Source organism: Notolepis coatsorum (genome assembly GCF_963971535.1).
Source record: "Notolepis coatsorum genome assembly, chromosome: 11".
NCBI lineage: Eukaryota > Metazoa > Chordata > Actinopteri > Aulopiformes > Paralepididae > Notolepis > Notolepis coatsorum.
Window position 1 is genome coordinate 109,044,778 of NC_140175.1, and position 72,089 is coordinate 109,116,866.

Here is a 72,089-nt window from a genome sequence, read left to right on the forward strand (position 1 = left end):
GACTTTTTTTATTACATTGGATGCCATTTTGTCACAGGAGAGATTAGCCTCTAGGATGGAACCCAGGTAGGTAATTTCATCTTTCCTTGTGACAATATTGTCACCCACTGTAACTGAGAAGCCGTCGGTCTTGCTGAGTTTGTTATTTGAACCGAAGAGAATGGACTCTGTTTTGCCCATGTGTAATGATAGTTTGTTATCAGCGAGCCATATGCAGATTCTGCCCAGTTCCATATTTGAGTTGCCTCCACTTGAGAACCTTAAGTCACAGTAACTGAACATATTTGAACTGCCTTAACTGAGAACTGTAAGTCACAGTAACTGAACATATTTGAGTTGACACCACTTGAGAACCTTAAGTCACAGTAACTGAATATATTTGCATTGCCTTAACTGAGAACTGTAAGTCACAGTAACTGAACATATTTGAGTTGACACCACTTTAGAACCTTAAGTCACAGTAACTGAACATATTTGAACTGCCTTAACTGAGAACTGTAAGTCACAGTAACTGAACATATTTGAGTTGACACCACTTGAGAACCTTAAGTCACAGTAACTGAACATATTTGAACTGCCTTAACTGAGAACTGTAAGTCACAGTAACTGAACATATTTGAGTTGACACCACTTGAGAACCTTAAGTCACAGTAACTGAATATATTTGCATTGCCTTAACTGAGAACTGTAAGTCACAGTAACTGAACATATTTGAGTTGACACCACTTGAGAACCTTAAGTCACAGTAACTGAACATATTTGAACTGCCTTAACTGAGAACTGTAAGTCACAGTAACTGAACATATTTGAGTTGACACCACTTGAGAACCTTAAGTCACAGTAACTGAATATATTTGAATTGCCTTAACTGAGAACTGTAAGTCACAGTAACTGAACATATTTGAGTTGACACCACTTGAGAACCTTAAGTCACAGTAACTGAATATATTTGAATTGCCTTAAAGGATAACTCCACTATTTTGGGAAATTAGCTTATTTAACATCTTCCCTGGAGTTAGACAAGAAGATGCATACCTTTTTTGTCTCTGTGCGTGCATTTTAGCTTTGGGAATAGATGCTCCGTTAGCATAGCTTAGCTTCATCACTGGAAGTGAGGCAGGACAGTAGCCTTACAGTGCCTTACAGTGTATTGCAAGGTCTGACATTGACCAAACTTGATATGCATGACCTTGGTGGGCTCTAGGTCAACTCCTGAAAAGGGGGTCAATGTCAGACCTTGCAATCAAAAGTTAGGGGCGCACTGAAATTATGGCAAGGGTTATTAGCCCCCTAACTTTTGATTGCAAAGTCTGACATTGACCCCCTTTTCAGGAGTTGACCTAGAGCCCACCAAGGTCATGCATATCAAGTTTGGTCAATGTCAGACCTTGCAATACACTGTAAGGCACTGTAAGGCTACTGTCCTGCCTCACTTCCAGTGATGAAGCTAAGCTATGCTAACGGAGCATCTATTCCCAAAGCTAAAATGCACGCACAGAGACAAAAAAGGTATGCATCTTCTTGTCTAACTCCAGGGAAGATGTTAAATAAGCTAATTTCCCAAAATAGTGGAGTTATCCTTTAACTGAGAACTGTAAGTCACAGTAACTGAACATATTTGAGTTGACTCCACTTGAGAACTGTAAGTCAGAGTAACTGACCATATTTGATTTGACTTAACTGAGAACCTTAAGTGACAGTAACAGACCATATTTGAGTTGCCTTAACTGAGAATTGTAAGTCTTAGCCAACTGAAAACATTTGAGTTTATCAATTTAAAAAAATTGAGGCCATGTATGGCCTAAATTTTTTTAAGTTCTGGAAACGTATTCGGGTTTACAGTGTACAAATAGTAGCTCCAGTTCTGCAGACCCCTCTCTGATTGGTTGAGCTCCATTACTGCAGCCCCCTCTCTGATTGGTTGAGCGAAGCCCCTCTCTGATTGGTTGAGCGTGCGCATGCGCATGAGCCGCGACAAGCTCCTCCAGAAACTCCGGAGGAAACTCTGTTAAGCTCCAGAGAGAGAGGCTGAAAACCCACAGTTCTTGCCCGACGGATGGGAGCGAATCCCGGATCAGAGGTTTCTGATGACTACCCCCAAAACATGGAGGTCACGAACGCAATTTATACGCATGGAAGTATTGATTACGCCATAACGAATCATTAAAAAAATATACCGTTAACTGGAATATGTTGTGTGTGCCTTTCTGAATATGATTTGGGAGGGTTATAATAGAAGAAAGACAGTGTAAACAATATAACATTATGTGAATAAACCGCGAAATAATAACTAATTCCTTGGTCAATAGAAGTCTCTGTGATACTTTCTGAATATGATTTGGGAGGGTTATAATAGAAGAAAGACAGTGTAAACAATATAACGTTATGTGAATAAACCGCGAAATAATAACTAATTCCTTGGTCAATAGAAGTCTCTGTGATACTTTCTGAATATGATTTGGGAGGGTTATAATAGAAGAAGTGTAAAGTTGTAAACAATATAACGTTACGTGAATAAACCGCGAAATAACCGCGAAATAACATAACATGTTATAAAACATTACAATGTACAGTTTCTGACAGCTGGCTGTGTTGTGAAATGTGCATAACGTTATGAATAAACCGTGAAGTCATGCGAAATAACGTTATAAACGCGAATCTGGTAGTACATTTATTTTTATCTTCTTGAGATGATCATTACATCCGCCTTTTACCGCATGACGAGCTAAACCAATCAGAGAGGGGCTTCGCTCAACCAATCAAAGAGGGGGCTGCAGAAATGGAGCTCAACCAATCAGAGAGGGGTCTGCAGAACTGGAGCTACTATTTGTATAGACGCGACCGGCGTAGAGCATCAGGAAGGAATAGAGTTTTAATTTCACATTTAGAAATGTCTCAAATAGAACAGATGGAGGCTCTTGTTAAAGAGCGACTAAAACAGCTGTTGAGGATATCATTCTAATATGATTAACGTTTATTAGGAGAAGGATTCCCGGTCAAAATGGCAGAGCGAGCGTCAACACAAGCTGCTGGATATCCTTCTGAAAGCCAAGATATAAAGTTACAAAGAGCAGGTTTGTGTTTTCATAATGTTTTGCAGATGATTTGACAGGTTATGTCTGAACGAAGCAGGTAACGCACAGCACCGTTCAATATCACAAACTAGCAGCGGGTGTTTTACTCACTATGTATCCTTTCTCCAAATATCAATAAAATAGGTTTGATTGATTGATTTGATATTAACAGATTGCAGAATGGGTACAATACAGTACGGCTCAATACACACAATTGTTAAGGGGATGCAGACCAGAGAAAGACTTTCGTCTTGTTTACATCAGGGTCCCCCATTTTCAACTCATCATAACATACATGACATACAGATAAACAGTATACTGTTACATCCAGACATTTATGACATACCAGATCTACAATTATACAGTACTGTTTATGATACAAAAATAGTCTAAAAAGAGAGTACATACATACATTTGAGGGGGAAGAAACTACATTGGAGGAGGTTGGGTATGGGGGTGGGGAACTGTACATTGGAGGTGGTTGGGGGGTGGGGGGGGGGCTGTACATTGGAGGTGGTTGGGGGGGGGGACTGTACATTGGAGGAGGTTGGGTATCTGGGGTGGGGGGTAGAAACTGTACATTGGAGGTGGGGGGGGGGGGACTGTACATTGGAGGTGGGGGGGGGACACTGTACATTGGAGGGGGCGGGGGGGAAACTGTACATTGGAGGAGGTTGGGTGTGGGGGGGGAACTGTACATTGGAGGGTTTACTGGATACATTAGAACTGTAGTGAAACACTAATCAAAACCCCATGTTTCTACCATGTACGCTTATAAAGTTATAAAGGGAATCTATGTGGAGCATTTGTGATAGCTTTACCATCAATAATGGTCGTGATAGTCACTGATGTAGGCTAGTTGGTGCATAGTATGAGTTGAGAGAAATACTGCACTTCAGCGTGTGGCGTCGGACTAGCAAAGATAATTCTTTTACAGTTTTCCTGTTCTTCAATTCTCTGTCCTTCCCTCCAGACCCCCCACAGCTCTCTGTCTGTAAAGAGGAGGTTCCCCCTGAGCAGCAGGAGAGGAGCCTCAGTCTGGACCAGGAGGACCCACAGCCCTCACAGATTAAAGAGGAACAGGAGGAAACCTGGAGCAGTCAGGAGGCAGAGCAGCTTCAAGGCCTGGAGGAGGCTGATACCAAAGACTCCATATTCACTATAAGCTGTGTGAGAAGCCTCCATGATCAACAGCAGGGTCAGTCCCCACATCTTAACCAGACTGTAGACCAGTGGAGGCTGCTGACCAAATTTTTTGGTGAAGCACAAATTATTATATTATATTATATATTAAATTATATTTTTAAAACATCCCCCACTGTGTGTCAGTGGTCAGTGGACACAGATGAAAACATATTAACATTAGGTGACAGCGCACCTGACCAGATGAAATCATATTAGGTGACAGCGCACCTGACCAGATGAAATCATATTAGGTGACAGCGCACCTGATCAGATCAAAACATTTTAGGTGACAGCACACCTGATCAGATCAAAACATTTTAGGTGACAGCGCACCTGACCAGATCAAAACATATTAGGTGAAGGTGACAAGGAAGCCACAGACTCATACCCCCCCGACACTCAATTAACCGCCTCGGACAGTCCTTCATACCAGTGGCCATCAGGCTCCACAACAGTGGGCAGCAACTGCTGCCAGACATCGACCTGGGACTTATAGGAACCCAAGGAGGACAACTTACACTACCTTAGGCATACTGCACCTTATGTGGATACTGTGATACTGTGAATAATGAATAATGTATATTTCAGTTAGTTAGATAGTAAATTATAACACTACCTTATGCATACTGCACCTTATGTGACACTGTGAAAATATATTTCAGTTAGTTAGATAGTAAATTATATTGACCTATTTGTTTACACTGCTTGTGTTGTTTTCACTACCTGTACCCCCCCCCTTCCCCCATGCTGCTATGATGCCTGAATTTCCCCAAGGGGATCAATAAAGGAATATCTTATCTTATCTTAAAAGGAAAGATGAAATTCCCTACCTGGGTTCCATCCTATAGAGGCAAATCATTCCTGTGACAAAATGGGATCCAATGTAATAAAACTAAGTCAACCAACGAACTAGATTCCTGTACCGGATCTCCTCTCTGGTAAACAAGAATACCTTGAAGACTCTAACAGGAGCACTCATTCAAGGGTACTACGACTATGCTTGCACCTCATGGTACCAAAGCACCTCAAAGGCACTAAAAACAAGATTACAAACATCACAAAACAAACTGGTCAGACTACTGCTTGACCTTACTCCTAAAACCCACCCCACCCCTGCCCACTTTGACAACCTAGGATGGCTTAGAGTAGACGACAGAGTACAGCAACTTGCAATGGGCCTGGTCTACAAGATACACTACACCACCAAGATACCCATGTGCATGTCGAAATACTTCCCAAAGGTCAGTGAATACCACGACCACAACACCAGAGGGAGTTCCACAAATCATGTTCAACCCAGATAAAATAATTTAAAAAGTAAAAAAATAAAATTTAATAAAAAAAAATAGTCATAACTTAGAAATGAGATTGCATAGGTCTATGAATCGATATCGCAATTCTGTTTTGATTAATTGCCCAGCCCTACAGTGTGTACAGTAAGTTAGCTTGGTGATTATCATTGTGATGTAGGCTAAGCTGGCTAGCTACTGTTAGCATACAAGCTTTTACAAACACTAGCCTACTTACTTTTTCATCCACAACGTTTTTTCTGATCCAGATGCATAAGTCCACTTCTTCATGTTGCTCAGTTGCTGGTTTATACTTCGGTCCTAATGTTGGCGCAAAGTTTAATTTAGCCTGACTTTACTTGTTATAGCTGTACAGCTTACTTCTACTAAACAACAACTAAACTACTTCCTTGCTCTTTCAAACAGTCAAAATGGGTCCATCTGCAGGGTCGGAGGTTAGGTTTAGCTCTGGCCAATCTCAAGTTTCTCAAGTTTCTTTATTAGTTGTCATACAGAAGTACAGAATACTTTTATACAAAATGCTTATTTCTGTTACATTTTGTATAAAAGTATTCTGTACTTCTGTATGACAACTAATAAAGAAACTTGAGAAACTTGAGATTGGCCAGAGCTAAACCTAACCTGCAGATGGACCCGTTTTGACTTTGCAATGCAGCAATCTCTGATTGGATTTGCAAGGCTGCCAATCATATTCAACCTCCATGTACTGTATTGGATGGCAAGGGCTGTCAATCATTCAATCCTCAATTCAATGGCAAGAGTTTAACTGCACAGACCGTGCTTAGACGAAGTTAATAGCCTATTTCGATTGGCTGTTATTTATTATTTATATAACATTGGGTCACACCTGTGAAGTTTTCTTCACGAATAATTACTGCAGTCATTACTGCAGTGCAGGCCTGCTCAGAGCTGTCAATTTTGGCCATTTTTTAAAAAGAAAAAATTCACTGGCATTTTTTTTACAGAGGAAAACTTTTATAATAAAAAAATATAAAATAATAATAATTAAAAAAATAATTTCTTTATATATATATAAATAAAATAAATGTATATATATATGTAAATTAATAATAATTATGAATTATGAGTGAATTTGTGTTTCACGTGTTGTCATAGAGAAACCTCCACTGCTGTAGACAACCACAAATATGAATGTTTATTAAAGGCTAGGCACATTTTATTCTGATTCAAAATTATGTGTGGGTAGTAGTTGTTTATTGCTGGGTTTGAGTAGGAGCTAGTAATTAGGTCTGAATTTGAAGTAAAACACAAGATACTTGTGCCCTAAAGATAAGGATAAGCACTCAATGAAGAAACCCAATCCCGGTGCCAAACATCTATGCTACATATATATATATGTGTGTGTGAGGGGGGGTATGATTAGGGTTGGTTACCGAACAAGGTGCTTACAGTATAAGGGTACCGATTCACGTTAGATCAATCAATGCCACATTTCATGCGGCATGCTCCAGGGTCCATTTCATGTATGCACGAGGAGACATAATAATGATAATCTAGCGTTGATTTCAGCAAGATTCGATAATCAGGTGAGAAATGACAATGTGATAACTGGATTCCACTAAAACGCTATTTTCACGTCTTTTTCCTGGAATTACTCAGAAGCACCCAAACTATATTCATATTCAAAACGGTATAAAACGGAAATGTATGGATGAAAAAATTATCTGTTTTTTGCACGTTGACTGGAAGCAACTCACTGACAATCAACAGTGTTATTAGCAGTGTTGCAATGCTCATATCAACACTGGTTGCACGCACGCTAATGACGCCACGTGCACGCGCACTCCCAAGCGTGTGCTCCCGCGCATGCGCATAAATGTTCCCTCGCATAAGGACAGACTAAAAACAGTGCCTAATTGCCTCTACGAATGGAATGTAACACCTGACGACCGGCGCTATTGATATGCAAAGTAGCCAGGTGGGTACTGCGAGTTGGCGCATCAGTCGAGTGCAGCGCATTCCTGTGTGCACATCCGTGCGTGTGCGTGCACACGCTTCTGCTCACAAAACTTTGGTTGCACGGAGTGCAACCTCGTCCCATGAGCAACGCATCACTGGTTATTAGACCCATAGCTATAATATAAAATATAGGTTTAGCTCTACAAACAAGGTGAGCGTTTACATGGGGTTATTACATGGCGTTTTAACATTCGCCAAAATGCTTGATTGTGATTGGTCATTGTGATTACTAGCAATTGTTGTAAAGTATGAATTCAAATAATTTGCCACTGCAACCTTGTCAGAAATAACTTTGCCATTGATGTTTAAACACTGTAGTTGGGTGGTCAGCCCAATATAATAAAATATTAAAAGAATTATAATTGTGCTTTGGGCACCAGACAGGCTAAGCCTGTCAACAAGTGAAATAAGCTAAATAAAGCTTACTGTCCAATACACGTTAACTCTAGCAACCTCCACCTCAAAAGATGTGCTTGTGATAAGGGTTTGAATAAGAGGCGGGCAAACAGTAGTTAGTGAAATTATATATTGTATTCGATAATACACAAAAACAAGTGCAAACCAGATACATAGAACATAAGTGCAAAATGGCAATAAGTAAAACAATACCAACAGTCCAAATTGTGTGTGCTCAGTGAGTGTCTGTGTGGGGGGGTAGCAGGCTGGGGTAGGCTGAAGTGGTGGCGGAGGAGAGCGTGGAGATTTGTAGGGGCAAGCTGGGAGAACAGGGACACTGGAGATCTTGAGTAATTTAAAACAAGGTGCTCAAGTCTGGGATAGTTGGGGGTTTGAAGAGACAGTTCAGTGAATAAGTGAACTTGCCAGCACTGGTGTCCTCTCTTTACAGGTGATACAAAGATCTCTGATCGGCCATGTTGTGTGCCACACATGAGTCCGTCACCATTTCCTCCAAATCGACTTGCTCTTTGCCTTCTTAACTTGCGTTTTCGTCTCCGTATTTCCCTTGCTCTCACTTCACTCCTCTCTCTTGCTCTGCTTCCTTGCTCTGCTCCACCTTCCTGAGTTTTTTTTGTTGTCTCTATTTGCCATGATCTTGGCACTAAAGAAAGATTTCTTGGGTGACATAACCATCCTTTTTATTTAATTTCTAACCTTCTTGTAATGCTCAAAACTGGTCTCATCCATTGTTTTCCTGAACTCCATAAATAATGAATTATTCACCTTGATAGATTTAAGAATTTCATCATTTATCCATGGCTCTGTTCTATGTTTTATGTTCTATGTATGTCAGAAACCAGAATTAGGTCAATAACAGTTTGCGTAGTGGAACAGACCCTAGTGGGCTCCTGAATAAGCTGTCAAACATTCGACAAAAATTCATGAATGATTCTAACCGGAATTGTCCTTCCTTAACATGTCCGTATTAAAATCTCCCATGACAATAACTTCTGATTCCATAAAGTCATGACATTTGGTACATACCTCCTCAATCAATTCATACAATTTTGCTTCATTGTCAGTCATACCTGCCTGACTGTCTGAAAGTGTGGCTTACCACAGAGTGAAGTGGAATGTTGAGTTTTTACAGGTACTATCACTATCACTATTACTATCTCTCACTCGCCATCATTATCACTATCACTCACTCACTCACTATCATTATAACTCACTATCACTATCATTAACCTCTATCACTATCACTCACTATCAGTATCATTCATTATCATTATCACTATTAATATCATTATCACTCACTATCACTCACTATCACTATCACTCACTATCAGTATCACTCTATCACTCAATCACTATCATTATCACTCTATCACTCACTCACTCACTATCATTATCACTCTATCACTCACTCACTATCACTATCACTCACTCACTATCATTATCACTCTATCACTCACTCACTATCATTATCACTCTATCACTCACTCACTCACTATCATTATCACTCAATCACTCACTATCACTCACTCACTATCATTATCACTCTATCACTCACTATCACTATCAATCACTCACTATCATTATCACTCAATCACTCACTATCACTCTCACTCACTCACTATCATTATCACTCTATCACTCACTCACTATCACTATCACTCACTATCATTATAACTCTATCACTCACTCACTATCATTATCACTCTATCACTCACTCACTATCACTATCAATCACTCACTATCACTCTCACTCACTCACTATCATTATCACTCTATCACTCACTCACTCACTATCATTATCACTCAATCACTCACTATCAATCACTCTCACTCACTCACTATCATTATCACTCTATCAATCACTCACTATCACTCACTCAAATAAAAAGGAATTGGGTAATGCAGTGACACTCCTCTCCACTCCCATGTTATATGTGATGCTGCATAAAGGAGACACAGAGCTTGAAGCTGGGTAAAGAAGACACAGAGCTTGAAGCTGGGTAAAGAAGACACAGAGCTTGAAGCTGGGTAAAGAAGACACACAGAGCTTGAAGCTGGGTAAAGAAGACACAGAGAGCTTGAAGCTGGGTAAAGAAGACACAGAGCTTGAAGCTGGGTAAAGAAGACACAGAGCTTGAAGCTGGGTAAAGAAGACACAGAGCTTGAAGCTGGGTAAAGAAGACACAGAGCTTGAAGCTGGGTAAAGAAGACACAGAGCATGAAGCTGGGTAAAGAAGACACAGAGCTTGAAGCTGGGTAAAGAAGACACAGAGCTTGAAGCTGGGTAAAGAAGACACAGAGCTTGAAGCTGGGTAAAGAAGACACAGAGCTTGAAGCTGGGTAAAGAAGACAGAGCTTGAAGCTGGGTAAAGAAGACACAGAGCTTGAAGCTGGGTAAAGAAGACACAGAGCGTGAAGCTGGGTAAAGAAGACACAGAGCTTGAAGCTGGGTAAAGAAGACACAGAGCTTGAAGCTGGGTAAAGAAGACACAGAGCTTGAAGCTGGGTAAAGAAGACACACAGAGCTTGAAGCTGGGTAAAGAAGACACAGAGCTTGAAGCTGGGTAAAGAAGACAGAGCTTGAAGCTGGGTAAAGAAGACACAGAGCTTGAAGCTGGGTAAAGAAGACACAGAGCTTGAAGCTGGGTAAAGAAGACACACAGAGCTTGAAGCTGGGTAAAGAAGACACAGAGCTTGAAGCTGGGTAAAGAAGACACACAGAGCTTGAAGCTGGGTAAAGAAGACACAGAGAGCGTGAAGCTGGGTAAAGAAGACACAGAGAGCTTGAAGCTGGGTAAAGAAGACAGAGCTTGAAGCTGGGTAAAGAAGACACAGAGCTTGAAGCTGGGTAAAGAAGAAGATACAGAGGCGTGATCTAATTTCTATAACACACTCTGTCGTGTGATGTAATGCTTTTATACAATGGCCGAATTCATCCAACATTATTGCTATACAATAAACACACATTAATTGAAGATTTATTGACAAAACCATCCGCAGAAAAAGTAGTAAAAAAAAAAGAGAAGAGAAGTTGCCTCTGTGTGGAAGCAGCTTGGAGGTGCGCTGTTTCAAGGCAAGAATGCAGTGAGCGTGGGTTATTGGTTTGATTGATTGCAAATTGTATTAATGTCCGCCTTGTTTCGAACTGGTTAAGAACTTCATTCTTAGATGCTTCTATAGAAAGTAGGTTAAAAAAAAAACTACTTTCTATAGAAGCAGCTGGGAGGTGCGCTGTATTAAGTGAGCGTGGGTTATTGAATTGATTGATTGAAATTTTTATTAATGTCTGCCTTGTTTCAAACTGGTTAGGCTTAGGCCCTCTTTCGAAGTCGGTTATGCTTAGAGTTTATCTTTAGAGCAGGGCGATAGACCACCAGCCCTGATTCCAAACTCTAAGCATAACCGACTTCGAAAGAGGGCGACTTCGAAAGAGGACCTAAGCCTAACCAGTTTGAAACAAGGCGGACATTAATAAAATGTTCAATCAATCAATTCAATAACCCACGCTCACTTAAAACAGCGCACCTCCCAGCTGCTTCTATAGAAAGTAGGTTCAAAAAATATATATTGCCTCCTATAGGGAGGCAACTTCTCTTTCTTTCTTTTTTGAACCTACTTTCTATAGAAGCATCTAAGAATGAAGTTCTTAACAGTTCTTAACCAGTTCGAAACAATAATAAAATAATAAAATGTTCAATCAATCAATCAATCAATCAATCCAATAACCCACGCTCACTTACAACAGCGCACCTCGCGTGAGCGTGTTTTATTGGTTTGATTGATTGATTGCTTGAAAATCTTATTCACAGTGAAATGAGTGTCCTTTTGACGAATGGCATCTAACGACAGACTTCCCGCGATTTATATTTTGTTCCACAATATATAAAATAACCACGTCTAACTTGACTGTTTCAGCCAATCAGAATCAAGAAATTTGCATGCCATTGTATAAACTGGCTCGATTGGCAGAGTCAGCAGGAGGGAAGCCGGTGGGTGGGTCTGGGTCGTTGTGGACAGCGACTCCTACAGTTCGGTCGGGGCGCCTGCACAGCGAGGGAAGGATCTGGGAGAGGTAGTGTGACCTTCCACATGTTACACTCTCTCAGTGAGAGTCCGCTGCCAGGTGAAAAGTTCAAGTTCAAGTTTCTTTATTAGTTGTCATACAGAAGTACAGAATACTTTTATACAAAATGCTTCTTTCTGTTACGCTCCAGAGACTGTGCTAGACAAAATAGATAAGTATAAAATAAGTATAGCAAGTATAAAATAGAAGTCAAGTACGTGGACAAAAGTGTTCAGTATATACATATGTACAATGCAGAGTAGAAGTAACTGAGTTACAATACAATATGCTATACAGTGCAAAGCAGAAATGGGATGAGGTACAATTTAGGTACAATTTACAGTAAGGTGTAATGAGGTATGGGTTGTAGTGCAAATTATTTACCAATAAATATAAAGTGTGTTTAGGTGTTCTAAAGTGGGTGCTGCAGTGAATTGTTTGTTTAAAGTGAGTGTGTGCGTGTGGATGCGTGTGCTGTGCGTGCATTTGATGGTTGTTACATAGTGTTATTGTCATTTAGCATTCTGATGGCCTGAGGATAGAAGCTCCTTCTGAGTCTCTCTGTGCTTGCCATGAGACTCCGGTATCGCTTGCCTGACCACAGCAGTTCAAAGAGGCAGTTGTTTGGGTGGCTGGAGTCTTTGATTATTCTCTTCGCCTTGCCCATGCACCGCTTGTTGTAAATGCCTTGGAGAGTGGGAAGGCCCCCTCCAATTGTGCGCTCGGCTGAACGGGCCACTCTCTGTAGTCTGCTACAGTCTTGTGCGGTGCTATTCCCAAACCAGGAGGTGATATTGCCAGTCAGGATGCTCTCTATTGTGCATGAGTAGAAGTTCTTGAGGATCTTCTGACTCACGTTGAACTCCCACTTTGAATGCCACACCCGAGATTTCTCAGGTTTACCCCCTGCGGGTTGAATGCCCACGCCCGAGAATATTCGTTTTATTCGTTTTTTTTATTTTTATTAGCGATCTGAAATCATATTGCATCAAGCGACTCTACCGTTGGAGATCCAGCCACCCCAGGCGCTCAGATGTGGAAAAAAGCACCCCCTATCGTCTCCCAGATGGTAATTCACCCTTTTGGATTGAACTCAATGAAAATGGATGGGGGAAAAAAACCTGCACTCCACATTTTACTTCTCACTCATGCAGCCGGGGTCTACCAGCTTCAGGCTGGACTCTCGGAGCCCGCAGAGAATATGTGTTTTACTGTATACACGGTGGTACACTAAAAGGAGCGATTTCCATCTGATCTCAGGTAAGGAATCTATGTTATCAGTCTAAGGATGATCAGACCCGTTTTCACGGATATAAGCGTTTATGTGATTATGTGATTTCACTGTTTGACTGTGCACACCGTCAGGAAATAGGAGAAGCGATTTTCAACGCGCGCCACGAGCATGCATAAGTACACATATACTATTGATAATCTACCGTTTATTTTAAAACTATTCATAAATAGGCCGAAAATGACAACGTTCTAGAATATACCAGGAAAAGGCGATTATCAGGGAATCTCTTATTTTTTCAGTGAAACAGAGTGCTTTTCAGAATGGTAGGAAACGGAAATGAACCGATAAAAAAACAATCTGCCATGACAATGTTGACTGGAAAATGAGTCTTTGATAAGCGACGGGCAGATTAGACACATAGCCATAATTTAAAACATAGATTAGGCGATATTAATGCTAACATTGAAGTGGATCTGGGCATTCAAGGGACTAATAATGAATTAAGCTGTGGCAGTGAAAGTGTTAAGCGCCTAAGGAAGTAGAGGCGTTGTCGTGCCTTCTTGATAACACTGTCAATGTGTGTGGTCCATGTCAAATCCTCGGATATGTGGACTCCGAGGTACTTAAAACTGTTCACTCTCTCAACCGGTGCCCCGTCGATGCTGAGGGGGCTGTAGTCCCTGACCCCCGACCTCCTAAAGTCCACAATCATCTCCTTTGTTTTGCTGACGTTCAGGGAGAGGCGTTCAAAAGAAGTGGTGGGCTGGCTACACATGTGTCAGAAGAAGCATGTGATAGTCTCCGCCCTCCCAGACCGACGGTAGGGGGTAGAGTGCGCAATGACCAGGAAGGGGATTGGGAATTGGCATAACGACTAACATTGGGAGGGGAGAAAAGGGGGGGAAATATAATTTAAAAAAATAATAATTTTGCTTTCTCAGTTATAGTAGACAGCAGCAGCAGATAGCGTGGCCGAGCGGTCTAAGGCGCTGGATTAAGGCTCCAGTCTCTTCGGGGGCGTGCTTTCGAATCCCACCGCTGTCAAGGGAGTTTTTCCTGACACAGACCAAGAAGTGAGACGGCCCTGGAGAAATATGCAAACCTGAGAGCTCCACAATGAACACAGTGATGTGAAATAGGACTCTCAGTTGATTGACATACAACTTTGCAATCATTTAGGTCTACTGAGGAGTACAATCTGGAGGAAAATGACATAGCATAGGAGGAGAGATTTAGGATTCAACTTCGCTTTCTCAGTTATAGCAGACAGCAGCAGATAGCGCTTGGCATTGCACTTTGTTTAAATTATTTATTTTGATCTGATGTGTGGGTTGAAGTTAAGTGGGGGCAGGGGAGAAGTTGCTATTGCTGGCCACACGTTAGACCCAATTCTACCTTTAAGGTGAGAATGAGAGGAACACTATGTTTAGTGGTGAGAATGAGAGGAACACTATGATCAGTGATGAGAATGAGAGGAACACTATGATCACTGGTGAGAATGAGATAAATAATATGATCAGTGATGAGAATGAGAGGAATAATAAGGCCAGTGATGAGAAAGAGATACATAATATGATCAGTGGTCAGAATGAGAGGAATAGTGCATCCCATCTCACATTTTGTCTGGTGATTTCCTGCACACACTTTCATTTCAGATGTACAACCAGCCAGATGCGCTCGTTTTTTTTTATAGAATATAATCATATTGTGCTGCTTTGCGCCCGCAGCTGGGGTGAAGGGATGGACAGGATGCCACTCAGTTGTCAAAAGCTTAAAAAAATTCTCCAACAGGTTACAAACCTTGAAACAAAACACACATTCAGTCAATAACCACCACAACACTACTATCATTCTGAAAACAAATGGCTTACTCTCACATCCACTCACCAGTTCCCCCTCGTATCCCTTCTCTGGCTGCTGTCAAATTCCCCGCAACTTCCTGTTTACAACTTTCACTGACACCACGTGACGTATCTCGGCCAATTACAGCCCACTCCCCGCTAAGTCCCCGGATCACACGTGAATTATAAATACATCTCCATTCACAAAAACGCACAGCATAAAGCGCCTCCATACATCCGAAATGAAAACATAATTATAATCATAGCTCAACTACCACTAATTCACATTCACAAACGCACAGCATAAAAAACAACACTTAACATTAACTTATTTACAACACACAGAACTAAAGTGCACCTAAACTCCACCACCCCATAGAAAGCTAAACAAGTACAATGGTTATGCGATTTAAATGCGATTAATTAATTACAAATCCTGTAATTAGGGCGGTTAGGTGGCCGAGCGGAGATTGCGTTCGTCACCAACCTGGGAGCTGTGAGCTGGATTCGCCTGTTCGAATCCAGCTCACAGCTCCGGGGTTGTCACCAGCTTGGCTGGCCGTTCACACTAATACAATTGGCTGTATTAGAGGGTGGGAGAAGCTGGCGGGGTGGGTCCGGGTCGTTGTAAACAGCGACTCCTACAGTTCGGTCGGGGCGCCGCCTGCTAAGCGTGGATAGGACCTGAGTGGGATAGTGTGATCCTCCCACACGCTACGCCCTCTCAGTGAGAATCCGCGCTGCCAGGTGAAAAGAAGCGGTGATTGGCTGGACGTGTGTCAGAGGAAGCACGTGGTAGCCTCCACTCTCCCAGATGATCTGACTGTGGGGGGTAAGTGCGCAGCGACCAGGAAGGGATTGGGAATTGGCATACGACTAACATTGGGATGGGAGAAAATCGGAGGAAAAAAATCCTGTAATTAATTAGACACTTTTTATCGCCTGACAGCACTAATTATACTTATTATATAATACGTAATATTACACCATGCTCCAAAGTACCAGTACAACTTTAAGGTCAAACGTGAAGGTACAACTTACAAATTTGCCAAAAGATTAAAAAAAACAAGGATATTCAATTATTCATCTTGTGTTTTAGGCAACAAGGATGCTGCCAGCTTGACAATTTAGTTTTTCAACTTCCTATGAGCTTGTGACACTCTGTAAACCTTTTATGAAAAATACCTAGCCTCATTATTTCTTTACAAATATATTTTTTTAAAGGATAATGAGCTGACTAAACAAGTTTGTGCTTATGGGTGGTTATTCATTTGTTTTGGAAATATCCAAATTAGCTAGCATCTTATTTTTTTATCCTCTTTTTCTCCGCCTGATTTTCTATTTTTTCTCCCCATCGCAATTTAGTCATATGCCAATTCCCCCCCTCCCCTACCTGGTTGTTGTGCGCATGATCCTCCTACTGGTCGGTACAAGGGAACCCTGAAGTCCACCACATGCTTCCTCCGACACATGTGGAGACAGCTAGTGGCTCTTTTTTTCACCTGGCAGCGAGGACTCTCATTGGTGAAGCGTAACACGTGGGAGGTCACGCTGCCTTCATCAAGTCCTGCCTTTCGCTGAGCAGGCGCCCAGACCTGTCCACAACGCCAGATTACCACCCACGACTTCCCTCCCCCTAACTCAGCCAAACGAGTTAGTATGACGACCGGCCCAAGCCGCAGGGCAATGCTGACTCCGGGAGTCAAGAGCGCAGCCTCTTGCATTGGTGACGAGCGCAATCTCCGCTATTAGCTAGCATCTTTGTCACTAAGTTCAGCTACAGGAAATAAAGACAACTGAAGAAGTGGGCGGGGCTTATACGGTACAGTGCTTCATATCAAAGAGAAATTAGTACTTGGCAGTAAAGAATTAATGAATCCGATTTGAAACTGGACTTATTTATTGCTGATAACACTGTGGTTTTGTAGTAAAATCATTTAATGCAAGTACATCTTCTCTAACTAAATATGTAACATAACAATACACCAATAACATCAAAGATTATACAATGAAGAATACACATGAATCTTGAATAACATTCAAACAACAACGATTCAAACCACAACAACACAAATATAATCATACAAGGCTCATGTTCTGACTCAGTTTAGGGAACTGGACTCCTTTCAAAAACCTCTGGAACCTGGGTTAGGGTTAGGGTTAACCCTCTGGAACCTGGGTTAGAGTTAGGGTTAACCCTCTGGAACCTAGGAAAGGCGCTGGTCATTCTTGTAGTTCTGGGTCGGCCATTTCAAGAGATGCCAACTGTTGACATTGAACATTCACATCATCAGCTTGTAAAACAACAACTCTGTGGCTACAATTGGTGTCTAGCTACTGTTTCTTCTACGGTCTCTCAACTACATGTTGATGTTGGGATTTACCAGGAGTAAATATAAATATAATAAAACCTCTGTAATGTGTAACTTCTGATCTACCCCATTAGAGCAATTCTTTAAATAGACATTACACACTCTATGGTCTCTCTCCAGTATGAGTCTTCATGTGCGCCTTTAAGTTTGAGGAGTGAGTAAACCCTTTCCCACAAACACTGCAGCTGTATGGTCTCTCTCCAGTATGAGTCCTCATGTGCTTCTTTAAGTCTGAGACTTGAATAAACCCTTTCCCACAAACACTGCAGCTGTGTGGTCTCTCTCCAGTATGAGTCCTCATGTGCTTCTTTAAGTCTGAGACTTGAATAAACCCTTTCCCACAAACACTGCAGCTGTATGGTCTCTCTCCAGTATGAGTCATCATGTGCACCTTTAAGGTTGAGGAGCGAGTAAACCATTTCCCACAAACACTGCAGCTGTATGGTCTCTCTCCAGTATGAGTCTTCATGTGCTTCTTTAAGTCTGAGACTTGAATAAACCCTTTCCCACAAACACTGCAGCTGTATGGTCTCTCTCCAGTATGAGTCATCATGTGCTCCTTTAAGGTTGAGGAGCGAGTAAACCCTTTCCCACAAACACTGCAGCTGTATGGTCTCTCTCCAGTATGAGTCTTCATGTGCTTCTTTAAGTCTGAGACTTGAATAAACCCTTTCCCACAAACACTGCAGCTGTGTGGTCTCTCTCCAGTATGAGTCCTCATGTGCTCCTTTAAGGTTGAGGAGCGAGTAAACCCTTTCCCACAAACACTACAGCTGTGTGGTCTCTCTCCAGTATGAGTCCTCATGTGCTCCTTTAAGTTTGAGGCTTGAACAAACCCTTTCCCACAAACACTGCAGCTGTGTGGTCTCTCTCCAGTATGAGTCTGCATGTGCTTCTTTAAGGTTGTGGTTTGAGTAAACCCTTTCCCACAAACACTGCAGATGTATGGTCTCTCTCCAGTATGAGTCCTCATGTGCTTAGAAAGATTATAATTGTATGTGAATCTTTTACCACAGTCAATACAGCCATGTGGTTTCTCTCCTGTGTGGAGTCTCATGTGCCTAGAAAGATGGCAATTGGATGTGAATCCTTTGTGGCAAATACTGCAAATGTTTTCTTTGGTTTTGTGGGAATTCAAGTGATCCACCAAACTCTCTGTGGACTCAACATGTTTTCCACACACACCACAGACACATGGTGCATCTTCAGCATGTGTTTCCACATGTTTCATAAAGCTGGAATAATAGGTGAAAGTCTTTCCACACACTTTACAGCAAGCAGCATCCCTACTGGCTGATTTCAGATGGGATGACTCCATGGATCTATTGCCTTTAGAACTGATACCAGAACTCTGTCTTTTCACTCTCCGTGGTTTTGTTGTTTTTAAACCTGACTGCGGTCCTCCACTCTCCATCCTATCCTCATCCCCGTCAGTGTCTCCACACTCAGCTACAGAGCGGTCTGAAGAGAGGGACTGACGGTCACTGCTTGGTTCTGATGCTCCACAGTCCTCTCCATCAGCTCCTGTTTCCATCTGTTCAGTGGAGGTGCTGGGTAGAGACTCCCCCTCTCTGCTTCCTACAGTCTGGTTAAGATGTGGGGACTGACCCTCCTGTTGATCATGGAGGCTTCTCACAGGAACAGCACAACATATCTTGCCCGTTTTGCTCCATGTTTTTTGTTTCTTGTTTGATATTAGCATCTTTAAACCTGACTGAGGTTCTCCACTCCAATCATCACTGTCATCAGTCTCAGAACAGTCTGAAGAGAGAAGCTGGCCATCTCTAGTTGGTTCTAAATCACCAGCTGGATCTAAGTTACTGGCTGGTTCTGATACTCCACAGTCCTCTCCACCAGGTTCTGTTTTCATCTGTCCAGTTGAGGTGCTGGGTAAAGAGGAAGCTTCTCTGTTTTTCTCCCTCTGGGTTTGAAGAGGCTGGAAGGACAGAGCGTTCTCTTGACCATCTTCACATTTCACTGGGTCTACTGTGATCTTGGAGAGATCAGCTTCTTCCAGCCCTTGATGTAGTTCATCTTTAATCTGTAGGAGCTCTGGGTCCTGGGTTTGGCTGAGCTGTGAGGACAGAGTATTCTCTCCATCATGTTCATATTTCACAGGGTGTAAGGTCATCTTGGAGCCATCAGACTCCTCTAGATCTTGAAATAGTTCCTCCTGTTCCTCTTTAATCTGTAGGAGCTCTGGCTCCTGGGTTTGGTTGAACCATGAGGACTGAGGTTTCTCTTCATCATCTTCACTCTTCACAGAGACAGGATTGTATGTCAACATGATGATATCAGCCTCCTGCAGACCTTGGAGCTGCTCTCCCTCCTGACTGCTCCAGAGTTCCTCCTGTTCCTCTTTAATCTGTAGGAGCTCTGGCTCCTGGGTTTGGTTGAACCATGAGGACTGTGGTTTCTCTTCATCATCTTCACTCTTCACAGAGACAGGATTGTATGTCAACTTGATGATATCAGCCTCCTGCAGACCTTGGAGCTGCTCTCCCTCCTGACTGCTCCAGAGTTCCTCCTGTTCCTCTTTAAGCTGTGAGGGCTCTGGGTCCTCCTGGTCCAGACTGAGGCTCCTCTCCTGCTGCTCAGGGGGAACCTCCTTACAGACTGACAGCTGTGAGGGCTCTGGGTCCTCCTGGTCCAGACTGAGGCTCCTCTCCTGCTGCTCCTTACAGACTGACAGCTGTGGGGGGTCTGGAGGGAAGAACAGAGAACACAGACTTCTTAACAACACAAGCTTAGAATTAGCAGACAAATCAACCTGAACTTGCATCATAGAAAGATGTTAGCAGTGTTGGTCAAACATAATCCAGTCAGGAAAACGGATTTGCTCAAAAATGTAATCTAAATGGCCCTGAGTGGTTATCCTTGGTTTCTCTTCAAAATATAGAAGATGTTTGGTCAACATGAAGATCAACTTAATATTGTAAGCAGCGCTGAGCACCGACAACCAGAGCTGGGGACTCGAGACTTACCAATCTTTAAAAAACATTCTCACGCCTCTCCTACTCATTTAAACTGGCCCATGTTTCAGCCCATTTTGTTTCTAAAGTCTATCATCTAATGAATTACTAACAAGAAGGATAAATAGCCTAAATATGAAATGTGTGGCTGTTTTGCAAAAGGATGAATCATCAAACCTTTATTTATTCTCGAAAAGACAATTGAGGTCATCCTCATTTTCAACATCGTCGAGTAGGGAGGTAACGATGCATCGATCCTATTGTGACGATTCAACTGCATCGATTTGAAAATGTTAGAATCGATAATTAATTATATATTTTTTAAATACAAATCTTTTTTTTTTGTGTGTGTATTGTTTTTATTGACCTATAGTCCATTCATGCTGAGTGAATCAGTTCCCCCAGCCACATTTGTGTATTCAAATTTTTTTGGGGAATTAACTGATAGAAAATTTATCTAATCGAATCGTGGTCAAATGAAAAGATTTCATGATGCATTGAAACTAGGGGTGGGACAATACATCGATCCAGATCGATATATCGATCTATTATCAATAATCAAATAGGATCGACGCAACGTAAAAAGATCGATTCATATTGCGATACTCTTATTTTGAAAATCCCCGCGAGTCATATCCGCCGGCGCCCAGTATTGTGAAACTCCGTGTAGAAATTACAGCAGTGTTTGCGTCTGCTGTAAAGCACTACAGAGCGTCTATTTTGCGAGCCGATATAAGTCTGTGCAGTTTTTTCCCCGCAACGGGTCAAATGCATATAACAGGCGTTGCATCGTCGCCATTCCTTTATGCCAACGTCGCGTTAAATATCTAAATGAACGTCGCGTTGGCTGCTAAAAGCTAAGCAGCTAACCGTGAGAGAGAACAGGAGAGTGGAAAGGGGACTTGGAAGGAGGAGGGGTGGGGGCTGTGGGGGACTGTGTGTGTGTGTGTGTGTGTGTCTGTGTGTGTGTTAAAGCTCAATATATAAAAACAAAAGTGAACAGGAGGTCTATTTGTATTAAAAACAATAGATTGTTTTTCATTTAAATGTCTGGAAGAGCTCAAAAATAAATACATCAATTGATATTTCCGTAGCCTTTTTTTAGTTGATCTAAATGTGACTGATTGTGTTAAATGGGCACATAATATCGCCTCATATCGATCGCAGACACCTGAATTGAATCGTATCGTATCGTATCGTGGCAGACTTTGTGATATCGGCAAATATCGTATCGTTGTCCAAAGAATCGATATCGTATCGTATCGTGATGAAACTGATGATTCCCACCCCTAATTGAAACGTTGCCTGAAGAATCGTAATCGAATTTAATCGTAACCCTATTGTCGAGACTTTACAGACATTTCAATGCAGATTTCTACAATATAACAATAAATTTGAATAACCATCTATATAGTTATAGAATGAGGAGCGGATACCACCCTGGTTCCCGTAACGTAGTTCTCCATGTCCGATAGTTAAACTGACATGACCATCGTGTCCACCTTCAAAATACACTTACGGCGGTATCCACAAAGAATGGATTGCACGCTGCTAATTGCACCCTTACTTACAATTCATTATGAATTGAAAATGGGGGACCCTGATGTAAACAAGACGAAAGTCTTTCTCTGGTCTGCATCCCCTTAACAATTGTGTGTATTGAGCTGTACTGTATTGTACCCATTCTGCAATCTGTTAATAAAATGTTCAATCAATCAATCACCTGCATGGGGCCACATTGGCCTTACAGTTAGTACAATTACTCAGTACAATTAAAGTAAAGTACAATTAAGTACTGAGTAAATATTATAGTAGTAGTAATTTCAAACAGCAGAAAGCCACAGTTATGTGCTTTTCTGTGCAAGTACAAGCAATTTGCAGTAGATGTGTACTGAGATGCAGTGGCATGAATGTATATTTTACAGAGCTTTAAAAGGCTCCATAGTAGACAGTACATATCGGCATCAATCAGAAATATTTTACCTATAATTATGTCATTTTACAAACGTTCTTTACCACAAGGTCCAAGTCAAGCTATAGGAAATGTGTTGAAAAGGGTCAAGAGTGCACGGCATCTCAATTAGAACATCTGTTCTAGGAAGCTGCACCATAGTATGCCAGAGAACCTGACGTGATGTTAGGCCATTATGTTTGGTACCGCAAAGCCTTATTTGGAGTGCCTTTGATTTCTTTAGAGTGCCAGGGGTGATTGTAAACTTGGTGAAAGCATATTTCCAAGATATTCTAATGAGTTCTAGTACTACAGATGTTACAGAGGCAGAGACTAGAGATAAGCATTATGGCAGGGTGTACTATTTCCCCACTAGCATTCACAATGGAAGTAATAATTAGAGCCTCAAGATGGGTGGTAGGTGGGGAGAGATGGCATGGCGGGCTGCGCCTCCCACCAATTAGGGCTAAATTAATTAACTTAAATTTTTCATTTGTGTGGAGGCCCCTCGTCACTAGAGGCCTTTTGGAGGCCCCTCGTCACAAGAGGCCCCAAATTATTATTATTATTTTTTTTTACTTTTATTTAAAAAGAATTTGGAGGCCCCTCGTCACTCGAGGCCTTTTGGAGGCCCCTCGTCACTAGAGGCACCAACATTTTTTATTTTTTTTTACTTTATTTAATTTTTTTGGCCCCTCGTCACTAAAATATTTGTTTATTTTTTCGGCCCCTCGTCACTAGAGGCCCCACATTTTATTTTTAATTTTTTTTCTTATTTTGGAGATCGATGTCATACTGTGACACTGAAATTAAAACATATTTCATCAACTAAAATATTTAGTCAACAAAAATATTTCATCAACTAAAATATACAGTATGTCACACCCTGCCGTCTGTTTTCTCCTCTTCATAAGAGTTTGAGGTTTTCCGTTTGAGGTAAAAACAGCAATAAAAAAAAATCTCCACATCCCAGCCCTGTGAATACTTTTACCAACGGATTTCCAGTTCCACGTTCGCGTTCTGCGCTCTGGCGCCACTGACGTTTCTGGTAGCGCCAATCATGTGACGCCTCTTTCTTTCACCGGTTAAGCTTAGGCACTCTTTCGAAGTTGGTTAAGGTTAGAGTTTGTCTTAGAGCAGGGCGATAGAACACCAGCCCTGATTCCATACTCTAACCTTAACCAACTTCGAAAGAGTCGCCTAAGAAACGTCAGTGGCCAATCAGATCGCAGAACGCGAACTGGAAATCCGTTGGTAAAAGAATAGACGCAGCCCCGACACGAATGAGGCAGATTGGGATCATTATTCATGACAGACAGCAGAGACCCGCCGGTGCTGATAGCGGATATCATCGAGCTCCCCCTAGTGACTAGGGGCCTCCACTACACACTAGTAAAAAAAAATTTAAGAAATACGAAAAAAAATATATATATAATCAGATCCTCATCCAGCGTTTACTTTCACAGCATCTATAGTGACTACTAGTATCATCTCATCTCTTCTCTATCTATTTTTATAAAAAAATGTGTATTGCAAATAAAAATATGATTGATTGTTTGATAATGAGGGGTGAGAGACGTTGAGTCTACGTGACACTGACGTCCAGGTCCAGGGGTCACTGTCAGGTCAGGTGACCACTGACCGTGAGAATTGCACTTGCAAGTTGATCAAGTAGGCTAAGACTCGAGTAGTACTGTATGATCATATGAGACAAAAAAAACATGGATAAAAAAGTTTAACGGTGGGAAAGCGGAGCTGCTAAGTTAAAATCTAAACAGGAAAGGGACAGAAGGAGCGCGTTACTTCGGCAAAGCATACCGACTATCTCTACTTTTTTCACCCCGTCAGGTAAGGAGGAGGATAGCCCCCTGGCTAGCACTAGTAGTAGCAGCAACGTTAAAGAGGCTGAGCCAGGCGCCGCGGGCAGAGAGAACGAGAATGCTAACGTTATTATTATTGATGCTAGCGACAGAGAAGAGGCAGCGGCAGCCTCTAGTTCAGCCGGCCCACCACCACCAGTGGCTGCCACCTGTTCGTATACGCCCGCCGCATCTCCACAGCCCAGCCCCAACACCAACACCAATGACTCTGAGGCAGACCGCGATGATGACAGCCCGCCGCCGGCGGTGCTTGAACATGAAAAGAAGGAGGATTGGTTGGACAATGTTACGGATCCAGCTTTTTTTTTAAGTGACATAAAAACGCCACTGTGCGTGTATGTGTGTGGGGGGGGGGGGGGGGGCTCCACAAGAATCTGGCCCGGGGGCCTCTGAATTCTTAATCTGGCCTTGTAAATATGCGATCGGTGATCGGTGATAATGCTTTATTTTCGCCGATCGTCAAAACCGATCTCACTCGCTGAGTTCTGTCTCAGACACCGGGAGCTGCACACAGTGGTGCGGCGTCTGCTCCTCCTCCAGCCCCTCCCGCATGCATGTAAACACTAGTCTAGTCTAGTCTAGTGGGACGGGACCTCTGTGAGATAACGTTAGCTACCGTTACAAAATGACCCAGTCAACTATTCACTTTTAGTTTAATACATGATGAGGCATTGTCTAACCGAACGGTATCTAGCCGGCTAGCTACTGATAGCTCCTGATATCAACAAATGCTCCAGCAATAGTCTAGTACTAGTGTATGATACATCCATTAGCTCACGTTAGCTTAGCTCACTGTTCAAAACGAAATGTCCCATTCAACTAAATAGTTCACTGAGGCGTTGTCTTAACGTTATATATACAGATAGCTCCTGATATCAATGTCTTATAACACTCATTCGATGCGTATTCGAGCCACGGCTTGCATCGCAGTCACAAACGGGGATAGCTGAATGAGTAGGGTATATCTGCAGAGCCTAGGGTATATCTGCAGAGCCGCAGATATACCCTGCTGAGGGCATACATACTGAATGTGATTTGATCAAAGCAGAGTATACACACAGACCGTGGAGATAGCGAGCATTTTGACTTGTTGCGTGGTGGCGATGTCTCGCAGATAATACAACTACAAGTATAATTATATAATATATATATTTTATAAAAAAATAAATAAAATTATATAAAATACGTTTTCTTTTTTATAAAAAATTATCGATATCAAATCAAATCAAATCAAATTTATTTATAGGGCCCGACAACACACGTTAATGTCCCCATGGGCCGTACAGGTCTTCTTTAAACAGGTCAAGAAGACAACATAACAATAAGTCAAGAACAGAACAAGAACACCATAGGGTCCAAACATTTTTTAGATGAATGCAAATAAATGAAAGAATGCAAGCACTCCCAGACATACCCCACGCGAAGGTAAGGAAAAACTCACTAAAACCTAACAATAGGGAAAAAAGCTCCACAGGCAGTGTGGAGGAGAGAAACCTTAGAAGGGCCGTTCAAGGGGGGATCTCCCTTCTTAGATGTTGGTGATAGTAGTGTTGCAGACGGACAGTTGGTAAGCATGCACTCATGTGTGTGGTGAAACACAGATGAGTGCATGCAATAGCAACTGTACATTTTGAAAAATTAAAGATAGAGCTAATAGCGATAGCAACTGAACATTTTGAAAGATTAAAGATAGAGTTGATAGCGGATCTATTTGAGGCACAGGGGCGGCGCAGAGAGGGTCACGTCCTCCCCGTCTTAGTCACGGGACATTCAACACTCCGGTCGTTGCTCAGGGACAGCCGGAGACAGGGAGATAGGGGGTGGCGCAGAGAGGGTCGCGAATTCCCCGACATCATCGCGGGACATCCGGCACTCCGGTCACCACTACGAGACCTCCGGAGACAGGGGGGCACGCAGAGGGGGTAGCAATCTCCCGGCCTTCGTCACGGGACGTCCAACACTCCGGACAACACTCCAGGACAGCAAGTCATAGGAAGACAGGGAGACGGGACAGCTCATGAGATTGTAGTAGGCGGACATAGCAATAGATACAAGTGGTAGGCATATATGTGAATGGAGTAGATATATGAAGTAAGCGTATTATGTGAATAGAATAGAAGTACTTAACCCAGCAATGAAACCGCGTTGACTGTTAATCTGTTAACAGTCTGTTAATCAGTTGACAGGACCACGGACAGACGGCGGAGAATAACTGATCCAAGGCCTCGGAGGTGCATGTAGAGCAGTCACTACAAGCTTGGCCAAGACCCCGAGGCATCCATCACCTTGGTCAGCGCCAGGAGACGGGTACTCAGAGAGAAGGGGGAGGGAGGGGGGGGGGGGGGGGGAGGGGGGGGAGAGGGGGGGGGGGGGAAGAGTTAGAGAGTTCCCATGTTTGTGGTACTGCAAAGGAGCAGACATGTAGTACCCTGTAGTGCCATGTAGTACCCCGTAGTGCCATGTAATACCCTATAGTACCCCATAGTGCCATGTAGTACCCCGTAGTATCCTGTAGTACCCTGTAGTGCCATGTAGTACCCTGTGGTGCCTTGTGGTACCATGTAGTACCCCGTAGTGCCATGTAGTTCCATGTAGTGCCATGTAGAGCTATGTAAGCCATGTAGTACCCTGTAATGCCATGCAGTACCATGTAGTACTCTGTGGTACCATGTAGTACCCTGTACCATAACTAAACTACACAGATTAATCTAAAGGTCAGTCCCCGACCAGGTGAGATCAAGGTAGGTTGAAGGAGAGAGAGAAAAGATGAGTCTTAAGCAGGGATTTAAAAGCTTCGACAGAGCAGGCGCCCCTGATGACGGCAGGTAATTTGTTCCACAGGTAGGGAGCGCGGTAGACAAAGGATCTGTGGCCGGCGGATTTCTTTTTAACCCTAGGGGTCGAGAGAAGCCCCGCATTTTGTGAGCGCAGAGCACGAGCGGGCGAGTATCGGGAGATGAGATCGGATAGATAGAGCGGTGCAAGCCCATTTAAAATTTTGTAGGTGAGGAGTAGCACTTTAAAGTCAGAGCGGGCTTGGATAGGAAGCCAATGTAGGGCGGACAAAACTGGTGTGATGTGATCAAATTTTCTAGTTCTAGTTAGTATCCGTGCAGCCGCATTTTGCACGAGTTGAAGATTTTTGATGCTTGAATTAGGTAGGCCTGAAAAAAGTGCATTACAGTAGTCCAGACGTGATGAGACAAAAGCATGAATCAGGGTTTCAGCATCAGCCAGAGTTAAAATGGGGCGTATTTTTGCGATATTACGAAGATGGAAGAATGCAATTTTGGTGACATTTTTTATATGTGCATTAAATGAGAGGGAGGAATCAAAAATGACTCCGAGGTTTTTTATGGTGGAGCTCTGGGATACATGACAGGTATCAAAGTTGAGGGAGATGTCCTGAAACAGGCCTCTGTGGTTTGGGGGGCCAACAATTAACATCTCAGTTTTATCTGCATTAAGGAGTAGAAAGTTTTGCGACATCCATTTTTTGACGGCAAGCAAGCAGGCCTCAAGGTTTTGTAGTTGGGAGGAATCATTTGGCTTAATAGGTATATATAATTGGGTGTCATCAGCGTAAAAATGAAAGTTTATGCCAAATTTGCGTATGATATCGCCGAGGGGTAGCATGTAAATCGAAAATAGCAAAGGGCCCAGGACAGAGCCTTGTGGGACACCACATTGCACTGGGAGGGTCTCAGATGTTAAATCATTATAGACCACGCAGTGTGTTCTATCAGTTAAATAGGATTTAAACCAAGCTAGTGCAAGACCCCGAATGCCAACATGGTTCTCAAGCCGACCTAGAAGAATCGAGTGATCGATAGTGTCAAAGGCTGCACTGAGATCAAGCAATAAGAGCACAGAGGTGAGGTTTGAGTCAAGAGAGAGCAGTAAGTCATTTGTGACTTTGGTAACCGCTGTTTCGGTGGAGTGTAAGGCTCTAAAGCCAGATTGAAATGATTCATTAAGATTATTGTTTGATAAATGGTCAGTAAGTTGCGTTGCGACGATCCGTTCTAACACTTTGGATAGGAATGGGAGATTGGAGATAGGTCTGTAATTTTTCAAGATTAGAGGGTCGAGGTTCGGTTTTTTAAGTAGTGGTTTAATGACGGCTGATTTAAAGGCCAGGGGCACCACGCCAGTAGACAAAGAGGTGTTGAAGATATTGAGTAGGGCAGGGCCTAGAGTTGGGAAGAGTTTTTTGATGAGAGTTGCTGGGAGAGGGTCAAACAGACAGGTTGAAGGTTTAGCCGCGCCAACCAGTTTAGAGAGGGCACTAAGTGAGACGTTTTCAAGGCAGCATAGCGTATGACTGGAATCAAAGTCAGGGGGAATGCCCGTCAAAGGTTGGGAGGGACTCTGATTGTTGAGTAAAGCAACAATTTCATCTCTAATGAGGTCAATTTTCTTGGTAAAAAATGTCATGAATTCGTTAGCCGAGAACGCATGGTTTAGGGCACTTGGTTGTTTCTGCGTAAGTTTTGCAACTGTGTCAAACAGAAACTTTGAGTTGTTTTTGTTTTCATTCATGAGCCTGGAAAAATAAGAGGTTTTGGCAAGTGAGAGTGCCTTTTTGTAGTTACGTAAACTATCATTCCAGGCGAGGCGGAATACTTCGAGTTTGGTCGAACGCCATTTATGTTCAAGTTTGCGACAAGCCTTTTTAAAGGAGCGCGTTTCCTCCGTAAACCAGGGAGTTAGTTTTTGCGGAGCACGTTTAATTTTAGGTTTAAGGGGAGCGACAATGTCGAGCGTGCTACGAAGGGCGGCATTAAGTTTGTCTGTAAAGAGATCAAGGGGGTCAGAGTAAGAGAGGAAGGGAGAGAGGGTGTCTGGTAGGCAGTTAACTAGAATTGGGACAGTTGAGGCGTTAATACGACGGCTCATGTAGGATTCTACACTGTCTGGGTGAGAAACCGTCAGATCAATTTGAAATTTGATGAGGTAGTGGTCTGAGAGAGCAGGAACATAGGGGGAGACGGTCAAATTTGACACAGTGAGACCGCGGGCTAGGACTAGGTCAAGGGTGTTCCCACCACTGTGAGTGGGTTGGTCAACGATTTGAATGAGACCGACAGAGTCAATGATGTCGGTAAAAGCCTTATTTAGGGGATCTAGAGTTTTATTGGAATGAATGTTAAAATCACCAACAATTAAAATGTTATCTGAGCGCATAACAAGCTCAGAGATGAAAGTTGAAAATTCATCTAGGAAGAGGGTGTAAGGGCCTGGGGGGCGGTATAGGACAGCCATTACAAAGGATGCAGTGGAGGTAGGAATCAGACCGCCACACTTTCTGTTGGGTGGAGAGGGATGCAACAGGAGCACCTCAAACGAGGAAAACTTACAGTTTGCGTCGGATGTAAAGTTGTGCTTAGAGTCATAAATTAGAGCAACTCCGCCTCCTTTCTTGGAGGTGCGTGCGATGTGGGAGCTACTAAAATTAGGGGGTGAGGCCTCGTTTAAGGGCAGAAAATCATTAGGTTTAAGCCATGTCTCAGTGAGGCCAAATAGGTCGAGACTATGGTCTGTTATCAGTTAATTTACCAAAAGAGCTTTGGTTGGCAGAGAGCGGATGTTGATAAGGCCAACCTTCACACTCTCTGTATACTTAGCAGCGCGGTTTTCAGCCATGCGGGTAGGTTTAATCGCAATTAAGTTGGCATGGTTTATCGCACAAGGACGAGCTGGGTAAAGCGGAGCGTAACGGGATATTCTAGTTTTGATTGGGTATACAGGTTTAGGGGTAGAGATAGAAAGAGAGGAGTGGGGAGCCTGGTGGAGGAGGGACCGAGCAAGAAAGGAATAAGGATTGGCAGGGTCCATCAGTTTAGCATGACTAGCAGGCTCGCTAAGAGCCTGCACCCTGGCATGCTTGTGGGGTGGCTGTCAGCCCGAAGCTATAATCTTGTCTATATTGCGAGATAAGAGAGAGGCGCCTTGCATGTTAGGATGCACGCCGTCCTTTCTCAGCAAGCCAGGGTGCCCCCAGAAAGAGGACCAATTATCCACGAACCCTAAGCCCTGTTCTTTACAGTATTTTTCCAGCCATCGGTGTAGAGAAGCTGTCCTACTCACGAACTCATCATCATGCCGGTTTACAGGCAGGGGGCCAGAGAAGATTACTCGATGCCGACTCATCTTTCTGGCGAGGTCAGAAAGCCTAACTATGTTGATCTTTGTGACCTCAGAGACTTTCATCCTACAGTCATTATTTCCGACGTGTATAACAATATGGTCGAATTTATCTTCAGTGGGTGTGATACGTGGGTTACCTTTTGCCTTGACTATGCTATTCGCCAGAAATCTCAGGTTGGCTTCAATGTCGGTAGCTCTGGCTCCCCCATAACATTTGATCTCGGCTGGCTTGTCTAGCAAAATATGCCGGGTGATGGAGTCGCCAATCACAAGGACGGAACGACGGGGTTGCAGTGGAACCGGCTGCGTACTGGGACCGGAACCCGCAACACGTGTAAAATCATGTTGCGGAGCAGGTGCTGTTGAGGCCGAGGCCGAGCGGTTACACTGCCGCTTCGTAGTGGGCGCAAAGGCCTTGTCCTGAGCACTATGTCTGGGACTCTCCAGACGAGAAGACCTCGCTAGAGGCTCCTCAGAAAAGCCTGTAGTGTCCAAGACGTCTAAAGCTGACTGTTTTCCTGACTCAAGTTCAAGGACACGACTCTCTAACAGAGTTAACCTTTCTAGGAGAGAGGGACAGACAGGACAGACAGAACACATAGCCATGCTTACACCAGGTAGAGCAGGAACAAATAAAGATACGAAGTACTATGGATCAACTGCTAAAGGCTATGTGTATGAAGCCGATTGAAGGTTTAGCTAATGAGCTAAAACCAGTGGGTCGAGTAAGTTGACAAGCTAACAAGGCAAGACCAGAAAATGCAGGTACAAAGGAGTGGCCTGCTAGAGGAGGGCAGGTGAGGGGCAGTAGATACTCTAGTGCACTCGGTTGCCTCCTCGGATAACTCCAGCAGGAAAACTCCAAGTCTTTGTCTGTCTTAGTCGGTCGCCGGCGCTCTGCTGGCGCTTCGATAGACTACACTTAAATCCCTATTGAATATTGTCCCACACCTGTATCGGATCGGTATCGGCCGATATGGCTCAAGACGATCAGTGATCGGTATCGGTGGCAAAAAACGTGATCGGGGCATCCCTACTACTTCTACTGTAGAAGTCATGTTATTTCCTCACTGTCCTTGCTGTGATTGATTGATTGATTGAATTGATTGATTGATTGATTGAAAACTTTATTAACAGATTGCAGAATGGGTACAATACAGTACAGCTCAATACACACAATTGTTAAGGGGATGCAGACCAGAGAAAGACTTTCGTCTTGTTTACATCAGGGTCCCCCATTTTCAATTCATCAGGACATATATGACATACATGACATACAGATAGTCAGTACTGCTACATCTATACATTTATGACATACCAGATTTGCAAATACAGTACTGTTTGTGATACAGAAGGAGTCAGGAAAAGGGAGTATATACATTTGACGTAGAAACTGTACATTGGAGGAGGTTGGGTGGGGGGGGTTGGGTACACTGGGATATTGACAACCATACTGGGTAATCTACACTGGAGGTGGTTGGGGGGGGGGGGGGGGGCACACTGTATAGACAAGCAAAACTGTACATTGAGGGGGGGGGGGGGAGACACTGTACAAACAAACAAAATTGTACATTGGACTATTGACAAAACCATACTAGGTAAATGACTGTACATTGGAGGGGGTTGGGTTAGGATATTTACAGGGGCCAGTGTTGAATTGCAGTCTCCCGTAGGTGTCCCTTGAGAGAGGTTTTAAAAGTGGGTAGTGATCCACATTCCTTTACAGCTTTGGGTAGGGCATTCCACATTGATGTGGCATAATTGCGAAACGTGTTTAGTCCCTTATTTGAGCCGAATCTGGGTTTAACATGATTTGTGGAGCTCCCTCTGGTGTTGTGATCGTGGTATTCACTGACCTTTGGGAAGTATTTTGACATGTACATGGGTACCTTGGTCGTGTAGTGTATCTTGTAGACCAGGCCCATTGCAAGTTGCTGTACTCTGTCGTCTACTCTAAGCCATCCTAGGTTGTCAAAGTGGGCAGGGGTGAGGTGGGTTCTAGGAGTAAGGTCAAGCAGTAGTCTGACCAGTTTGTTTTGAGATGTTTGTAATTTTGTTTTTAGCGCCTTTGAGGTGCTTTGGTACCATGAGGTGCAAGCATAGTCGTAGTACCCCTGAATGAGTGCTCCTGCCAGAGTCTTCAGGGTATTCTTGTTTACCAGAGAGGAGATCCGGTACAAGAATCGAGTTTGTTGGTTGACTTTTTTTATTACATTGGATGCCATTTTGTCACAGGAGAGATTAGCCTCTAGGATGGAACCCAGGTAGGTAATTTCATCTTTCCTTGTGACAATATTGTCACCCACTGTAACTGAGAAGCCGTCGGTCTTGCTGAGTTTGTTATTTGAACCGAAGAGAATGGACTCTGTTTTGACCATGTGTAATGATAGTTTGTTATCAGCGAGCCATATGCAGATTCTGCCTAGTTCCGAGCTGAGGGTTTTTTCAACCTGTAACTTGTTCTTGTCAGAGACCAGCAGGGCTGAGTCGTCCGCAAACAGGAACAAGTTGCAGTCACAAGCTGACGACATGTCATTTGCATAAATTAGGAACAGTAGCGGTCCTAGTATGCTTCCTTGTGGAACACCACAGCTCACTGTGAGGGGGGGGGATAGGGTACCGTTTACCTCCACCATCTGTTCCCTCCCCTCAAGGTAGGATTGCATCCAGCTCACTGATAGACTATCAAAACCAATTGCTTTTAGCTTGTCAATCAGAATGGAGTGATTGACCGTGTCAAAGGCCTTTTGTAGGTCCAGCATGACCATGCCGCAGTATTTGCCTGCGTCCACCTCTTGTTTGATGTGGTCATTCAAATAGAGAAGGCATGTGTCAGTGGAGTGGGATGTTCTGAAGCCAGATTGGAATTCGTAGATTAGATTTTTTTCCGCTAGGTACTTTTCGACCTGTTCGTAGACTATTTTTTCCATGACTTTCGAGATGGAGGTGAGAATAGAAACAGGGCGGTAGTTGCCTGGGTCTAATTTGCTGCCCTTTTTGTGCAGAGGGGTCACCCTCGCGATTTTGAAGTCCTTGGGGACGTGTCCCTGTTTTATGGAGAGGTGTATTATGTGTGTGATGATTGGGGTGATGGCGGCTGCTGAGTCTCTGAGGAATTTGGAGGGGATGTTGTCATGGCCAGTGGCCTTGTTAGGTTGGAGGGCGCTCAGTTTATTGAGTACCTCATCTGTTGTTACCATTTCCAGCTTGAAGTCGTCCTTGCGGACCCCTAGGTTTTTGTAGTAAGCTACTATGTGTTCTACCCCATAAAGCCCTGAGTGGGAGGGTAGTTTGTTTACCAGTGTTGTGGCTATGTTTGTGAAGAAAATGTTTAAGTAATTGGCTACATCCAGCTTGTCTGTGATGAGCGTGTTGTCCGTTTTTATGTTTATGTTTGAGAATCTGGTTTTAAGTTTTTTACTGCATCCTAGTTGATTATTGAGTAATTTCCAAAGTTCACGTGGTTTGTTTTTGTTTTCCTCAGTTTTGTCATTGATGAAATTCTTTTTTGCAGTTTTGATCATGGAGTTTACGTCGTTTCTTAGTCTGTTTCTTTCTAGTTTGAGTTCAGTCACGTGGGCTTGGAGTTCGCTGCTCGTGCTTTTAGTAAGCTTTGACTGACTTTTACGAAACTCAGAGCATTTTTTGTCTCTGGTTTTCATAGCGGCCAGTATTTCGGAGTGCATCCACGGCTCAGCGCGATTTTTTACCCTGGTGGTTCTTAGGGGGGCCATGTCGTTTAGTATTGTTGAGAATTTGGTTTTGAAACCAAGCCATGTTTCTTCAACCAGTGTACCATTGAGTTCATCTGTGTCGCCTGCCGTCGCCTCAAAAAATAGGATCGAGGCGATTTTTAGCGAGGCGACAGAAATAGCTGCACGACCGTCGCTTCAAAATCTCCTGCCGTGTGGGTTGTCTCATTCATAACAATGGAAGCGATACAATTCTGTCGGTCGCCTCGCAAAAAAAGACGGTCGCCTGGCAAAAATGGACTATACAACTAGAGCGACACACAAAACCCCAGAACATTACAATAATTCACCCACAGAACAATGTGTTGGGGATAAGGGTTCTGCACAGACACTGGTGACCACGCATGGCAGTATCTGCCACTACTCGGCCGGCTGTATTTCGCGTGGGATCAAAAGAAAGTTTTTTTTTTTTTTTTTTTTACAATTTGAATGTTTAAGAACATGTTTACTATAAAAGCGAACAGTTATAATATCTATAATAGTAACAATTCTTTGTTTAAAAAAGGCTGTTTCAGATTTAGTCCATCGCATGGGGGCGTAATTACATTTGCATGTGAATCAAGACCCTTGTACTGTAAGTACTGAGTCCGGTACCCAACCCTAATCCTACACCCCCACACCCCCACACACACACACACACACACCCCCACACCCCCACACACACACCCCCACACACACACACACACACACACACACACACACACACACACACACACACACACACACACACACACACACACACACACACACACACACACACACACACACACACACACACACACACACACACACACACACGTAATGGTTGTGACAACGTCACTTCAAACTTCGATGCCCCGAGGGAGTTTCGAACACGGGTCTCCCACGCCGCGTGCAACAGCACAGACCGCTGTACCAAGTTCTTGCCCACTGCGCCACTTAGCCGCCCAATTTAAATTATTTAAAGCATTAAAATAAATGTATCTAGATTCATCTATCGCAGGGGTTCCCAAACTTTTCAGGCCGGGACCCAGAAAATAAGGCGTCAGAGAGCCGCGGCCCAATGCACATCGTCAGGCTTTTTTTATGAATTTTTTTGCCAGGCGACCGATTTTTTAAGCCAAATATCACTTCAATCCTATTAAGTTAGTTCAAGTTAGTTATTCATTTATATGTGCTATTTATGAGAGGGCTAACTTGTTGCAAAATAATAATGATAATAATAATAGCCTCATTAAAATACTATTGTTGCTTCGGTTGTTTTCAGCGTTTTATGTGCATAATCTGTTATTTAGTTTGAAATGTTCGTTGAAATAAGTAGATTTTTCGTTTTTGTTTATTTATTAAGTTAATATAAAACCATATAGTCACATTTTAGAATACAATAGAATAGAATTTTAAAATACAACTAGAAACACTGTCCTGGCCTGCTTCTAAGTTCAGTGGCCTGACAAAAAAATAAAAAATTAAAATCTTTTGGATTTTATCATCTCGCGGCCCTCCCGTGGCTGCTCGCGGCCCACCTTTGGGTCGCGACACCGACTATGGGAACCACTGATCTATCGAGTGAAAAATCTTCAATCTTAGCGCTGCGGATATAAGAAAGAGGTCTAGCTGAGTCAATGTTGATGATTTTGTTGAACATTTGTATTTCACAGGAGAGAAACTGTATTCAAATAAAGCAATTAAACTAGTCTTTGAATCTAATTATAGTATCTTTGTGTTGATTTTACATTAATTCCATGATTTTACTCAAGTAAATATCTGTTACAAGTAGGGATGCCCCGATCACGTTTTTTGCCACCGATACTATATACACCGATATTATATAATTATACTTGTAGTTGTATTATCTGCGAAACATCGCCACCACGCAACAAGTCAAAATGCTCGCTATCTGCAAACAGCTCCACTGTCTGTGTGTATACTCTGCTTTGGTCAAATCACATTCAGCATTGCCATCTTCGCAGTGTTGTTATGAAGCATGATAGCTAATTAGCCAATGTTCAGCTGCAAAAACAAATAATGTCAATTATGTTATAAGACATTGATATCAGGAGCTATCTGTAGCTACTGCTAGCCGGCTAGATGACGTTAGACAATGCATCATGTATTAAAATAAAGTTAACTATTTAGTTTACTGGGTCATTTAGTTAAAACAGTGAACTAACGTTAGCTACCTAGCTAACGGAGGTCTCATGCTGGCCGATCGATCGGCACGGGGCATCCCTATCATTCTTAAACTGAAATGAGCATTTGTTGATATCAGGAGCTATCAGTAGCTAGCCAGTTAGACAATGCATCATGTATTAAACTAAAGTGAATAGTTGACTGTGTAGTTTTGTTTAAACAGTAACGTTAGCTAGGTAGCTAACGTTAGCTCACGAGCGATAGCTAGTTAGCCAACACTAGCTAGACCTGCGAAAACAAATGCCAAACTGATGATATCAGACGTTGATATCAGGAGCTATCAGTAGCTAGATAACATTAGACAACGCCTTGTGTATTAAACTAAAGTGAATAGATGACTGGGCCATTTTGTTTAATGCTTGTTATGTTGAAAGAGGAGCTCTGAGCTGCTCATCCACTCGACTCTTGCCGTAAGAAGGGTTTGTTGACATGACATGGGTCTGGGAGGGGGAGGAGGAGGAGGAGGGGCAAGATGTGCAGCAGCAGCTCAGCTGTGTGGCTGTGAGAGAAGAGCGAGTGAGAACTCCGCAGAGAATTGGATCATGTTTTCCGTGTCATCGATCGGTTTTCACGATCGGCGAAAATAAAGCATTATCGGAATTCACCAATCTCATATTTATACTGAATATCGGCCGATACCGATCGCTGGCCGATCGATCGGGGCATCCCTAGTTACAAGCTTCGGTCTTAAGTAGAAAATGCTATTTTTAATCTAGATTAATTACAGAAAATTGTGAGATTAATTAGTAAAAATGTTTTAATCTATTGACAGCACTAATATATATATATATATGTTTGGTAAGGGGATTGGGTTTCTTCATTTAGTGCTAATCCTTATCTTTAGGGCACAAGTATCTTGTGTTTTATTACAAATTCAGATCTAATTACTAGCTCCTACTCAAACCCAGCAATAAACAAATACTACCCAAACATGTTCATTTTGATACCAGTTTGATATTTTTTTTTATCCACTTTTTCTCCTATTTTCTGTATTTTTTCCTCCCATCCCAATTTAGTCGTTATGCCAATTCCCCCCTCCCCTTCCTGGTCGTTGCGCGCATGTGCCCCCCACTGGTCGGTCTAGGGAGCCCTGAAGTCTATCACATGCTTCCTCCGAGACATAGGAGACAGCCAGCTGCCTCTTTTCACCTGGCAGCGAGGACTCTCATTGGTGAAGTGTAACGCGTGGGAGGTCACACTACCTTCACCATTTCCATCCCTCGCTGTGCAGGCGCCCTGACCGACCTGTAGGAGTCGCTGTTTTACAACGACCAGGACCCACCCTCGCCGGGTTTCCCACCCGCTAACACTGCCAATTGTGTTAGTATGGACGGTCGGCCAACCCGGAAACACCACAGCTGGATTCGATCCCACTGTCTCTGTGGTGGTAGACAGACGCTTAGTCCGCTGCGCTACCCGGCCACCCCACCTGTTTGATATCTGAAATTTGCCTAGCCTTTAACTCTTTAATTGCCAGACCCGAGATATCTCGGGTTAACTCGCCATGCGTTGGACGACAGAACCCGAGATATCCCGGGTTTTGGTAGATTTTTATTTTATTCGCTATTTTCATTAATTATTCATCCATTGACCTTGGTGTTGCCATATGAAAGGATTTTGAGATCGCCAAAGTGCAATACCGGCCGCATCCTGCCAGATGGCAGTGTCGCCCACCCTTTGCAACCTTATATCTAACTCTGTGTTACACTCAAATGTCACCCGCATCTGGCACACTCGATCCATAAGTTGTGCCGAATTATTTCCGGGACCAGATGGACACCAATACTCGAAATCGCGATCAGACAATTGGAATATTCTTTTTGGAATACCCCTGACCACATCAATCTGACATCAATTTCAGCTTGATCCAACAATGTTTTGATACAGATCCAGCTGATCAGCGTTTTTAGTGTTCAATACAAATGCCGTTACTGGTAATCAAAGCATCAGAAACTACCCCCCTCCCCCCGTTTCATGCATTCATGATGAAACATAATACCTATTATATACATTTGATTTGGGAATAGTAGCGTGTCCAGGCAAGAAACGCCAACGCTTATAGTAGAATCCACGTTGCGCCCTATTACTCGCTTCCCAGGAATGACCCCAGACTAGGGATGCACCGATCCGATATTGGTATCGGCCGCCGATATCACTAAAATAGCTGGATCGGGTATCGGTGACAATGGGGCCGATCCATTAAATAATTTTTTTGACATTTTTCTATATATATATATATATATATATATGTACAGATGAGTAGATGACAATTCACATTTTTAAGACACATTGAAAGCAAAACAAAAAGGTTAAAGTGCCAGGGGACAAACTACATACTTCAATGTGTGACGTCCCGGCAGAAGCCCTCGCAGCACCCCGGTCGATTTCCCACACAACACAACACACGCGCTCATACAGCATGGAGCGAGCGAAAGGGTCAGCTGTTTGGAGGTATTCCACGCTTGCTACACCTACAAGTTCGACGGCTACTTGCAATGTCTGCAAAGCCAATGTCTCGAGGGCTGGTGGTATCACTGTCTCGAGGGCTGGTGGTATCACTGTGTCGAGGGGTGGTGGTATCACTGTCTCGAGGGCTGGTGGTATCACTGTCTCGAGGGGTGGTGGTATCACTGTCTCGAGGGGTGGTGGTATCACTGTCTCGAGGGCTGGTGGTATCACTGTCTCGAGGGCTGGTGGTATCACTGTCTCGAGGGCTGGTGGTATCACTGTCTCAAGGGCTGGTGGTATCACTGTCTCGAGGGCTGGTGGTATCACTGTCTCGAGGGGTGGTGGTATCACTGTCTCGAGGGCTGGTGGTATCACTGTCTCGAGGGCTGGTGGTATCACTGTCTCGAGGGCTGGTGGTATCACTGTCTCGAGGGCTGGTGGTATCACTGTCTCGAGGGCTGGTGGTATCACTGTCTCGAGGGCTGGTGGTATCACTGTCTCGAGGGCTGGTGGTATCACTGTCTCAAGGGCTGGTGGTATCACTGTCTCGAGGGCTGGTGGTATCACTGTCTCGAGGGCTGGTGGTATCACTGTCTCGAGGGCTGGTGGTATCACTGTCTCGAGGGCTGGTGGTATCACTGTCTTGAGGGCTGATGGTATCACTGTCTCGAGGGCTGGTGGTATCACTGTCTCGAGGGCTGGTGGTATCACTGTCTCGAGGGCTGGTGGTATCACTGTCTCGAGGGCTGGTGGTATCACTGTCTCGAGGGCTGGTGGTATCACTGTCTCGAGGGCTGGTGGTATCACTGTCTCGAGGGGTGGTGGTATCACTGTCTCGAGGGGTGGTGGTATCACTGTCTCGAGGGCTGGTGGTATCACTGTCTCGAGGGCTGGTGGTATCACTGTCTCGAGGGCTGGTGGTATCACTGTCTCGAGGGCTGATGGTATCACTGTCTCGAGGGCTGGTGGTATCACTGTCTCGAGGGGTGGTGGTATCACTGTCTCGAGGGCTGGTGGTATCACTGCACCTCCACAAGCACCATGCTAAACAGCACACGAGTTCCTCGAGTTGAACAAAAAAAACTATACGACAATGCAGTTCACTTTGGCGGATGCACTGCAAAGACGCGAGCAACTTTCACGTGATAGTGTGAACGCGACACAAATAACTGTCAGTGGTTGAAAACTAGGGCCTCCGCCGCCTACTTAAACACCTGGAACCACGGTACAGTTTACCATCACGAAAATATTTTTCCGAGACCGCTCTGCCTGAACTGTACAAGAACGTGTGCAAACACATATCGGAGGAGTTATTAAAAGATGTAAAAGCGATGAGCTTCACCACAGATATCTGGAGCTCCGCCGTGTGCCCCATGTCGCTTTTAAGTTTAACTGTACACTGGTTGGACACGAGTTGTACGCCTCACAGTGCGATGCCACACGCAAACAAATGCCATGGTTCACACACCGGCGACTCGATTTCGACTGCCATGAAGGGAATGCTTGATCAGTGGCATATTCCGTTGACCAAAGTGCGCGTCATTTTGAGGGACAACGCCAGTAACATGAAAAGAGCCATGGACTACATGGGAGTGCACAGCTTAGGCTGCTGCGTTGCACAGACAATGCAGCTCGTAATCAACGAGGGACTACTCTCACAACGGAGTGTGAGTGATGCCGTTGCAAGTGGTAGACAGATTGTGGGACATTTTAAACATTCTCCACTTGCATATTCACGGCTCCAAACGTGTTGCAAATGCCACCTAAACGCCTGCAACAAGACGTCAAGACGAGGTGGAACAGCACCTACTATATGATGGAGAGTCTTCTGGAACAGAAGCGAGCCCTTTGTGCCCATGTTGCCGACCATGAACTGCCCACGACACTGACAGCGAACCAGTGGGCCTTGCTGGATAAAAGTAAGATAGTTCTAGCACCATTTGAAGAGCTAACCACGAAAGTAAGCTCATCCACCGCCTCCGCCGCTGATGTGATTCCAGCTGTCACCGTCCTCAGACGCCTCCTGGCTAAGGAAAGCGAGGCTGACGCTGGGATTAAAACGATGAAAACGACCTACAAGCTGTCAACAAACGCTTCAGCCCTGTGGAAGATGAACCACTGTACGCACTTGCCACTTTGCTGGACCCGAGATATAAAGACAGGTAAGACTGTAAACCTATAGGCTATTACATTATATTATATAATCTCTCTCTGTCTGTTGTGGTTGTGCTGTTAGAAATATGTATATATACAGATAAGAAATATGTATACAGATAAGTAAAAACTAACTTAAAATAAAATAGAAAATGTAAAAGACTTTGCAATTAAAGAATTATAGTTTACAGATACAATTGAGTGAGGACTAATATAAACACACAGTAAGTCTCTCTCTGTGCAAATTTCAATGTGATAAGATGCCATGGTGTTAATTTAAAGTTAGAATAAAATTAGACACATTATAGATATTAATATTATTACATACACTACTACTCCATTCAAGATTTAAAATAAGGATAAATGTGCAACCATCAGGGTAAAGGTGTGACCTTTTTTCATTTGTATTACTTTGATCAGCCTACAATTGAATGTTATTTTATTGTTTCAGATACTTTACAAGTGCAGACTCTGTCACACGTGCAAAAGGTGCCCTGACCAAGGACCTTGAGGAGAACTGAGGAGGACCACAGCTGGAGCATCGGAGGAGAGCCTCCAGAACTGAGGAGGACCACAGCTGGAGCATCGGAGGCTTCAGAGCCTCCAGAAAAGGCCCCTCGGGTGGAAGCAGCAGCACCAAGCACAAGCAAGAGCAGCTTTATGAAAGAATTTGATCAAATTCTGGAGGAGAGTGGGGATCCTGGTGCAGCAAGCAGCTCAAGCTCTGCTGTCCAAATGCATGGCTTTTCTTAGAGAGAAGACAATTGCTTCCTCAGACAACCCATACCAGTACTGGGGGAGTCAACCGGCAACAGTGTCCTGGCCTTGCTGCCATGGCCATAAAATACCTCTGTGCCCCCTGCACTAGTGTAGAAAGTGAGAGGCTGTTCAGCACAGTCTCCAACACCGTGGATGAGAAGAGAAACAGGCTAACAGCAGAGAGAGCAGAAATGCTTGTTTTCATGAGAAAGAACCTGCCATTGCTGCTTAAGTGATAATTACTCACAACAGGTCACCGAGTGGTGTGTGACTGATAGGAGTCGGTCTCACATCAGAGGGCCTTGGATTTTCCCCAGGGACTGCTGCCCCCTCTAGTGGTCAATAATTTTTTTGACAAGTTAATGACTGTTTGAATATTTTGTTGCTACCAAGATACTTGTTTATTAGTGAATGGTGATTTAACTTTTAGTTTCAGCTGCTATATTATTTTAAATTGGATTTTAAATTCCTATTTGCACTAAATGTTTACAAAGAATTTTGATTCCTGTTTATTTTGAATGTTTTACCAAGTTGTTTACTTGACTTGTGAATTGTGATTTAACGTAGCCTAAATATTTCTCAGTTTCAGCTGCTACATTATTTTATATTGGAATTTTAAATTCCTATTTGCACTAAATGTTTACAAAGAATTTATTCCTGTTTATTTTGAATGTTTTGTTCAAGTTGCTGGTGCACGATTATTCATTATTTTAATAATAAATATCAATTCAGTACATTTATATCTATGTGTTAATTTGTTACATTTAGTTTCACTAAGTTAGGAAAGTAATGTTATATAGCCTTACTGGCCTCGCGTCTCGCTCTTCGCCATAATGAGATATCTCTTATCTCCAGCACCTACTGTGCTCATTAACAAAACAATGCACCCATGCACCTGACCAGGCCCCGCCCCAGTGTCTAGTTGTTATGAAATGCAGAGAGAAATTGAACAATGTTGGGTTTTCGCCGGAGATTCACCAGCCCCTGGAATCTTCTCGGCACATCCTAACAGCGCATCGGGCCTGGCCTGGGGTTTCCTCGTCTCATGACAGCGGATCGAGGGACGTCGCACGGCGGCTAGCTGTCGGGCTAGGTCGCACACAGGTAGGGCCTGCGCTACCAGGCATCAATGCTAGCATTTGTGATACTGCTCGTTGTCCCGTGAGACAACCGAGTTGTGTATTGGCGCAAGGGGCAGGATATCTGGGTAAACGTTGTCGTCATGACTCCGAGTTGGATGTTTTCCCAGCTATCCTGGAGCGCGTGGCTAATGCTACGATGCTGGGTCACTGTTCCTTTGTTCCCCGCATGGGCTGTCACCACTTTTCCCTCCTCTTAACCGGTTCATTGATGAAGGTCAATCGGTAGCTAATGTGGGGGGTTTTGCTGAGGCTTATTTACCCTTTTTATGGGTGAATGGGCTGACAACAGGGCGCAAGGCAGGTGTGCCCTGGCTTGAGAGCCAGGTAGCATCGATCCTTTGCCCTGGCAGGGTTGAACGGTGTCCCACCCAGAAGCCGACGCCTGAGGGCGAGTCGGCCCGGCAGGTGGCGGTATGGGCTGATGATGTTTATACCGCCACAGGATGGAATTTAGCATCGGCCAGTGTCATTGCTCAGGTGACTGTTTTTCTGTCTACATTGCTGTCGGGTAGTGGGGCTGCAGGGCCAGCCGACGCCGAAAACATTGCGCATGTTTTTGGGGTTATAGAACTCTTAACTCAGTCGCAAGCTATAACCGCAGGGAGGATCAGGATGCTATCAACTCTTATTCATAGGCATCTCTGGTTGGAGCAGTCTTCCCTTGGGGAGGAGGAAAGGTTTCTTCTCCTTAGGGCTCCTCTTTCCGCGGAGGGACTCTTTTGTCCTGGGCCCCACACCGCCTCGCACCATGCAGCCAGAGGTGAGAGCACGGCTTCGTCAACGGCTGTGGCGAGGCCCTCAACCAGCGGCCATGTTTCCCCCGCCTGAGGTACCCTGGGCACAACGAAAACAGGTGAACGCAAGGCCGACAGCCTTGGCGGCCGAGGGATTGGCTACATTAGATGAACACGCCCTAAAAAACCGTCGCCGTCTAGCTGTGTCTAGCTCGCTCTCTCCGGTCACCCGCCCCCCCCCCAACACCAGCGGGATAAGGGCTCTGATTTGTTTCCTTTGGTTGCGGGTCGCGTGCCTTCAATGAAGCGCAAGCGGCCCCACGTTTCGCTTCTCATGGGGACAGGGGCTGACACCCAGTTGATGGCTGAAACTGGGTCCGTCGGTGAGAATGTTGTGCTGTCAAACGGCTCCCTCGCCACGCGTTCTGCGTCTGCGATTGGTGAGCCTGGTGTTACGTCTGTCAACTACAAGGGTTGTCAGCAGGGTGACTCGAGGCCTCTTCAGGTTCAGCGCGGGTTTCCCCGACCTCGCCTTCACCAGGCCGGGTATCACGTCAGTGCCTCCCACTCCCGGAAGACCGGCAGTGGTCTGGCAGGCGCGCGTGATTTGGGTGGTAGTAATATCACTGCAGGGCTACGGTGTGTGGGAACCCACCCTATCGGGCAGTGTGGGGGCCTCACACCTTGCATGTCCAGCTGTGGAACAATTCCTCAGCAGTCCATGCTGGAGGGGTGTTCAGTGGGGGAGCTTTTGTCACCTGGTATGATGTCAGCTTCCCCCGTATCAAACCGGCCCTTTCTGTTGGGGTCCCCCCTTGGGTGCGATTGCCTCGTGGGTAGTGTCAGGGTCCGATATCCCGACTCCACAAAACTCCCTGCTCGCGCGGTTAGCGGGTCCAGGGTTGGCAACGCACAGCGGGTGGGACCGGGCCGCCTATCTACAGTTCCTAGCGGACCAGCGCCAAATGGCGGCGGGTGCGCTTTGGGAGTACCATCACATATGGCTACAGCAGTGCCATATGTCGACGTGGATGGAGAGAACGTTGAGGCGGGGGCTTGTGTTCCAGTTTGCACGACCCCACCCTCCGTTTTCAGGTTTGGTGCAGACCTTGTTGTCAGGGTCAGCAGCAGTGACAGCTTTTCAGGGTGTGGCGTACGAATACCAGAGGCTGCCGTTCGGCTACTCTCTGGCCTCCCGCACATTCACCAAGTGCGTAGAGACCGCGCTGGAGCCTCTACGTCGTCAGGGGATATGAGTTATTTTCTATCTCGACGACATTCTGCTCCTCAGCCGGTCGGAGGAGGTCGCCAGGTCTCATACCAGGCTGGTGGTGGAATTCCTCACCAAGCTGGGTTTTGCTGTGAACTGGAAGAAGAGTACGCCTCTTCCCAGTCAACAGGTGGAGTACTTGGGCTTGGTTCTAAGCTCAAGGCCCATGAGGGCAACCCTCTCGAAGTGGCGGCGAGTGGCTATTCTCGACGAGCTCAGGGGGCTCCGTCCTGGCAGGACGGTTGCGGCGCTGTCTGTGATGCGCCTACTCGGTATGATGGCATCTGCTCACTCTGTGGTCCCTCTTGGCCTCCTCTTCATGAGGAGGATACAGAGGTGGTTTTCCAGTATGGGAATAGACCTGGTGAGAGGCAAGTGGAAACGTTTGAAGGTTCCCATGTCAATACTGGGGGATCTCAACCACTGGGGGAGGACTGGTACTAGGGGTGGACGGTATGGTCTAAAATTTATATCACGGTATAATTTGAAGCATAGACGGTAACGGTATATATCACGGTATCATCGTTTTTGATAAAAAAAAAATTATATAATTTTTTTTTTTTTATAAAATATATATATTATATAATTAGACTTGTACTTGTATTATCTGCGAGACATTGCCACCACGCAACAAGCTCCACTGTCTGTGTGTACTCTAGTAGCCTCCAGCTACGGCCAGGATTCTCCGGAGCTGCACCTGGACCTATACTCGAGTAGCCTCGAGCAGAGCTACGGCCAGGATTCTCCGGCGCTGCACCTGGACCCTATTGTATTGGTATAACGTTAGCAAGCCCTCAGCTCGAATACGCATCGAATCAGTGTTATAAGACATTGATATCAGGAGCTATCTGTAGCTACTGCATATATAACGTTAATACAACGCCTCAGTGAATTATTTAGTTCAATGGGACATTTCGTTTTGAACGGTGAACTAACTTGCGTTAACGTGAGCTAACAGGTAGCATACACGTCTCTAGTACTAGACTTTGTGGAGCGTTTGTTGATGTCAGGAGCTATCGGTAGCTGGCCGACTAGATACCGTTCGGTTAGACAATGCCCCATCATGTATTAAACTAAAAGTGAATAGTTGACTGGGTCATTTTGTAACGGTAGCTAAGCTAACGTTAGCTCAGGGAGACGCCGACAGCTCCCGTGTCCCGTCCCACTAGACTACTAGACCCGTGTTTACATGCGTGCGGTAGGGGCTGGCACGCCCACTGCGCGAAGCCTCCTAAATAACTTTTTCCAGTTCGCACATATCTATTATCTATGACTAATTCTATCTATTTTTAGGGGCAAATGCGAGTGAAATAGTTGCGCTGTGGTTACATGACGTCATTGCTATTTTAGAGCTGCACTACCGGTTACACGATAGTCAAAATCCATACCGTAGAGCAAATTCATACCGTTTATACCGTATACCGTTTATACCGTCCACCCCTAACTGGTACCCTCACCAGCGGGATCTCCATGGGCAGCAGGCTGTCACACGTCACGGTCTTCACCGACGCCTCCCTCATGGGATGGGGGGGGGGGCATGTCGGACCAACGCAGTAGGGGGCAGCTGGACGTCCATGCTGCCCGGTCTGCACTGCACATCAATGTGTTGGAATTGAAGGCGGTCCTTCTGGTCCTCAAGCGGCTCAGCCACTTGGTGGTGGGCGAGCACGTGTTGGTCAGGACGGACAACACGATGGCACCATCGTATATCAACAGACAGGGTGGAGTACGCTCCATCCATCTGCACCGGGTGGCGGTCGAGCTCTGGCTATGGGCGTCTCTCAATCTGCGCAGCCTGAGGGCACTCCACATCCCTGGCAAGCAGAATATGGGCACGGATGCGATGTCACGGGGCGGTCCACATTCCGACGAATGGGGACTACGTCCAGACATAGTCAGACAAGTTCGGGGAAGCCACGGTGGATCTGTTTGCGAGCAGACAGTCTCACCAGTGCCCTTATGGTTTTCGGTCAGTCGGGGGGACAATCCTCCCTTGGGGGTGGATGCCTTCTCGATGTATCCATGGCTGCCCAGGATTCTGTACGCGTTTCCCCCCATACATCCGATAGCTCAGTTGTTGGAGCGGATACGTCGGGAGCGCAGGATCTTGATCCTGATCGCGCCGGACCGGGGCATGGCTGTGTGGTTCCCGGTCCTGATCCAGCTCTTGGTAGCCCCGCCGTGGCCTGTTCCTTGGTCATCGCGGGCCCTCTCTCAGGCGCACGGGTCTCTGTGGCTGTTCCCTGTTCTGGGACAGCCGCTGATGGTTTGGCTGTTGAGAGGGTGAGTCTGGTGGGGATGGGTCTTGACTAGGGATGTCCCGATCCCGATTCAGAAAATCTGGATTTTTTTTAAATTTATTTATTTATTTGTATTCAACAAACATGACCATGTTCACGTCTTAAACTCATACTGAGGCCTTAGTTTTGGTTTTAAATTGCATATCATCATTCAGTTTTTAGATTACTCCGGTTGCAATGCCTCGCTTGAATGAAGTTAACTTTTCACCTGGATAACGTCAACATTCAGGGTGAATGTAATGTGAGCCACCGGCGCTCGAGCCACCTTGAGGCAACAGTCTCGCTTCGCCAGTTTCTGACAAAAATGCGTCAAATCGGTTACTAATGGCAAGGCGCTTGCCACTAACGCAGGAGATGCTGGGTTCGAGCCCAGCTCTCGGCGTTGCTACTGGCTTGGCTGGTCGTTCATACTAACAATTGGCAGTGTTAGGGGTGGGAAAGCCAGTGGGTGGTGTGGTGGAATATATTGGACGTTGTGGACAGCGACTCCTACAGGTCGGTTGGTGCGCCTGTACAGCAGAATCAGGAAGTATCGCGGGCACCGTGAGCCTCCCACGCGTTACTCCTTGCCACTGAGAGATCGCGCTGTTCAGGTGAAAAGATGCGACAGCTGCCTCCTCGTGTACCGGAGGGGACACATGATGCAAGGCTTGGTCCTCACTGCAGCCGACCAGTGGGAGGCATAGTCTAGCAACGTTCGAGACAGGGGAGGGGAGAATTGAAGGAAGAATTTGTGAGGCAAAATTGGGATGGGAAAAATTTTAAATTAAAAATAAATATATATTTTTTTAAGATCGGATCGGGAAAGATCGGTATCGGTAGATACTCAAAATCACATGATCGGGATCGGATTGGGAGCAAACATTTTTTATCGGGACATCCCTAGTCTTGACCCTTCTGTGGTCGACACCATCCGAAACGCGCTGGCGATCGTGGCGTACTTTCCAAGAGTGGTGTAAGGTGGGGGGCTTGGACCCGGTGTCCTGCCCCCTGGACGCTGTCCTTTCCTTCCTTCAGTCTATTTTGGGTAGACTGTCGGCCTCGACGGTGAGGGTATATGCCGCGGCTATATCCTCTTGTCATGTGGGGTTTGAGGGTGTTACGTTGTTCAGCCACCCTCTTGTGAAACGTTTCCTGCTTGGCGCTCGGCGTCTCAAGCCGGTGGAACGTTCTGTCTCCGAGTTGGGACCTCCAACTGGTCCTCGGCCGGTTGTCTGAGGCCCCGTTTGAGCCTCTTGAGCTGGCGTCTTTGGAACAGCTGTCCTTTAAGACTGCGTTCCTGCTGGCCATCACCTCCGCTAAGCGTGTGGGTGAGCTGTGTGCTCTCTCTGTGCGGCCTGAGTGCTTGTCTATTCGTGTCAATAGAGGTGCAACTCTGAGGCCTAATCCAGTCTTCGTGCCAAAGAATATCCGGAGCTCTTTTCGCTCCAGGGATATTGTGGTTCAGGCGTTTCATCCGCCTCCTCACGCTGATGAGTTAGAGGTGAGCCTTCACCTGTCGTGTCCCGTCCGGGCTTTGGGGGTTTACCTCAGTCGGACTCGGGACCTCAGGGCTACCGATCAGCTCTTTGTTTGTTACGGTGGCCCTCGCGCTGGTAAGGCACTGTCCAAGCAGCGCCTGTCACATTGGTTGTGCGAGGGCATTGCCCTTTGCTACACGTTGGCTGGGCTGGCCCCCCGTGGGGTGGCGGCCTCTGCCGCCTTGTTAGGGGGGGCCTCGGTGGAGGACATCTGTGCTGCGGCCTCCTGGTCCTCCCCAGGTCCCTTGGTTGGGTTTTCTATGATGGAAACTTTTTCCAGAGGAAGGGGGAGTGTGACCATGTCCGGTGTCTTATAGGAGGACACTGGGGCGGGGCCTGGTCAGGTGCATGGGTGCATTGTTTTGTTCATGAGCACAGTAGGTGCTGGAGATAAGAGATATCTCATTATGGCGAAGAGCGAGACGCTCAGCCAGTATTCATATAACTAGGTTATAGGATAACCTTTCGTTTTAAGTCAAGCCTGATGTTGCCTTGCACAACAAAAAGTATCCCAGTCTCTGACTTCCACAGTGAGGCATACAGTTTATTAATCAAAAACACACTTGTGATCTTTTACAATTCTTGAAAACGAAATATATATATATTTTTTTTACAATGGGTATCGGATCGGTACTCTGTATCGGCCGATACCCAAACCCAGGTATCGGTATCGGGACTGAAAATTTCAGATCGGTGCATCCCTGCCCCAGACCACTCTGAAATGATACTTATATTCACCACGGGATAACAAATGAAAAAATTATCTCTTTTTTGCATCTTGGACGGAAGAAAGTCAGTCTCAAATGACTATAGTATTGTCTCCATAGCTATATTATAGAATATAGATCTAGCTCTACAAACAAGGTGACGCACTCCTATCTTAAAGCGTGGCATAGCTACAACGAGACCCGGCTAATGGCTGGCGCTGAATGAGTTAATAAACATTAATATTTGTGGTTGTCTACAGTCTGGTTAAGATGTGGGGACTGACCCTCCTGTTGATCATGGAGGCTTCTCACACAGCTTATAGTGAATATGGAGTCTTTGGTGTCAGCCTCCTCCAGGCCTTGGAGGTGCTCTCCCTCCTGACTGCTCCAGGTTTCCTCCTGTTCCTCTTTAATCTTTGAGGGCTCTGGGTCCTCCTGGTCCAGACTGAGGCCCCCCTCCTGCTGCTCAGGGGGAACCTCCTTACAGACTGACAGCTGTGAGGGCTCTGGGTCCTCCTGGTCCAGACTGAGGCTCCTCTCCTGCTGCTCAGGGGGAACCTCCTTACAGACTGACAGCTGTGAGGGCTCTGGGTCCTCCTGGTCCAGACTGAGGCCATGGTTAGACTGGTGTTTTTGTGGCTTTTTTTTATACGTTTTTGAATACGTTTCATGTCCCTATTACACAGAAATGCGTTTTTTGGCGTTTTTTTGTGGATACGGCTGAAACGCTAAATTGTGTTTGCGTTTTGGAGAACCGCTAAAAAACGCGCCGACAATAGCGTGTAGTCTGCATGAGCCGTTGTTGCGAAAACGCCCATGCGCAGTAGATACCATCTGCGTGCCCTTCCGGTGACAACAGAGTGTGTGTGTGTGTGTTTGGGACAGAGGCAGAGCTGTCCCAAATAGCTGCAGCTACCATGTGTTGTCAAGTTATTGTTATAAGGATCCCAGTCCAAGCTACAACAGTCTGCATTCCCTTAACAATTGTTTGTATTGAGCCGTATTGTATTGTACCCATATGCAATATGTTAAATAAAGTTTACATCCATTCATTCTGCTAGCATTACCGATTGCATGAGCAGCTGGCTAACGTGAGCTATCAGATCCTGTTAGCTCAAAGCTCCTCTTTCAACTTAACAAGCATTAAACAAAATGGCCCAGTCATCTATTCACCTTTGTTTAATACACACAGCGTTGTCTCTAATGTTATCTAACTACTGATAGCTCTCGATATCATCAGTTTGGTGCTGGCTAAATAGCGTGAGCTAACGTTAGCTTCTAGCCACAATGCTATACTGTTATAATGGCATACTCCATTGACGTTAGCATGCAGCTAACAATGCTACCGATCTTTTTTTAGGGCGTTTTCACACCTGGCTCGTTTGGAGCCGTTGATCCGAAACCTGGAGCGTTTACCCGCTATTTCGGTTCAGTTGGGCATATATGAACACAGCAATCACATTCTGTTGCGGAACAAAACAAGCGGACCGAGACCACCTAGAGAGGGTGATCTCGGCGCACTTTCAAACGAACCCGACGCGACTCGTATGCTGTGAGAATGCAATCGATTTAGCAAACCGACACAATAATAATAATAGTGAGCCGTGGGTCAACGTGGAGCAGCGATGACTCGGTACACTGCCTCGTTGATATTTGGGCAGACGATCACATTCGTCAGATGCTGGAGAACACGCAAGTGTACATAACGTTTAGTGACTGTAGTGACGCTGCAACAGCAGCACCGTGCGAGACAACACCTCCTCTCTCTCTCTCCCTCTCACTGACTCTCTCTCTCCCTCTCTCTCTCACAGAGAGAATGAATGTGGACTGTTCCATCGGGGAGCTTCGGTGGTAATGTGAGTGGCTACAGACCGCTGCACTTAAATATAAACATTAGTCTACCTGGAGACTCAATGAGGTAATTGTATGTCGCCATAAGACGCTTCTGGCCATTTAGTGGGATCATTGTTTCATTATCCTGGTCGGCTGAAAGGACACTGGCCACCAAAGCTCCCCCCTCTGATGGAACAGTCCACATTCATTCGTGCGTCATCTCGCGTCTCCAGACTCTGTGGGCAATCTGCGCATGTGCATGGGTAATAATAGGTGCTTTAAAATGGGCTTTTTCGCTGCCGATTTAGTTCTGATCGATTAGGAATGGCTCGCGCCGTGTTCAGGAGATTGAAGCGCATAAAAGACTATTCGATCATGTCTCTAGCACCCCCACAGCCGTATCTGCAACCACTTACATCACGGCTCTCATCCACATTCATTCATTTGCTCCCCCGCTCTCTCCTCCCCGATTTCAATGTAACGCGGAGATTCAGGGTTGGGGGGGGGGGGGGGGGTGGGGGGGGGCACACCCCAAAATCTGACCAATGAGTGATAGTTTGCTCGCGCGTGCGTTTGTTTTGGTCCGTGTGAACACAGCCGTGTGAACACAAACAAACTAAGAATCAAGTGCAACATTGTATCATAATAGTCCCTGAATCGGAACAAAGCAAACAAACTACAGGTGTGAAAACACCCTTAGACTAAACTATCCGCTCTTGGTGGTCACTTGTGTTGATGTTAGTTTTGTTTCATCAACAAATGACAGGCAGAACACACAGTGAATGTATCCGTTTTGTTTATTGCACTTTTATTAGGCTTTGCTGAAAAAGAATTGCTGCATTGAGTAAATAGGCAAGATGGTGGCGCCCATAGGCGTCTGCCTTGTTGACATTTTCTTTGCTGGAGCTACCAGGAAGTGTATTGGCACATTCAAGTTCTGATTGGTTGAAATTGCCTTCATGTTCGCCACCTACTGCCACCTACTGCTTTGGCAGTGTACTACATCAGTGTGCTCAGGTGACAAAAACAAAAAAAAAACGAAAGTGTGACTCGAGGCGCAGGACGTCGCGGCGAAACGCGTATGACAATGAAACGAAAATGAAACGAAAGATGTAACCGCAGCCTGAGGCTCCTCTCCTGCTTCTCAGGGGGAACCTCCTTACAGACTGACAGCTGTGAGGGCTCTGGAGGGAAGAACAGAGAATTGAAGAACAGGAAAACTGTAAACCAGAATTATCTTTGCTAGTCCGACGCCACACGCTGAAGTGCAGTATTTCTCTCAACTCATACTATGCACCAACTAGCCTACATCAGTGACTATCACGACTGTGCTGAAGGGTCTGCAATTAGGTAAAATTAGACCTAAGATTATCCCCCTTTAAGTTCACCAACCTGTTTAATATGTGGGAGTTAAGTTATTATTTACCACATAATGTTACACTGTCCGCCTACTGCTGGCATCTCAGGTTATATGACGGTGCTGCCATCTAGTGGGCCAGAGGTGGTAGTGTTCCCTCGTAAGTGCGTCACTTCCTCTAGGATATGTGGTATTGACGTTGAACTTGCCCGGACTTGTTGGAGAACAGACGTGCATCCAGCGTTGCTCTCGTAACGTTATAGTTTTGACGGTGACCAAGGATGTAAAGTTGCTTACCAAGCGGACATTATACCACCAAGAGAGAGTGAGTTTTTAGTAACCAGCTAATTCGATGTTTAGTAAACGTCTGGGATTAGCACATTACAGCGGACTATAGTATTCCCCATTTATTGTGAACAGTTAGCCGAAGCTAGCTAGCTCGGTGCTAATACCTAAAGTAGCTCCAGCCCATGCTTTGATAGCTGCTCTATACTGGACATATCAGTCGATATATAGCACAGACCAGAGGACATTTAGATAGGGTCTGTGTCGAAGGGACGCTGTAAAAGGACACAACTAGTCCTATGTAGTAGCCACTAGCAGTAGCCTGTGGTACAGAGGGGACCAGCGTGTCTGCAGCAGCTGTCGGCGTGCGCCGTGCAGCACCACGGAGCGGAGCGAGACACTCGGATCCACAACAGCGGAGCATCTGGTCTGCAGGAGCAGACTGGTGGCGCCTATCGGACCGGGCAGCGTCTTCCCGCCCTCATCACCACGCAGCGGTCTACTACTCCTCGTTACAGAACCCATCCGGGTTCTTTCTCACCACCAGGATTACTAACTCTCTCCACCTCTCTCATACTGCAGAGGGAATTGTTTCTCTGCTTCAGTGGTAACCGCGGCAACGTTTGGCCAGAACACTTTAATAGAACTATTTGGGCGCCCATCTAAATTTAGTGATAGTATTTAATTAGGCATCGTGTAAAGTGATAACAATATTTGTATGTATCTTTTTTCCCCTTTTTTGCTTATATAAATGGCATTATGATTCAAACAGTTTCCTCGCTCTTTCTAGTTTAGGTGACTCCATTTTAAGTTATTCACTCAGTTGTGTATTTGGTACAATTAGTTTAAGAGTTAAGGCATCCTACCACACCCCCTAAGGTGACAATTATATACAGTCCTCTAAGCTCCCGCACAACGACCATTATTAATGGTAAAGCTATCACAAATGCTCCACATAGATTCCCTTTATAACTTTATAAGCGTACATGGTAGAAACATGGGGTTTTGATTAGTGTTTCACTACAGTTCTAATGTATCCAGTAAACCCTCCAATGTACAGTTCCCCCCCCACACCCCACCTCCTCCAATGTACAGTCCCCCCCCCAACCACCTCCAATGTACAGTGTCCCCCCCCCACCTCCAATGTACAGTCCCCCCCCCCACCTCCAATGCACAGTTTCCCCCCCGCCCCCTACAATGTACAGTTTCTTCCCCCGCCCCCTCCAATGTACAGTTTCTTCCCCCCACCCCAGATACCCAACCTCCTCCAATGTACAGTCCCCCCCCACCTCCAATGTACAGTCCCCCCCCCCCCACACTCCTCCAATGTAGTTTCTTCCCCCTCAAATGTATGTGTACTCTCTTTTTAGACTATTTTTGTATCACAAACAGTACTGTATTTGTAAATCTGGTATGTCATAAATGTATAGATGTAACAGTACTGTTTATCTGTGTGTCATGTATGTTATGATGCGTTGAAACTGGGGGACCCTGATGTAAACAAGACGAAAGTCTTTCTCTGGTCTGCATCCCCTTAACAATTGTGTGTATTGAGCTGTACTGTATTGTACCCATTCTGCAATCTGGTAATACAATGTTCAATCAATCAATCAAACCTATTGTATTGATATTTGGAGAAAGGATACATATGTGAGTGAAACACCCGCTGCTAGTTTGTGATATTGAACGGTGCTGTGCGTTACCTGCTTCGTTCAGACATAACCTGTCAAATCATCTGCAAAACATTATGAAAACACAAACCTGCTCTTTGTAACTTTATATCTTGGCTTTCAGAAGGATGTCCAGCAGCTTGTGTTGACGCTCGCTCTGCCATTTTGACCGGGAATCCTTCTCCTAATAAACGTTAATCATATTAGAATGATATCCTCAACAGCTGTTTTTTAGTCGCTCTTTAACAAGAGCCTCCATCTGTTCTATTTGAGACATTTCTAAATGTGAAATTAAAACTCTATTCCTTCCTGATGCTCTGCCTCGGTCTGTCTCACTTCCTGCATTTAGTCACGTGGGCAACACAAGGCGCGTCATTGGCGGGTTTACTCATAGATATATAGAACACTAGATAGCTTGCCCGCACTGCCGGCCAATGGAGAGCGACGTCACTGAACCGCCGCCATCTTGCTCCAGTTAGCCTTGAGTGAGAGTGAGTGAGCTGCACAGACAAAAATACTCATAACTCGCTGAAATATTGACGGATTTACAAACGGTTTGGTTTATTACAAGCATTATTAACGTGGCTATGATTCAAGCAGTTTGTAAAAAAAAAACATCTTTAAATTTTTAAAGTTTATAGCAAACCAACCAGTTTGTAAATCCGTCAATATTTCAGCGAGTTATGAGTATTTTAGTCTGTGCAGCTCACTCACTCTCACTCAAGGCTGACTCTCCCAAGATGGCGGCGGTTCAGTGACGCTGGTGACTCCGCCTTAAGCTATCTAGTGTTCTATAGATATCTATGGGTTTACTCCTCCTATCCACAGGCAAGGAGACTATAACATGAGGAAGGTTCATTACGTGAGGTCTGCCTGGTGTTCTGACGGGATGACTCTTCCTTGTTTTATAGTCTCCTTGCCTGTGGATAGGAGGAGTAAACCCATAGATATCTATAGAACACTAGATAGCTTGCCCGCGCTGCCGGCCAATGGAGAGCGACATCACTGAGCCGCCGCCATCTGGCTCCAGTCAGCCTTGAGTGAGAGTGAGTGAGCTGCACAGACAAGAATACTCATAACTTGCTGAAATATTGACGGATTTACAAACGGGTTGGTTTGCTATAAACATTAAAGATGTAGTTATGATACTGCATACTTATAAAAAAAATAATTAAAGATGTTTTTTTACAAACCGCTTGAATCATAGCCAGGTTAATAATGCTTGTAATAAACCAAACCGTTTGTAAATCCGTCAATATTTCAGCGAGTTATGAGTATTTTTGTCTGTGCAGCTCACTCACTCTCACTCAAGGCTGACTGGAGCCAGATGGCGGCGGTTCAGTGATGTCGCTCTCCAAAACAAACTAGTCAGACTACTGCTTGACCTGACTCCTAGAACCCACCTCACCCCTGCACACTTTGCCAACCTAGGATGGCTTAGAGTAGACAACAGAGTACAGCAACTTGCAATGGGCCTGGTCTACAAGATACACTACACGACCAAGGTACCCATGTACATGTCAAAATACTTCCCAAAGGTCAGTGAATACCACGATCACAACACCAGAGGGAGCTCCACAAATCATGTAAAACCCAGATTCGGCTCAAACAAGGGACTAAACACGTTTCGCAATTATGCCACAACAATGTGGAACGCCCTACCCAAAGCTGTAAAGGAATGTAAATCACTACCCACCTTCAAAAACACTCTCAAAGAACACCTACGGGAGACTGCAATTCAAAACTGGCCCCTACAAATGTCCTAACCCAGTTGTACAATAAAGACCAAGCATGGCTTTGTCAGTATTCCAATGTACAGCCCCACCCAACCCCACCCCACCTACCCAACCTCCTCCAATGTACAGTTTCCATGTCAAATGTATGTCAGTATTCCAATGTACAGTGTGTCCCCCTCCCCCTACCCAACCCCCCCCCCCCCCCCCCCACCTCCAATGTACAGCCCCACCCCACCTACCCAACCTCCTCCAATGTACAGTTTCCATGTCAAATGTATGTCAGTATTCCAATGTACAGTGTGTCCCCCTCCCCCTACCCAACCCCCCCCCCCCCCCACCTCCAATGTACAGCCCCACCCCACCTACCCAACCTCCCCCAATGCACAGTTTCTATGTCAAATGTATATACACTTCTTCTGGATTTTTTTAGTATCACAAACAGTACTGTATTTGAAAATCTGGTATGTCATAAATGTATAGATGTAGCAGTACTGTCTATCTGTATGTCATGTGTGTCATATGATGAATTGAAAATGGGGGACCCTGATGGAAACAAGACGAAAGTCTTTCTCAGGTCTGCATCCTCTTAACAATTGTATGTATTGAGCTGTACTGTACTGTACCCATTCTGCAATCTGTTAATAAACTTTTCAATCAATCAATCAATCAATTGGCCGGCAGCGCGGGCAAGCTATCTAGTGTTCTATAGATATCTATGAGTAAACCCGCCAATGACGCGCCTTGTGTTGCCCACGTGACTAAATGCAGGAAGTGAGACAGACCGAGGCGCGTCTCTACAAATCGTAGCTCCAGTTCTGCAGACCCCTCTCTGATTGGTTGAGCTCCATTTCTGCAGCCCCCTCTTTGATTGGTTGAGCGAAGCCCCTCTCTGATTGGTTTAGCTCGTCATGCGGTAAAAGGCGGATGTAATGTTATCATCTCAAGAAGATAAAAATAAATGTACTACCAGATTCGCGTTTATAACGTTATTTTGCGTGACTTCGCGGTTTATTCATAACGTTATGCACATTTCACAACACAGCTAGCTGTCAGAAACTGTACATTGTAACGTTATAGGTTTATTCACATAACGTTATTTCACGTGACGCGTTCAACTTGTTTACACTCCCCACTTACTGAAACTGTACCATGACGCACTCCCCACTTAACCCAGTTAATGCCTTAACTAGACAGTTACAATGTAACATTTAGATTAACACAGTTAATGCCTAACTAGACAGTTACAATGTAACATTTAGATTAACACAGTTAATGCCTAACTAGACAGTTACAATGTAACATTTAGATTAACACAGTTAATGCCTAACTAGACAGTTACAATATAACATTTAGATTAACACAGTTAATGCCTAACTAGACAGTTAACAATATAACATTTAGATTAATTAACCCAGTTAATGCCTTAAGAGAGAGAGGCTGGTGGTCAAGTCAAGTCAAGAGTTTTATTTGTCACAAGTTGTTTATTTGCATACAAGTTTACAATGAAATGCGGGTGGTCTTGCCCGCAACGATGTGCATAATACAATAGTAATAACATATAATAGAATCCAATAGAACGACATTGTGCAATAAAACAAGTAAACAGAGTAGGGCATATCGGTATATGTACATAAGTTATTTACAGAGCATGGTAGGACATGCTAGGTCCTGTGGTAGTGCAATACACTGTTAGCTCCGGATGAGGCACTGGGTCTTTATGTACATGCTATATTGGTGGTCAATGTCACTTCGGATTGCTACGACACATCTCTACTGCTTGTGACAGGCTGTGGTGCGTTCCAGACTTTACTCCTGTTGGGAAACTATAGCGATGGTCTGTGCTCACCACACTTTTCTTCGGCCTCCCCGCAGCGAGCCAACATAACATAACATTATATTTGCGGCATTACATTTGCGACATCTTTTTCTTTTGTTGGCGAGAGCACCTCGATAACCTTACGCGCACCTCCCTCGCGTACCTTAGAGAGGGGCTTCGCTCAACCAATCAGAGAGGGGCTTCGCTCAACCAATCAGAGAGGGGTCTGCAGAACTGGAGCTACGATTTGTAGAGACGCTTTTCAACCAGCGTCTATACAAATAGTAGCTCCAGTTCTGCAGACCCCTCTCTGATTGGTTGAGCTCCATTACTGCAGCCCCCTCTCTGATTGGTTGAGCGAAGCCCCTCTCTGATTGGTTGAGCGTGCGCATGCGCATGAGCCGCGACAAGCTCCTCCAGAAACTCCGGAGGAAACTCCGTTAAGCTCCAGAGAGAGAGGCTGAAAACCCACAGTTCTTGCCCGACGGATGGGAGCAAATCCCGGATCAGAGGTTTCTGATGACTACCCCCAAAACATGGAGGTCGCGAACGCAATTTATACGCATGGAAGTATTGATTACGCCATAACGAATCATTAAAAAAATATACCGTTAACTGGAATATGTTGTGTGTGCCTTTCTGAATATGATTTGGGAGGGTTATAATAGAAGAAAGACAGTGTAAACAATATAACATTATGTGAATAAACCGCGAAATAATAACTAATTCCTTGGTCAATAGAAGTCTCTGTGATACTTTCTGAATATGATTTGGGAGGGTTATAATAGAAGAAAGACAGTGTAAACAATATAACGTTATGTGAATAAACCGCGAAATAATAACTAATTCCTTGGTCAATAGAAGTCTCTGTGATACTTTCTGAATATGATTTGGGAGGGTTATAATAGAAGACAGTGTAAAGTTGTAAACAATATAACGTTACGTGAATACACCGCGAAATAACCGCGAAATAACATAACATGTTATAAAACATTACAATGTACAGTTTCTGACAGCTGGCTGTGTTGTGAAATGTGCATAACGTTATGAATAAACCGCGAAGTCACGCGAAATAACGTTATAAACGCGAATCTGGTAGTACATTTATTTTTATCTTCTTGAGATGATCATTACATCCGCCTTTTACCGCATGACGAGCTAAACCAATCAGAGAGGGGCTTCGCTCAACCAATCAAAGAGGGGGCTGCAGAAATGGAGCTCAACCAATCAGAGAGGGGTCTGCAGAACTGGAGCTACTATTTGTATAGACGCGACCGGCATAGAGCATCAGGAAGGAATAGAGTTTTAATTTCACATTTAGAAATGTCTCAAATAGAACAGATGGAGGCTCTTGTTAAAGAGCGACTAAAACAGCTGTTGAGGATATCATTCTAATATGATTAACGTTTATTAGGAGAAGGATTCCCGGTCAAAATGGCAGAGCGAGCGTCAACACAAGCTGCTGGATATCCTTCTGAAAGCCAAGATATAAAGTTACAAAGAGCAGGTTTGTGTTTTCATAATGTTTTGCAGATGATTTGACAGGTTATGTCTGAACGAAGCAGGTAACGCACAGCACCGTTCAATATCACAACTAGCAGCGGGTGTTTTACTCACTTTCGTCTTGTTTACATCAGGGTCCCCCATTTTCAACTCATCATAACATACATGACATACAGATAAACAGTACTGTTACATCCAGACATTTATGACATACCAGATCTACAATTATACAGTACTGTTTATGATACAAAAATAGTCTAAAAAGAGAGTACATACATACATTTGAGGGGGAAGAAACTACATTGGAGGAGGTTGGGTATGGGGGTGGGGAACTGCACATTGGAGGTGGTTGGGGGGTGGGGGGGGGGGCTGTACATTGGAGGTGGGGTGGGGGGGGGGACACTGTACATTGGAGGTGGTTGGGGGGGGGGGACTGTACATTGGAGGAGGTTGGGTATCTGGGGTGGGGGGTAGAAACTGTACATTGGAGGTGGGGGGGGGGGCTGTACATTGGAGGTGGGGGGGGACACTGTACATTGGAGGGGGCGGGGGGGAAACTGTACATTGGAGGAGGTTGGGTGTGGGGGGGGAACTGTACATTGGAGGGTTTACTGGATACATTAGAACTGTAGTGAAACACTAATCAAAACCCCATGTTTCTACCATGTACGCTTATAAAGTTATAAAGGGAATCTATGTGGAGCATTTGTGATAGCTTTACCATCAATAATGGTCGTGATAGTCACTGATGTAGGCTAGTTGGTGCATAGTATGAGTTGAGAGAAATACTGCACTTCATCGTGTGGCGTCGGACTAGCAAAGATAATTCTTTTACAGTTTTCCTGTTCTTCAATTCTCTGTCCTTCCCTCCAGACCCCCCACAGCTCTCTGTCTGTAAAGAGGAGGTTCCCCCTGAGCAGCAGGAGAGGAGCCTCAGTCTGGACCAGGAGGACCCACAGCCCTCACAGATTAAAGAGGAACAGGAGGAAACCTGGAGCAGTCAGGAGGCAGAGCAGCTTCAAGGCCTGGAGGAGGCTGATACCAAAGACTCCATATTCACTATAAGCTGTGTGAGAAGCCTCCATGATCAACAGCAGGGTCAGTCCCCACATCTTAACCAGACTGTAACCACAAATATGAATGTTTATTAAAGGCTAGGCACATTTTATTCTGATTCAAAATTATGTGTGGGTAGTAGTTGTTTATTGCTGGGTTTGAGTAGGAGCTAGTAATTAGGTCTGAATTTGAAGTAAAACACAAGATACTTGTGCCCTAAAGATAAGGATAAGCACTCAATGAAGAAACCCAATCCCGGTGCCAAACATCTATGCTACATATATATATGTGTGTGTGAGGGGGGGGGGTATGATTAGGGTTGGTTACCGAACAAGGTGCTTACAGTATAAGGGTACCGATTCACGTTAGATCAATCAATGCCACATTTCAGTACCTTGAGAGCTGATTAACCCTTTGGGTGCCGTTGACGTAGAACTACGTTTCTGTCGCCCGACGGTTTAGTGCCGGAAACGTAGATAACCTTTTTCTCACGGTATTGGCTCTTGCCATTCATAATTCAGCTGGGCACCTTGTGCAGGCTGTACTGAATGTGTCTGAGCTGGCAGACGGTCTTATACCGCCCTCTAACGCCTTCGGCCGCTATTGCACTCCATTAGAAACAATGTAGTTTATTTTCTTTACCGAGCTGCGGCGTGGGGGCGGGTCCTAAACACTCCGGCAAAACACAGGGTCCATTTCATGTATGCACGAGGAGACATAATAATGATAATCTAGCGTTGATTTCAGCAAGATTCGATAATCAGGTGAGAAATGACAACGTGATAACTGGATTCCACTAAAACGCTATTTTCACGTCTTTTTCCTGGAATTACTCAGAAGCACCCAAACTATATTCATATTCAAAACGGTATAAAACGGAAATGTATGGATGAAAAAATTATCTGTTTTTTGCACGTTGACTGGAAGCAACTCACTGACAATCAACAGTGTTATTAGCAGTGTTGCAATGCTCATATCAACACTGGTTGCACGCACGCTAATGACGCCACGTGCACGCGCACTCCCAAGCGTGTGCTCCCGCGCATGCGCATAAATGTTCCCTCGCATAAGGACAGACTAAAAACAGTGCAACCTCGTCCCATGAGCAACGCATCACTGGTTATTAGACCCATAGCTATAATATAAAATATAGGTTTAGCTCTACAAACAAGGTGAGCGTTTACATGGGGTTATTACATGGCGTTTTAACATTCGCCAAAATGCTTGATTGTGATTGGTCAATAGCGCTCGGTTGCCCCTGACAGCGGTGAATTATTTCTCGATAACTGACTGCTGCCAAGGGCAACGCGCAATAATGACCGCTGATACGGGTAACAGAGCGCTATTGACCAATCACAATCAAGCATTTTGATCGCAGTCACGAAAGCTAAGCATTACCATTATGCACAGCTGCACTCATCAGTGCAATCAGACCACACACCTGCCGGCTGCCGGCGATGACAGAGGACCCACAGAACAACTGCGTCTGCATTTGATCTCGTCTTGTCGATGGTTTAAAATTAATTAGGTATATTGTTAGTAAGTTAGCCATGTAATAAGCGGGATAATGTATAGCTATACTCGGTCATTGTCGCAAAATAATTGACCTTCACTGCATTTAGAACACCTCGGCGAGGCGCCTCAGTGTTCTAAACTCCGTGTCTGTCAATTATTTTGCGACAATGACCTCGTAGCTATACATTATCCCTTACTTAATGGATGGCAAGGCCTGATGCACTTCCCGGAAGGGGCGTGGCACCCAATGTGTTAAGAAAGACCCGCCCAGTTAGAAAATAAACAGAATTCCAGGAGTTTGATTCTTTACTGAGGATGGCAGGATCATGTTGATTAGGGAGGTGGATTAGGGAGTAGGATATAAACCCAGTTTAGGGTAAGGGGTGTGGGTGCAGGAGGAAATGGTTAGAATGAAAGCTCCAGGTATTGACAATGCCAATGCTACCTACATACCCTACCACATGGCCCCCAATGGCCACTGCAATCTAACATGTAGATATAGCCAGCATCTCCCTGGCTCTCGCCAAATGGGCAAATCCGTGGGTGTTTCGTCAAGTTAGGCCCACGACACCTCAACAGTTAGTTCCAGGCTGCGGTTACATTAAAGGCAAAACCCATCCCTATCATTAACCGAACTCAGCCCAACGTCTCTTCACCGTCCATTATGTTCTGCACGTCGGCAGATCTATGTCGGTGTACGTTACTCCACTTCTCCTTAAACGTATACGATACCATTTCCAATCACAGCTCACGAGCAAAACCTGCTCTCTCGTAAATTACACACTGGACTGTAGCCTTTTTTCTCCTGCTCCAACAACTGTCTGGCATTTAGTACAATACGCAGGTGCGTGGGCTCACGCTGTCTATACAGCGCGATAAAAGGACATATAATAAGCGCCTTTGTATTGTAAGTAACCGTTGCATTTGTACTGTGTTCATTCAATAAATATAGTTCTCATGGCGTGAGAGGGACGAGGAGTTGTGATGATGATCCCAAGATAATAAACGCCCGTTTATAAAGAACCGACCTGTGTCCGTGTGTTTGGGGAGAGAGCTACAGCCTATACAGGTCTATCGGTCTGTCTACATTACAATTGAATAGGCTAAACTTCGTTTTAAACTTCCTGAATTCACATTTCTTTAGTTTGCAATAATGCAACTGCAAGCCAATGTTCCGAGATAAAATGACCTTTTATTGGTTAGGTTTAACGGGAGTATTTAACGCTCGGACATTCCAGCTGGTTAAAGTGATATTACCATCCCTATAGGGTTGATATTAGGAGTCATCATAATCAGACTTTATAGAGTGAAATAGGACATCATGAACAATGTAAGAGCGCACAATAACACTCCAATCAAATAATACTAGTCGCTCTTATGTAGCTATAGGCAATAACAAATCAATGAAGTCATGTCTCTGACCTGACCAGGACATTATTATGTAGCCTGGGAGTAAAAGAAATAATTATATATATATACACACACGCATATACATACATATGACATACCCGTCCGTTCGAGGGAATGCTTTGATAACGAAAATTAAGCTTATATAATAATAATGATAATAATAATAATAGAAGTATTGTAATAATAATTTAAAAGAGAATAGGCTATCTTTAAGCTATGGTCCTATAGCTGCATTTAAAGAGGAAAAATCAAGCATAGTCTATATTAATAAGAGAACAATTAATATATTGTTATTCTTATTTATTTACCCCCCCCCCCCCCCCCCCCCGCCCGCTGGTAGTATAAAAAAAGGGGAAAAGGTATCTCCAGTTTGGCTCATGCCGCTGTTCATCTTATTAATAGCCGATAGAATGTTTCAAAGTGACGGGTTGTCCTCCATGCGTTGCTCACTAGTGCCTCCCCTGCTCACTAGCGTATTTTACATCTTGAGCAATAATATTTGCGTCTTGTTCTAGCAGCGTTCTGTGCTATCATCATCTGTCATATCAAGGGCACGCGGACATCGGTGTCTACTGCGTATCTGGCTCGCGCATATTACATGGCACTGTTGCAGGACAACCCCCTTTGAGCGTTGCTGCTAGGAAAACGAAATTGCCTGCCAAAACGGCGTAGCCTTTTAACTCGGACATGCAAACGAAATAATTCGAAACTGAAACATTGTAAGTGTAACCATGGCCCCAGTGTCCCAGAACTCCCCCCCCCCCCCCCCCCCCCCCCCATGCTATGATATCCACAAGCCGGACCTCCCTATGTTATCCTATGTCAAAAATAATGATACGGCAACAATAGATAAGAAAAGGAATACTCTTACCCTTTGTTTACTTTGGCCCCAAACTGACATTATTTCTCTTCAACGAAATCCACTACCTGCCTTTCAATGCTTCTTCCAACATCTCATTTACAGCTTTTCACAAATTCCCACCCACGAATCCCCAACTCTCCCAATAATGATCAATCGTGCTATAAATCCTCTGCATCCTACTTCCACCAGACAAACCCTAGCTTTCCTGATGAATTGAAAATGGGGGACCCTGATGTAAACAAGACGAAAGTCTTTTTCTGGTCTGCATCCCCTTAACAATTGTGTGTATTGAGCTGTACTGTATTGTACCCATTCTGCAATCTGTTAATAAAGTTTTCAATCAATCAATCAATTCAATCCTCACTGTTCAGTTTCTGCTGCCAAATCTGCATATCTAAACCTTTCCTTTTGTACGCCTCCACTGAATCCTCCCAAGGCACGGCCAATTCTATAAAATAAACTAACCACGAGACCATAATACTAGGTCAGGCCTCAAGTTAGTTCTAGCTATCTCTCCTGGAACAACAAATCGTCCTCCCAAATCTACCTGCATCTCCCAATCAGTAGCTCCATTTAGGTGGCCTGACTCATGCCTGCCTAAAAACCTACGTCCTCTACATTTCTCTTCCTCCCGGACAAATTGAATGGCTGCACCCTCCATCCGATTACATCCTGAATACACTTGTACTCTTCTACTTTCATTTCCTGCCGCTAAGCTCTTCAAAACCGGGTTATGGTGCCATGTATACCTTGAGAAAGACTAGTCTTACAGCCTGACATAATATGGTTGTATAAGTTGTTCTGCCCTCCTGAGTACTGCTAACTAGGGGTGTAACGATTCCACCTCACAACGATTAGATTCGATTATGATTCTTCAGGCAACGATTCAATGCATCATGAAATCTCTTCATTTGACCACGATTCGATTCGATACATTTTCTATCAGTTAATTCCCCCCCAAAAATTTTTATACACAAATATGGCTGGGGGAACTGATTCACTCAGCATGAATGGACTATAGGTCAATAAAAACAATACACACAAAAAAAATACATAAAAAATATATATAATTATGTTCACACAATATTGTTGACCATTAACACATTGGTTGCCAACGATGAATGACGAATTATCGCTTGGTTGTCACCACTCTAATCAATGAGAGGACGAGCACATTTGCAAACGCTTAAACTATATCTTAAATTATGGCTATGGTTCTAATACACCCGTCGCTTATCAATGACTTGCTTGCAGTCAACATGTATGAAACTGATTTTTATTTCATCATTCTGCAGTAATAGCCATTTACTGGAATACACACAACACGTTGTCATTTTCAGGCTGATTTATGAATAGTTTTCAAATAAACGCTAGATTATCGATAGTATATGTGTACTTATGCACGCTAGAGAAGCGGGCTGAAATATCGATTATCTAAGCCGTGCCTGGTCGCTAATGTTACGCACACACTGTACACACAGGAGACACGTTGTGAACGCTGTGAAAAAAAACTCTGATTAACCCAATACTGGTAAAATAAAGTCCTTACCTCAGATCAGATGTTCTGCAAAAAGATTAATCCAATTCCTGATCGCCATTCCAAATATCGATTGCGTGCAATGGGTGCAATACCATCCGGGAGATGATTGGGAGCGGTATTTGCCCTTTTCGAGGTCAGAGCCATTCCCAATGATAACGTGAGGCTGGATGGATGAAAAATTAATGGATATCGCTAATAAAAGAAATAACGATTAAATAACGAGAAAACTCGTCATTGGCAACCAACGCATGGCGGCCAACAACGAGTTTTCTCGTTTTGGCACCCAATGTGTTAACACATTCCAGGCCAACCCCAAGATATCTATTTTTTTTTATTCTACTTTTTCTCCTCCTATTTTTCATTTTTTTTCTCCCCTCCCAGTTTAGTTGTTATGCCAATTTCCCCCTCCCCTTCCTGGCCGTTGCGCACATTTGCCCCCCACTTGCCGGTCTAGGGAGCCCTGAAGTCTATCACATGCGTCCTCCGATACATGTGGAGACAGCCAGCAGCCTCTTTTCACCTGACAGCGAGGACTCTCACTGGGGAAGTGTAACATGTGGGAGGATCACACTACCTCCCCCAGTTCCCTCCCTCGCTATGCAGGCGCCCTGACCAACCTGTAGGAGTCGCTGTTTACAACGACCAGGACCCACCCCACCGGCTTTCCACCCGCTGACACTGCCAATTGTGTCAGTATGGACGACCAACCAAGCCGGAGGTACCGCGGCAGCCGGATTCGATCCCACTGTCTCTGCGGTGGTAGACAGACGCTTAGTCCGCTGCACTACCCGGCCGGCCCGCGTGTATCACTTCCGCAACAGATTTTATTTCCGGGGTTGGCCTGATTGGCCACTAAGCCCACGTGACCCTACGCTAGCACGCCCCCCTTACCCCGCTTACGCCTGAGAGTCACACACAGCTAGCGGCAGCCAGAGAGCCTTGCTACTACTAGCCGAGTGATGAATGAAGCTCTATCTGTTTCACCTAACAGCACTATTGCTCCGTGATCATAGCCATCCATCTCTAAAGCTAACCACTATTTGTAAAAGCCACAACCACGTTACCATATGTAATAATGTAAATCATTGTGTCGTTGTACATATTGTGTATACACCGTTAGAAGCTAACGCAGCTTAGCCTGGTAGCTATTGCTTACGCTGATAGCTATTGTTGTGCTAACAACATCACGCCACCCAGCTTGTTAGCCAGCATGAATGCCCGATGTAGAAGGCATAGACGCAGGTCGCTTGTTGGCCGGCATGAGTGCCCGATTTGGGGTGGTTCTCTACTCTTTGTGTGCCTTTGTCCTTGCGGGTGTTCTGCCGGGGGAGCTTGTGGACGCGACAATAGTGGTGGTTGTAGGGTGTTTGAGCTTGTAGCCTAGTTAGCTACAAGCGTTGTGCGTCAAGACAAAGAGGAGGAAAGGAGAAAAAAGGCGTTTTTGTCAAGTCTTCTCATCTGACATTTTGAGAAAGCTTGTCTTAACCCTTTCACTACCGCACTACCAAATGGTTAACCCTTTCACAAATGCAGTTTGTATAAAAAAATGAATACAAATTCAAATGTGCATCGTGATGCTTTTGTTCTACAGATGCACACCGTTCCAAATATTATTAATAAACATTTACATTTAGTCATTTAGCTGACGCTTTTATCCAAAGCGACTTACAAGTTCTGTACGACAAGTCATCAGGAAGGGTACAACTCTATCTGCTGAGTAACAATGTTCATCAAAGTGTTGCGTGTTACAGTGGAGGTTAGTTTATTAGGACAAGTGCATGACAGTAAGGTTAGTTAGGGTTATAGTTTTTATTACATTTTTTATTTCAGATAATAGTTGAAGAAGTGCGTCTTAAGTCGACGGCGGAATATTGGACGGGTTTCGGCTGTCCTAACTGGGGTGGGTAGTTCATTCCACCATTGTGGGGCAAGGACTGAGAATAGGCGGCATCTCGTTGATGACCCTCCCGGGGCTTGGATAGGAGTAGGTCTGAGGCAGCCAGAAGATGCAGAGCGTAGGGGTCGTGAGGGTGTGTAGTTAGAGACCATTGACCGGAGGTAGGCGGGAGCGGTTCCCTTTGCCGCACGGTATGCTAGGTCGAGGGCCTTGAAGCGGATACGTGCAGCAATGGGGAGCCAGTGCAGGTCCCTAAGAAGTGGGGTGACATGGGCCTACTTCGGTAGGTTTGAGATCAGGCGGGCCGCTGCATTCTGAATGAGTTGAAGAGGCTTAGTGGCAGTGGCCGGGAGGCCAGCTAGCAGTGCGTTGCAGTAGTCGAGGTGGGAGATGACTGTTGATTGGACGAGGAGTTGGGTGGCTTCTTTTGTCAGGAAGGGGCGGATCCTTCTGACGTTGCTCAGGAGGAATCTGCAGGTTCTGGTTGTCGCTGCGATGTGAGCAGAGAAGTTCAACTGGTATTCGAGGACAACGCCAAGGTTCTTGGCGGTCGGGAACGTTGTCACAGCTGCATTCTTGACTGTGATGGAAAGGTCGGTCAGGGGGGAGGATTTGGCCGGCAGGTGGAGCAATTCTGTTTTGCTTAGGTTCAGTTTGAGGTGGTTGGTCGTCATCCAGGCGGAGATGTCGGACAGACAGGCCGAGATCCGCTCAGAGACGTGGATATCTGAGGGAGGGAAGGAGAGGAAGAGTTGAGTATCATCGGCATAACAATGATACGAGAAGCCATGAGACGTGATAATGTTACCCAGTGATTTAGTGTAGAGGGAGAAGAGAAGGGGTCCTAGGACCGAGCCCTGGGGGACACCCATCCGCAGGGGGTGGGTGGCCGACATGGTCCCTCTCCATGACACTTGGTAGGAGCGGTCATTGAGGTATGATGTCAGCCATGTTGGCGCAGAGCCAGCCACTCCCATTCCTGCGAGGGCCGCGAGGAGGATCTGATGGTTGACTGTGTCGAAGGCTGCAGATAGATCTAGGAGAATCAGGACAGAGGAGAGGCCTTTCGCTTTTGCTAAGTGAAGTGCCTCTGTGACCGCAATGAGAGCCGTTTCTGTGGAGTGGCCAGTCCGGAAGTCAGACTGATTAGGGTCTAGGAGGTCATTCTGTAAGAGATAAGCAGTAAGTTGGTTGGATACAGCACGTTCAAGTGTTTTAGAAAGGAAGGAGAGAAGAGAGACAGGACGATAGTTGCCTATGACGGTGGGGTTCAGGGTTGGTTTTTTTATGAGGGGCGTGACTCTGGCTTGTTTTGGGGAGGTGGGGACCACCCCCGAGTTGAGTGAGGAGTTGATGGTTGCAGTTAGGAATGGGAGGATGTCCGGTGCTATGGTCTGGAGGAGTGGCGAGGGTAGCTGGTCCAGCTGGCATGTAGTCGGACGGTTCGACGTTACCAATGTCGGGGTCTCGGCTTCTGTAATGGGAGAGAAAGATGACAGAGTGAAGGATGAGGTTCTCGATTCAGTATTTGGAATGGGTGGGGGTTGGGAGAAGGAGCTGCGGATGTTCTCCACTTTTTCCTCAAAGAAGATTGCGAAGTCTTCAGCAGAGAAAGATGAGGGAGGAGGGGGTGGGGGGGGGAGTGAGGAGGGAGGACATGGTAGCATGCAGTTTGCAAAGATTCTTGGCAGAGGCCTCGATCCTATGGTGAAAGAAAGAAGCTTTGGCATTAGTAATGGTTTTGGAGAATCCCTGTGGGGAGAGCAGAGAAGGTGTCACTCAAAGGTAGAGCGGATAGTATGTCAGAGGAGAGGGTGGAGGGGGATAGGGAGGGCAGGTTGCGTCTGATTGAGACGGTTTGAGTTGGAGTAGAGGGCTTTCGGTTAAGCATGAGAGTTAGTGAGAAGGATATGAAGGAATGGTCAGATATATGTAGGGGAGTTACCGTGGTGTTAATGATGCTGGAGTTACGGGAAAATATGAGATCCAAGGAGTTGCCTGCTTTGTGGGTGGGAGGCATGGCAGTGGGAGTCAGGTCAAACGATTGTAGGAGGGAGACCACTATGACTGACTGAGATGAGTCGGGCAGGTTGAAGTCGCCCAATAGAAGGAGAGGGGTACCATCTTCCGGTAAGGAGCTTAGAAGCATGTTCAGCTCATCTGTGAAGTGATCGAGCGGACCTGGAGGGCACTACCACATGGTTAACCCTTTCACTGCGACATTACAGAAGGTTAACCGTTTCACTGCCACGCGACGAAGGGTTACCCCTTTCACTACCACACTACAGAAGGTTAACCCTTTACTATCACACTACAGACGGTTAGCCTTTGGAGACCTATTCAGAACCAACCCAAGACGCACAGCACGCTCACATACACTAACACACACACACACAAATTCCAGGAATAAGATTTATAAGTATCATTTATGTGTTCAAATGTTGTCATTGTCACAAATGCAGTTTGCAGTTTGTATAAAAAAAACTAACACAAATTCAAATGTGCATCGTGATGCTTTTGTTCTACAGACGCACACCGTTCCAAATATTATTAATATTTCCACTACTCCAAATCAAGAAGAAAACAAACGACTTAGTGTATTTTGAAGGTGGACACGATGATCATGTCAGTTTAACCTGTAAAAATACATACCTAAGTAAATGGAAGATTGCTCCACTTCTACAAGGTCCATTTGCATGTTCTTGGTATCTAGGGACATCTATGGATCAGGGAATGAATTCCCAGTCTCAGAAATATTGTGTCTGTTACTAGGCTTGAGTAAATTGTAATGAACCAAATGAGAATATCAATATTTTTTTTTTATCTTGACGGTGAATAACACCATGCAAAAAATTACCAGACATGAGAAACTGCCACTGAGCTCATTCAGCACCTTCTTGAGATCACGTGTACAATAAATCTAAGCAAATGAATAAAGGGCAGATGATTAACAGGGGCTTTTGTAGATACAGTACTGCATTCTGCCATCCGGACACATGCCATTTGAAATATGATTATTGAATATAGAATATCAGGCCTATAAATTACCTTATTATGGCCAAGTCGCACATCTATAGATCAGGCCAAATCTCCCCTTAGCCAGGCATGATTCACAAACCGTGAATGAAATCTACTGTAAGTACAGTTACTTTTTTATAATGTGAATTAATCCGCCATTGTTCATCAGATTGCAACTGTGTTTTTCGCTAGACGTTCACAGAAAGGTAGAGAAACTAACTGTGTTCTGTTTTATGGCAATAACATTTAGGTTTGTGGGATATGATCCTGAAAAATAAGAGAAATAAAAAAGTCAATCTAGAAGTTAGATGATTGACAGGGGCTTGCGTGAGCTAGGAAGTGTAGTTTATTTTTATTCAAAAGCCCATCGAAAGCCCTGGGTCTCTTCTCTCAAAAGACTACACTCAAGTTAGGTTGCACCAAATCCTCACGTCTATGAGCGTCTTTTTTCCGACTCGATGCCCTGAGCTTTCTATATACTCATATTTCACTAATAACAGTTCAAATCATTAGTAAACAAACGTAGTGCTGAAATCTTACACGTTGACTGCTGTTTTGACTGGGTTAGGGTATTAACTCTTGCCTACATTTGAGGGGGGAAAACGCAAAATGAATTCATATATTCTGTAGAGATGGATTTATCAATCTTAATCAAGCGTGATATCAATCTTGTACCGGTCCCGGACCGCTCAGGCTTAAGAGGTTCAGGTTGATTTGTCTGCTAATTCTAAGCTTGTGTTGTTAAGAAGTCTGTGTTCTCTGTTCATCCCTCCAGACCCCCCACAGCTCTCTGTCTGTAAAGAGGAGGTTCCCCCTGAGCAGCAGGAGAGGAGCCTCAGTCTGGACCAGGAGGACCCAGAGCCCTCACAGCTGTCAGTCTGTAAGGAGGTTCCCCCTGAGCAGCAGGAGAGGAGCCTCAGTCTAGACCAGGAGGACCCAGAGCCCCCCCAGCTGTCAGTCTGTAAGGAGGTTCCCCCTGAGCAGCAGGAGAGGAGCCTCAGTCTGGACCAGGAGGACCCAGAGCCCTCACAGATTAAAGAGGAACAGGAGGAAACCTGGAGCAGTCAGGAGGGAGAGCAGCTTCAAGGCCTGGAGGAGGCTGACACCAAAGACTCCATATTCACTATAAGCTGTGTGAGAAGCCTCCATGATCAACAGGAGGGTCAGTCCCCACATCTTAACCAGACTGTAGGAAGCAGAGAGGGGG

At 44.9% G+C, this 72,089-nt stretch overlaps 1 protein-coding gene across 1 annotated transcript; it reads right to left on the reverse strand.

Annotated features, from left to right (window-relative positions):
* Positions 1–14,444: 14,444 nt before the first annotated feature.
* On the reverse strand, positions 14,445–54,709 carry LOC311237239 (uncharacterized protein; the record flags this gene model as incomplete). Its single annotated transcript, XM_084325046.1, has 3 exons — positions 54,621–54,709; positions 19,787–20,179; positions 14,445–14,461 (listed from the first exon to the last, which is right to left on the reverse strand). Exons 1-3 carry the CDS (start codon positions 54,691–54,693, stop codon positions 14,445–14,447), a joined length of 483 nt encoding a protein of 160 aa, XP_084181172.1. The 5' UTR covers positions 54,694–54,709.
* Between the last annotated feature and the right edge of the window lie 17,380 nt (positions 54,710–72,089).